We start from the raw sequence: 72,089 nt of genomic DNA, 5'->3' as shown, positions 1-72,089 counted from the left end.
CCTTGAGTAGAAAGTTGTTGTTCAAGCACTCCTTTGAAGTGATTTTTTGGCTCCTTTTTGATAGATGTATCTCCAGATGATAAGTTGATAAAGTAATTAATTGTCACTTTTCTTGATAAGGAAATCTTGCTATTGGTAGTAAACCATTTCTAAGCTTCAGTAAGTCACATTGTCTTGATAGTTCCACTAAGTTAAAGATATTAGATCCATCAGCAGTTAATGTCATCCCAAGTTTTTTTTATGTTGACTAAAGACTCTTCAATGGCTAGCTCCTTTTGATCAACGGCTATCATGATGAATTGATCAGTGGTTATTCTATTGTTCAACTACTATTTTTGCATGTCTTGAATTAAAAAGTGATAGTTTGACTTTTCTGTACATATCATAACCAATAGCTTTCCAGTCACTCTTCTCATCTTTTAAATTGAGAACATCTTCAAGAATATGATCTATCAATTCTTGAGTATTCATGTAATCAGATGTATCATGGATTGATTTCATAACTATTCTCATTTTAACAGTTAGACTGTAGATACTGTAGATGCTTCTTGATGAGCAAGTAATTGAAGTTTCTCCTACTGCACCAATTTCAATATTGACAAGAATCACTCCTTGATTCAAAATGAAGTATTTGCAGCCAAAGTCATGAGAAAACCTCCATATTGATTTCTTTTCAGATACTTGATTGACCAAAGACATATTCTGAGTTGAGCCCATAAAGTAAATGATTTTCTTCCAGAGATAGGTGATTATCTTTCATTCTTCAAGTATTGCTCTTCCAATGTCTCTGAGTAATCTCTTATTTCTTTCAATGACTCCATTATACTGTAAAGTCTTTGAAATAGAAAACTCGTGAGTTGTTCCTTACTTTTCATAGATCTCCATACTGTCATATATGTTAAGTTCTTTAGCCCATATCTTTGAGAGCTTTGAGAATATCCAGGTAAGTATTGAGATAACATAAGTAATCATGGAGTGAAATTTTTTCATGTGGAAGACATAAACTGATCATTGTAGATTCGCATGTAGGAATTGCAGGTAATTGTCAAATAATGACTCTGTCTTCTTCTTAAGTAGGATCTTTTTCTTCTCATCAGATTGGTAAGCTTCTTTGAGACCCTTCAATTGAGACAACTCCTTATGTTCTAGCCATTCTTCATCCTTGTTTGTCTAGCTGAGTAGACAACCCATTTATTTAGCATCATTTGAGGTGAGATCAGCTACATATAAATTTCCTTTTCTCTTTCCAAAAAAGGAACTTGTTATCATTCTGGTTAATGACAACACATACTTCTTGTTCAAAAATGACTCTAGAGCAATGATCACATAGTTGGCTGACACTTGGCAAGTTGTGCTTGAATCCCTAAACTAGTGCTATGTCATCAATGATGACATTTCCAAGTGAGATTAAGCCATATCCCACAGTGTGACCTTTATTGTCATCTCCAAAGGTGATAATTAGGTCGGCTTTTTCTTCAAACTTGATGAGCATGGATGAATTTCCAGTCATATGACATGAAAAACCATTATCTATATAGTATATACCATACATTCTTCCTCTTTCCCTGCACACATCAAAACCATTTCAAACTGATTTAGTTATCCAAATCTTTTTGGTACTAATCATGTTGATTGCCTTATTTTCCTTGAACCCTTCTTCCGCTTTAGAATGGGAAGGGTTAAGGTCCACTTCTACTCTAGGTAATGGTCTTTGAGCAAAAGGGATGATGTTAAAGTCAGATGAGCAATTTAAGAAGTGCATCTTGGATGGAGATCCAGACATTCTATTCTTTCCTTGTATACTCCGAAATAAGTAACAATGACCAAAATTAGTTGGCATGTTACAATTGTTCCGACTAAATACTCTAGCAAGTTTGGCTGTGCATTCATAGGTATGAGGGGAACAGACATGCCAGGATTGGTGATGATTTTACATTGGGTAGATAAATGACTAACACTGCCACACTTGACACAAGATTTTCTTAATGCAAATTTATCAGGAGTGTGGTTGATATGCTTGTTAATCCCTACTTTTCCATTCTTAATGTTCCTGCTTCTTAATCCAATTTGAGAATTAAGTTCTCCTTTTAATATTCTTTTGGATAAGTATCTTATGTTGTTATGCTCAAATCTTTTGGTTTTACTGCCTTCTCTCCTTAAAGAGATCTTACTTACTAGTTCAACATCTTCAAATAACATGTCCAATTTGTATATACTGATACTTTCTTTCAATAAATAATTTTTATTTCTAGATTTTTCTTTCTTTAATGTACGAAAATTACTTGTTGATGAATAGTGTGACAACCTAGGTCAAATTCCGAACCTTTTTCGAAAACCGGGTCAAGTCCCGATTCCGAGTCTGAAATAAACCGAAGCATACTGTCCCGAGTACAGCCAACTTGGATTATGATAAGCACACCATATGCCCCCAAAATATCATGATTTGTTGGTGCACCTAATAGTAGTAATTTGTCTTATAAATTGAACAGAAGTCCCAAATCTCCTCGATGTGGGACTGGGGTGTTACAAACAATTATCAGTAAAAGCATCTTGTTCAAATTTCATTTTCTCCCTATTCCAAGTATCTTCATAAAAAGATTCCATATTTTTAAGATTAGTTAATTTACTTGCTATATCCATAGATTTCTTCTATTTAGCAATTACTTTTGTTTCAAGATTTAGTTGACTCTTAAGAATTCTTCCTTCTTTGATATCCTCAGCAGTTTGGCAATCTATCTTAACATGTTCATATTCAAGCAGCTGCATCTCTAAGAAGTTGTTTCTCTCATATAACTCAGAATTAGAATTTTTAACTATGATATTTTCCCTTTAAAGTGACTTCAAAGTCACATGCAAGTTGTATAGTTTGAAAGACATGTCATTGACAGTTTCTTGGAATTCACCCTTACTTAACTTCGAGAGATCAGTCGTAATTATCTGAAGACCGCGAGAGGATTATTCTGACTCAACATCTTTAGCCACAAGAGATTAACTGAGAAATTCTTAACCATAGTTGATCTGCTAGCTTCAAGATCTTTAAACCTTCTGTATATTGAAGGCCCGCTCTGATACTTATTATTGTTCACTAACAATCAGCATATGTTAATTTGTAAAATAGAGGTTGAATACAAATTAAAATTTTCAAATTAATTTGCACATGGGAGAGGAAAGATGAACACAAATGTTTATAATTTTGGGTGATTTATTTTTAGATTTGCCACCTGAGATTTATTTTTGAAGAAATAATTTGTTACAATTACAAGTGTAATCTCACAACTGCAGTTTACAGTATTAAACTCAGAGAAACATATCTCTCTCAACCCCTATAAAAATATAAAACTTATTTCTTAAATGAAACACTACTGCTACTTGGTTTATATGTCACCAAGTTACAAAGCTTGCTAGACAATACATATTGTAGTCTTCGCGGTCCAGTATGGTTGCTTCTTCATTCTCTTTTCCGTGATGCTTGACAAATGAGGATAGATATTATCTTGATATACAGCCTTGAATATCTCTCCAAATTACCATGCACGGAAATGGAATATTTCTTCTTCTTTAGAGTTCAAGATCACATACAAAGTTGATCTTGGCTTCTCATCCTCTTTTCTGAGATACCTATCAACCCATGTGTTATGACAGTCCTAGTTTTGACCACTGTCACATCACTTTCAGTAGCTATAATCTGCATTAGCCATTGATAGCTCTTAGCCATAGAATTTCTTAGCCATTGGAAGTCATTTTGCTATAGCTTCCCTTAGCCATTGATGGTCACTTGTTTAGCAGTTGATGGTCACTTGTTTAGCAGTTGATCGGCTGACGTAGATAGCAATTAATGATTCACTTCATTTAGCAGTTGATGATCCACTTCATTTAATTTGAATCACATGGCATCAAATATTCACACTTAACGATCCTATTCTAGATAATTCATTGAGTCAACATGACTTCTGAATGAATAATTGCATCGCTATCTTTTTATTGAGTTCTCACAGAAGATGTTACAATGATCACATCATTTGGCGGGCTACTCCTTCAATTGTTATCCCTTGGGAACGCTAGTAGTTGAAGATTACATTTTGTCTTAACATAATTTACAAATGTGATTTTATTTATCATCAGACTTTAGACTTGATTCCTAACAGATATCAAGTTATCATTTTACATGCAATAATTTTAAAAATAAAATATAAAAAATCTGTGTAAATACTTGTTACAAGACTGAATGTAAGAATTCAAAATTGACGAGGCTACCAAAGCAACTACCGAATGTGTTAGTTTACAACCCAAGAAAGTCATTTTGAAATGCAAAAATTACAAATAAACTGGTCATTTTTCAAGAATATGTAAAATTCGAAAAAAGACGGTTGATCCAAAGAAGACAACTGCAACTGAAAACACTACACGACCAAGCAACATCAATGCGAAGTTCATGGTTTGAAAAAAATATTTTGAAATCAAATTAAACTGAAATTATCTTACATAGCTAAGGGCATGTTTGGCAAATCTTATAAGCCAGCTTATTGGCTTATAAGCCCGTAACAGCTTATTGACGAATGTTTGTCGACCCAACTTATAAGTTGAATTTACAACTTATAAGCTGATAAGTTGAATGTTGGTAACGACGTACTTTTTCTCAACTTATTTTTATTTTTTTATTTTTTTATCAGTTTTAATTTTAGAATATATTTTTTTAATGTTAATATAACTTAAAATATAAGAATTAAGATAATTATATATAAAAATTATTTATTTTGTGTCCGTTTGGGAAATCTTAAAATAAGTAACTTATAACTTAAAATGCATAAGTGACTTATAAGTGATAAGTAAATAAAAACTTATAAGTTATGTAAGTGTTTGGATTATTTACTTATAAATCAGAATTTTTTTTACTTAAATGAACTAAAATAAATAATTTTTAAATATAATTTTCTTAATTCATGAATTTTAAATTTAAATAATATTTACCAACATATTTTTTAATATAAAAATTAATAAAAAAGGTGAAAAAAACAAAATAAGTTGAGCAAAAGTACGTCGTTACTAACATTCAACTTATCAGCTTATAAGTTATAAATTCGACTTATAAGTTGGGTCGACAAACACTCGTCGATAAGTACTTACGGGCTTATAAGTCAATAAGCTGCTTATTTGGTGAATGCCAAACAGGCCTTAATTCATTTAAATAAAAATAATTTTGACTTATAAGTTGAATTATCTAAACACTTATATAATTTTTAAGTATTTATTAACTAATCACTTATTACTCACTTATTCACTTTAAGTGATAAGTTACTTATTTTAAGATTTCCCAAACGGACACTAACTCTATTTAGATTAAAGTTGACGAAAGGCATTTAACTGTTTAAAAAATGATGTTATAGTGTATAATTTAAAACATCAATATCAAGTATACAAAAATTATCAGTTCGACTACCAAGTTGCAATTTACTCTAATTAAAAATATAAAGTCAAAATTTAATATTGCAATTTAATCAAATTAAGAATATGAAATTATAATTTAATATTTTTATGAGTAAATTATTATTTGTATTCCACTGAATTACTAAAAAATAATTTTTAAAATAAAATTTTAAAGGCTATATAACTAAATGATAATAAATAAGCTGAAAAGTTGTCATAGTTGACACGTGCTAACGAGACTCTATTTAATATTAATATGTTATAAAATATTGTATTCAATAAATATTTTTGCATAAAAACAGGATATTCCAATATTAATTATTATATTTTTTTGAGATTAAATTTTAAATTTTTTATATAAATAATATTCAAAAATATTATTTAAAAATAAGGTTCCCCGAGGATTTACCTACTGTAATTGATTTACCGAATCAGAACGAGAGTAGAAAAAGTGTTAAAAAATAAAAAGAGGCATGTGCATGATATATATACCACAAAGACGAGGGGCAATAGAAAACAATCTGTATTGTTTGATTGATTAGGGTTGGGCCAATCCTGCGAACACTGATTAATATCAACCATGTCGACCAAAGGCAAACAAGGTTGGTTTTTCTTGTTATTATATAATTTTTCAATTAATATTTTTTTATGGTTTTGTTAAACATGATGATGCTTTCTCTAGAGAATTAAAGTTGTGTATGTTGTTATGCACAGCTGGAAAAGCAAAGCCCCTGAAACAGCCCAAGTCTGAAAAGAAAGAATACGATGAGGTCTTTTATTTTTATTTTTATTTTATATTATTTCATCCCCCCCCCCATCAATTGTTTGTTTTATATACCTAATGCTTCTTTTGTCCTGTTCTTTACTCAGTTTTTGAACCAATTTTTATTGCTAAGTGGTTTTGATGAACCGATTTTTATTGCTCAGTGGTTTTGATTACGTCGATTTGAATTTTGTAATTTTTATTGCTTTTTGTTAGCTCTAAATAATTGCTAGGGGGAACAAATAATTCACAAAATTTGCTTGTTGCTATAATGTTTTCTAATTTTAAAACTAATGTCCTCGGCCACTATTGACTACCTGCAAGAGTGAATTATATTTAATTTTGTTGGTCATATATTGTGATGATGTAGTTACAGTCTGGATTGTTACGCTCATTGTCTTCTTAAATTACTCGTTTAGCCTTGAATTTCTGACCTGGTGTGGAATTTAGTTTAGCCTTAATAAATTATAAATTCTCCGTAGGCAAGTAATACTTTGAATATAGCAAATTTGCAGTATTACTTTTTACCTGTATCAGTACTAGGGCAGAGGATTACAAATTACTGAATTATGGTGGTTTGACTGTGTGACAACTGACAACACTGATTATGGATACAATGAACTGGAGATTGAGTAAGAATCAATTTGAAAGAGAGTAGTATAGTTAAGATTGAAGAATGTTATTATTAAACTATCACAACACATATGCTGGTATACCCCCACCCCCCTAAATTATCTACTGTTTTGACATTTTTTTAAGGGACTTGTCCTGATTTCTGAAGATTTGCTTCAAAAATACAGAATATCAATTTAGAGATATCACATCCCCTCTCCCCTTTGATAAAACAACAAAAACAAAATCAGTCCATTTCCGCTATTACATTCTTACTGCAGAATGTGGTTGGTAGAATTTGCATTTGAAAAACGGTTTTGTGTGACAACCTCCATGGTTTAATTTCAGTGACATTCTTGAATAATAGAAAATTATCTTTGCAGGATGATGTGGCTAAACTCCAGAAAAAGAAGGAAGAGGAAAAGGTTAGATGGTGCTCTAGAACATGTCTTATGTACTACTCGTGTTACCTTGTAATCGACTTAAATCATTGTTCCAATTGTTTGCAGGCACTGAAAGAGCTTAAAGCAAAAGCTCAACAGAAGGGTGCATTTGGAGGTGCTGGGCTAAAGAAAAGTGGGAAGAAGTGAAGTCCCTGATCAATCAATTAACATGGAACATTCTCTTTTTTGACAAGAAATGCAGATCTGCTATGTATTGGATTTGGTTTGATGTCATATGTTTAGCCTCTATTAACTCTGCATGACTTGGATGCTTTAAATGTCTATATGGGACTAGAATTATTTTGTCAAATTCTGTTTGATATTTGCCAAATTTCTAGTAACCGAGTCGAGAATAGTTTTATTTACTTGATTAATCTGGATGGTTTAAAATTGGTTTAATGGTGAGTTAGTAATATAAGTTTTGGTTCGGGTAGGCAATGGATGTTGCCTTGAAACAACAAGGTATGTTGTGCCTGTCATTTGCAGAATACTTGTTTCTCTTCATGGATTCAGATTTCAGGTAGTGGTGGAATATTTCTTGATCTATTACTTTAGAAGTCTACCGCTGGGGAGAGATTCTTCTGCTTATGTAAAGCCACTGAGGAGGCATAGTTCAAGGATAGTTATTTGTTAAAATATCATGAAACAAATTGAATGACAGAATAATCCGAGTATATTTGTTGGTTTTGCAGTTTAAATAAGCAAGGGGAAGGAGAAAAATAAGTGTAATTTTGTTGGATTTGGTCAAACAAAACATCTATATATTTGTCTTCTGTATGTGGGGAAAGGGAAAATGAATTTTTTTGTCACCCAACTTATTGTGTGTTTAGAAACTTACCACTCAACTATAATTTATTTTGTTTTACTCACTAATATTAGGTTCAAATTGTTTTTAATCACTAATGTTAGTTTCGGATTTGATTATTAATATTTTGTCAATTTTCTATAGCATTATTAAAATATTGTGATAACTAGTAAAAAAGTGTCATATGTGTCTTATAAGAAAACTTATATGTGTCTGAGTTTATTAGATGCATATGGAGGAATCGTATAATGTCTGAAATAAAAATGTATGTTATAGGAAAAACGCATATTGTTTTAAACATCTGATCAGAACAGATGTATATACATTAACAGACGCATAAAATCAGTTCATATACGTTTGTTACTTTTTAGGTGGGGTACTAAACTCAAAACCAAAATTATTAGGATGATGTATCGCAATCCGTACTAAAATTATTAGGAAATAAAAAAAAAATCAATATATTCAAATTAGCAAACTGATCATAAAGTACTTATAAACAAATTAAAAAATTACAATACGATATTTTACCAAACGACACCTTCAAAAACCCAATGAAAAACCCAATGAAATCACCAATCATAACTTCTTTATGCAACTCTTACCGACCCAAAATCAAAAGTATAAACTCATCCATTCTAATAGAATTGTGAAACAAGTATATATATAAAAACAAAAATATAATAATATTGTAATAATGTGAATTTGGTATTAAATCAAACAATTCTCACAAGATATTTATCTTACAAACATAGTTTTATAACTATTTTTAAGATTTCTTTTTGTATATAAAAATTTAAACGTTAAATTATTATTTAGAAGAAAAAAATTAAAAATAATTCATGAAAATGCTTATCGAACTCTCATCACCAAGGTAACCGTCTTGGGGGACATATGGAGTACTATATATAAAGATATGGACATATATCAAATCATTAAAATATTACAAACTATTACTATATTTTAATAATGCTACCAAAAATTGACATAATGCTAATAATCAAATCCGAACCTAAAGTTAGTGACTAAAAATAAATACGAACCTAATATTAATATGTTAGTAATTAAAAAAAAAATTAATAGTTGAATGATAAGTTTATAAAACAACGCATACATTTGTCCCCCACCATGTGGGGTGGTAGCTATTAAATCTGTGGCACCCTCGTTTTCTTCTGCAGTTTATGTTACTCTTTCCGTCCCAATAAATAGGATATATATAGGTCATGACACGAAGAAAAAATATAATTTAACGAGAAAAAGTGAGAAAAATTATTAAAATAGTGAGATCAATTAATATTATATTTATAATAAAGTGAATACAATAGTTTATTTAAAACATGTAATTTTATCTAATGTATACATACATATACGTCACACTATTCACAAGTCATCATCATTCAAATTTATTTATTATCAAAACATATATACTTTATTTTATGGATTTATTTATTATCAAGCATATATTTTTTATTTTGTGCGTTAAATTTCATACTTATCTATATCTATTTTATGAATGTAATAATTTGATATATTGAAATGACCTGTTTGACAAATCTTATAAGTTAACTTATCTCTTCTATATATAATAGCACAACATTAAAAAGTCTCTTCATTCTTCTATACAACCTCATACAACTACGCCATATTGTCACATGTGTTTTTAATCATACACATAATATGTAAGTGTGCTAAAGGAATATTTTTTTTTAACTTTAAAGATAGCTACTTGAATTCCAAAAAAAATGATAGTTACTTGAATATGTGTACAATTAATTTTTAAGAACTGAAATCCAGATATAAAGTTAGGCATAGTACATAAATGGATTATTATCTTATTTATTATTATTTTTTAGTTTGAAAATATATCTCATATAATTTTAACATATTTTTTATTATAAAAAATAATTAAAATGTACATATATAATTTTTTTTTAAAAAAATTGAAAATAGAATCGCCTATATATAAATAATCTAGATTGGTATTAAATATTTAGATAAGTTCGAATTATAATGAGTCTATGAATTTTAGTTTATTTTGAATTTGAAATCAGAATTTGGCTCATTATTCAAAAAATACTCGAAATTTGACTACATGACTAGCCGAAAAACATTGTCACATTCTACGTTTTGTAAATTTAAATTACAAGTTCGACGAGAATATCTTACCAATAATGTGAAATTTTGTGATATATTATATTAATATATATTAATGTGTTTGAGGTACTTATACGATCAAGTCAATTGATTATGTATATTAAAATTACTAACTTCACTGGTAGGGCAATAGTGTTTTGGGACTTGTCCCGATTTTAAAAATATTTGAAATTTGATATGAGATCTTACGAGATTTGTTAAAACTACGATGATATATTAAATCGATTTATTTTTCATATTTCACTTCAAAAAAACTAGCATTTAAAAAAAAATCTTTTAGATAAACAATATTTATTGATCAAGATAATATTGTACAAATATTTTGAATTATTCAAATAAAATTTATATTTATACTATATTGTAGCATTTAATTCAATACATTTTATACTATTTTAAAAAATATATATATATATTATTCAATAATTTGAAGGAATTAACCAATTCAACTAATATTTATAAAACTTTATCGAATTAAAAAATATTTAATTTTACGAGAATATTATACAATATTATCAAATTATTATATAAATAAAAAATTAGAGTTGTAATGAAAAAAACTTAAAAATATTTTAAATAACAATATAATTACAATTTTTCGTTCAAATTCTTGAAAAAAATCATGAACATCAATAATAAGTCTTACAATATATAATTTATTTTTATATTACATGATTGATACTCGGTCGCGAAAAAACAGATATGGATTGTTTGTCAGTGATAATGTGAATACCATATATAAATTATTGCAATTTATTTATTACATAATTTTAATTTTTGAATAATTATAAATACATGTTATTTAAATAATCAATTGCCTCGCTATATATTAATAATGATTATACATGTACATAAATCAGATATTTAGCATATAAATAATTGAAACCATCGTAATTTCCTAAGAAATGTAACATACGATAATTCACATGCTAACATAGACGCATATAACTTAATCTTATTTTGTTAAGAGTGGTGTAAAAAAACTAACATTTTTCCAAACATACATACGTTAAATTTCAAAAACCAACATTTTTCATTAAAATCAACTTTTATATTAACAGTAGTGTAAATTTTATATTATTTTATATTATGATTGCAAGTAATTCTGAATTCAGTTATTCATTTTTTATATTTTTAAATTGAGTAAGTTAATTGTAAGTTAGTAGAGCACTCAGTAATAATATAGACCAGTTATATAGTTTATTTAAATAAAATTCAAAATTTTTGGTCAACTCTGTATTCAACATATATGTTAATTTTTAACTTTTAAGCCCGCAACAGTTTATTGACGAGTGTTTATCGACTCAACTTATAAGTTGAATTTACAACTTATAAGCTGATAAGTTGAATGTTGGCAACGACGTACTTTTTCTCAACTTATTTTTTATTTTTCATTTTTTTTATCAATTTTAGTTTTAAAAAATATTTTTTATATCTTAATCTAACTTAAAGTATAAGAATTAAGATAGTTATATTTAAAAATTATTTATTTTAGTTCATTTAAATAAAAAAATTATGACTTATAAGTTAAATTATCCAAACACTTGTATAACTTATAAGCAGTTATCAACTTATCACTTATCAGTCACTTATTCGGTTTAAGTTATAATTTATTTATTTTAAAATTTCTTAAACGGACACATCATTGGAATGAGTGTTTTTATACCCGTTTTTAATTCAAATTAAGAAGAGCATGGCGTGGTTTCAAAAATCTATTTTTGTTTTAAAAATAAAACTACACTAAACATTTTTGTTACAACTTCAAGTTAGATGGAGTATAAGGGCAAGTTTGGTGGAATAAAATAAACAATTTATTGGCTTATAAGCCCGTAAGTACTTATCGATTAGTGTTTGTCGACCCAATTTATAAGTCGAATTTTCAACTTATAAGCTGATAAGTTGAATGTTAGCAACGACGTACTTTTTCTCAACTTATTTTGATTTTTTTTGTTTTTTTATTAACTATTGATTTAAAATTTATGTTTTGTTATCGTAGGTAACCCGTAGTCGCTACCCTTCGGGTGCGCACTGGGTAAATCCTACGGGCTCACGCAATATCCTGCAAATCACGTGAACCAAGGTAAACCGCATTTAAGCGACAGGCTCCGGCTTTCTAATTAAAAATTTACGAATTAAATTAATTGTACTTAAAATTTATTTATTTTAGCTCAGTTATGTAAAAAAATTATACAACATTTAACCAAACACTTTGTTAACTTATAAGTATCCATTTACTTATCATTTATAAGTCCCTTATTCATTTTAAATCATAAGTTACTTATTTTCAGATTTTCGAAACGGACACTGAGATTTAAGAATAAGAATACGTATCCTTTGATCCTTTCATAGGAAAAAAAATATATATAAAAATGTAACTCTGTTATGTATTAATAGATGACTCTTAGCCTTTCATATGGTTATCTTAATTACTAGCAACCTTTGGCTCTCCATTTTCCTTGTAACATCCATTCTACTAGTCTATATAAGGCTTGCTTGTACTTTGTTTATGATATAGAATAACAAGATGATCTCTTTCATTATTATCTAGTTCTCTTTCAATCTCTCTTATATATATTATATATAACACGTTATCAACACGATTTGCTTATAAAATAAGGAGATCAGTTTTACTTAAGTGTTTAAAGAAGATCATCAAAGTGAAAATAGGTGTTGGAAATTCAAGAAGAAGAAGGATTTTATGAAAATTTTATTATTTTAGTTTGTCCGTGAGGTACGTACACTATTTTTTTTTAGTTTACTTCGTTTCGCTTGCAATAAGATGATCTTTATACGTTTATTATGTGTCCGATTCTCGTATATTTTGTATCTGATTCATTATCCATCGGAATTTGTTGAGCTAATTCTCGTTGTAAAGAAATTTATTGAGCTTCTTTGTGTTTTTCCAAAATCTGCTTATATGTATGTCAAAATCTGCATTTTGTGTAATCTGATTGTATGATTCAAGGTGATATGCAGTAACTTCTAAAATTCATAGTAAGTTAAATACTTGTTCAAATATTATGAGCCATACCATTATGGAAAGATCCCAGAATTTTATACATTTTTCGTGTTTTATACTTTTTCAGATAAAATCATCTGCATAGAGTAAATTGGTATTCTTTGAAACTGATAAGGTTTGACTTTATCATAATTAGTCATTGTGTACGATATTTAATTTGAGATATTGGATCAATATGTTTCATTTTTGTTTGCTTTAATAGTTCCTACCTTCCTTGCTTTAATATTGAGGTAAATTATAATGGTGAAAATGGGTGCAACGTGCTAAGACGCTACATATACAGTAGATTGCATTCAATGTACCATTATATTGAATTCAATGCACCATCATCATGTTATATTATCATGCATTTTTAAATATTAATGCATATGTATTTTCCTTGCATATTTTAAATATTGATCGAATGTGCTTATTATAAAAGTGTTAACGAAGCATGCACATGAATGAGAACCAACTTGAGATACAACAGAAATTCATGGGCATGAATATAAATTCATGGCCATAATTTTTTTCTAATTTTATATTATGTTTACTATACATGTGAAATATGAAATTTTGGTGAACTTCTATATTAAGAATATCATTATCTTGATATTAATGTGTATTACCCTCTCTTTTTAGTAATCAAAATGTCGAATCTTACAAAGCTTGAATTCAACGCACTTCATGTCACCGGAAAAAATTATTTGACATGGATTCTTGATGTTGAAATCCATCTTAGTGCAATGAGCCTCAGTGACACTAAAAAGAGAGAAATAAAACCTCCAAACAAGATAAGGCAAAAGCCATGATATTTCTTCACCACCACCTTGATGAAGGATTGACTATTAAAGATCCATCAACGCTTTGGAAGGATCTCAAAGAAAGATATGACTACCAAAAAATGGTGATACTTCATAAAGCTCTCTATGATTGGATACACTTGTGATTGTAAGATTATAAAAGTGTGAGCGAGTATAATTCTGCCATGTTTAAGATTACATCTTAATTGAAATTATGTGACGAGAATATCACCGATAAAGATATGTTGGAAAAAATATATTCCACTTTCCATGCAAATAATATGCTCTTGCAGCAACAATATCGTGAACGTGGATTCACAAAATATTCTGAGCTGATTTCTGTTTTGCTTCTTGCTGAACAAAACAATGAACTTTTTCTGAAAAATCATCAAGCACGTCCAACTGGCTCAACACCATTCCCTGAAGTGAGTGCGGTGACTAATAATAAATATAGAGATAATAAAACAGTTGGACATGGACGTGGGCATGGACGTGTCCGTGATCATGATTTTGTGCATGGTGGAGGCCGTAATCAACAAAATTCCCCCAACTTTAAAAGAAAGCCTTACTACCAGAAACGGACAATAAATAAAAATCTGAGGGTAGTACGATGGCTAAAAGGGGTAAAAGTTCTTGTAGTCGATATGGAATGAAAGGTCACTGGAGAAGTACATATCGTACCTCCAAGCACTTTGTTGACCTATATCAAGCATCTTTAAAGAATGTTGAAACTAATTTCACCGAACCGAATGATCTAGTTGATCCTTTGGCCTTTACTGACATGGAATTTGATGATTTCTTTGAAGATGTTGATGTGAATATGCCCAAATTTGGTGGTGATGAGCCTAAGAATAACTAAATAAGGCCTTACATTGACTTTTGAACTATGATAATCATCCTTATCAGTTGCTTATATAAAGCATATTTTTCGCATCTAACATTAACCAAAGCTAATATAAATACAATATCGGGTGCATCAGATAAAATTGAAGGCTCCGGAAGAGCAAGTATAGTGCTACCCAATAGTACATGTTTATTGATTAAAATGTAATGTTTTCCACCCGATCGAAAAGAAATCTTTTGAGCTTTAAAGATATATACCACAATAGCCATCATATTGAGAGAATAAATGAACGTGATAATGAATATTTATGTATCACGACTATAGTCTAAGGGAGGAAACATGTGATAGAAAAACTCGCATCATATAATTCTGGATTATATTATACTTTCATAAATCCAGTTGAATCACACATGACTATTAATACAAGATATGTTGACCCGACAAATTTTACTATATGGCATGATCGTTTAGGCCATCCGGGTTCAACAATGATGCGAAGAATTATTGAAAATTCAAATGGACATCCACTCAAAAACAAAATGGTTCCATAGTCCAAAGATTTTTCATGTGTTGCTTGTATTCAAGGAAAAATTGATAACAAAACCATCTCCTGTGAAAGTTGCCATTGAATGCCATTTCAGTACTTTGTGGTACTCATTGATGCATCAACTAAAAGAGATATGTCCTAAGTCCAATCATGTATGAGGATTTAGGAATAACTTTTATGTAATCTATTTTGATTTCATTGATATTAATAAAAGACTTATTTTGTTTTTATTGCGGGCTCTATCTATTTTAAGTGTTTAAATAAGATATACCACAGTTTAGAGTAAAGCTTTTTATGGATTGTGATGAGATCATAATAATGAGACCTAAAAGATGATAACTCTAAACATAAATAGTTCCTGGTCGTAGGATTACTAACTAGTAATTAATAATCCGTAAAGATCGGTACATACTATGCTTGCTTCATTATGAAGGATGTCTGTTCTCATAGACATTTGTGTGGTGACACTATAGCTAGTATGTAGGTGATTATTATAGAATAAGTTCACTGAACATGACTCACACAGCTGAACAACTGATGAAGTTCACTCACGTGTCAGCAGTTGTTCACATAGTGATAGTTGTACAAGTATCCTTAGACTTGAGGTCATCATAGTCATCTTGTGTACACTGAACTATGCGTTGGTTTAGTTCTTAGTCTCCAGGGACAATTATATGGGCTCTATTGGGTATAGGAATTTGTACACGAAGATAGTGTATGATCAATAAAGGATCTACCCCTTCCAGTGAAGGAAGAAAATGTTCAATGCTGATCCACTTATGCTAATTCAGGAATCTCTGGCCAGAGTGAATGAAATTAGAAAGGAGTTTCTAATTTACATTAAATAGAACTAAGCATAGTGAATGGGAAAGCAAGTGATTAAATAAGATAGGCTTGACACAAGTTCCATGCCTTGTATTTAATCGTGACATTGCAGGGTAGAAGGAATTGATTGTATGGTAACTACTCACTGAATAGGTTCTTGGTATTCTAAGCATTGAATTCGTATTATCCGGATAGTCGCGATATGCTGAGAAGTATCCCTCACGATGTAGAATAAATATGATTAATTAATTAATCATATTTAATGAATTAGAGAATTTATATAAATAATAATAAAATAGTTTTATTATTATTTATTTCTACTACCGGCATAATATTGAACCTACAGGGTCATACCATAAAAGAGAATGATTTAATGGTGGAGGAATTAATTAATAATGGCTGATAATTATTTATTTATGAAATAAATAATTAATTGGCAAATTTAATAATTGATTAAATGAGATTTAATTGATTATAAATTAATTAAGAAAAAGTTCTTAATATTATTAATTAAGAATTTAATTTTTGGAAATTAAATCAAGTGAGAGAATTATTTCTAAAGTGTTTAGAAAAAGGATTAATAATTAAAAGGTGTTTTAATTATTAGTGAGAATAATAAAGGGTTAATAATAATAATATTTTATGGGAAAATTTTCAGCTGAAAATTTTGCCTATAAATATACTATTATAAACCATATTTTTGCCTCAACCTAAAAATTTACAAAACCCTAATTCTCTCCACCTCCTCCTCCTCTATTACATCGATTTCTTGGTGGATACCGGTGGAGTGCTTCACACTGGAGGAGCAGCTGCTAAGGATCTTCGCTCGTGGTTCTTGGATCACTTTTAAAGGTTGGAAACGATCCCTCGATTTAATTCATGATCTGTATGCGTATTATATGGATTTTATATCATAAAAATTGTTTTACCATGCTTCCGTAACAGATAAAATCCTACAATGATATCATAGCATAGGTTGTATGCTTATAGATCTGTGATAAAAATTTCAGAATTTTATGTGCTTGTATGAATTAATTATGATTTTTACAAGTTATATCATGGATTAATTATGACTGATTAGAAATTATTTCTCAGAATTATTTTGACTGTAGATATGGGTTCTACAAGTGTTGTAGATCGCCTGGGTTCTCAGAATTAGTACGGCGGTGACTGTTCAGAACAGGGGGAGGAGCGCGCGTCTGACATGCGCGCGTGGGGCACACGCGCTCGTGTGTCACGCGCGGCGCGTGTCAGACACGCGCGGGTCAACGGTCAGCCCTGTGCTAACGTCATGCTGACGTCATCAGATGACGTCATGCTGACGTCAGCTTAGGGTTTAGGGCGCGTGAAGCGCGTGTGCGCGTGGGGGCGCGTGGTCGGCAGTCTGACACACGCCTGACAGCGCGTGTGCGCGTGACGGCGCGTGGGTTTGCTTCTTCGGGCGCGTGCTTGATCAGAATGGGGCGTGCTTGCTGGCGTTGGATTCGTCTTTTCGAGACGCATCTAATGGTATATTATATGATATTTTCTGAAATTGTTTCGGACTATTTATAGCTAACAGTAGTGTTTTAAAGTTGTTTTTGACTGTTTTAATTGCTTTTAAATGCCTCATGTGATACATAGAGATGTATAATGCTTAGACCAATATGCTACATGATTTAACATGCCTACCTTTACGTTTATTCATGCTTATATATGTGATATATGCTTAGTTTATCATGCGATGATAGATTTAGGTGAACTTAATTAACATAAGGCGTTTGTTAGACAATCTAGTATAGTGAAATTGTTTCATGACCTTAATATAAATATTATGAATACGATCATGAGATTCTTGTGTTTATAAAATACGTAATTGAATATGAATTTTCAATATTGAGAGAAATGATGATTCTGTCAACAACAGATTTCTATCTGTAAGAAAGGGTTATTAAGTGACGCCTCTTGACAATGCTCCACCCAATCTGGGAATCATCTGATTATCGATTATTGATTTGAAATATTTAATTTAAAAGGAAGAATCTCTTTATAATATGATTATGATTGTAACGTAATATAATCCCTCTAAAATTAAATAATATCAAGTAGTAATTGGCCAATGACACAACGGGCTTGTGTCGGTCATAGCCTTCCAACATGTTAGAAAGTGGTTCTTATTTTTAAATCATTATCGTTTCGTGCTACAGCCGAGGGCTTTGATTTTGAAATAAGAAATACTTGTCTATTACATAGAGATGTGTACATTGAATTGCAATCTAAAGGTCGTTACGTGCTACAGCCGTGGGCCGTTGGAGACTGATTCAATTGTACGAAATGTTGGGTTAGACTTGACTTAGAATATCAAGTTTGTCGTGCCACAGCTGTGACTCAATTATTCAAGAGGCTAAAGTTATATTAGGGAATAACATAAGATGTAATTGACAAGAGTTGTCTGCCTATTGAACATCACATGACGTTTCGTGCTACAGCCGAGGTTGTGTGATGGAATGTAGGATCCCTATTCCCACTAGCATTATGAATGCTTAATTTTCACTTAGGGGTTGAATAAATTAGATAAACTTGTGGGAGACACTTATGAATAAAGACCCGATTCATATAGTGTTTTGAAATGAAATTGAATATTTGCTAAGTGTTGTTATGTGTTTATCATTTACAGATTTACTATATTCGTTATGTCTTCTGCACTATCACTCCGGAGCATACTAGATGCTCACAAGTTGACTGGTCCTAATTTAGTTGTTTGCTTTCACTGTAACAAGTTGGGGCACTGGAAGAGGAACTGCAAGGTCTACCTTGCAGAATTGAAGAAGAAGAAGGGTAGTGAGACTACCGCTTCTGATTCAGACATGTTCATGATCGAAGTTAATATGGCACTAGGTCAAATTTCTACTTGGGTATTAGATACCGCCCGTGGTTCTCATATTTGCAATTCGCTTCAAGGACTAAAGGGAAGTAGGACTCTTGAAAAAGATGAGGTGATTCTACGTATGGGCAATGGAGCAAGGGTTGCGTCCATATCTGTAGGATCATTTAGTTTACATATGCCTACGGGCAAGACTATTATTCCAAATAATTGTTATTACGTTCCCTCTATTGTGAGGAATATTATTTCTATTCCTATGTTGGATTTGGATGGTTTTTCATTTATTATTAAGAATAATGAATGTTCCATTCTTAGAGATAATGTTCTTTATGGACGTGGTATTTTAAATAATGGTCTATATGTATGTGACGTAGAGCATGATTTACTTCAGATTGAACAAACTAACAAAAGAAAATGAGAAGATGAAAATCTGACCTATTTATGGCACCGTATATTAGTGAAAATAGACTGCGGACATTGCATAAGGAAGGGTTACTTGACCCCTTTGATTTTGAATCATATCCTACATGCGAGTCTTGTCTATTGGGTAAAATGACCAAATCTCCATTTAGTGGACATGGAGAGAGGGCTGCAGATTTGCTAGGATTGGTACACACAGATGTATGTGGACCAATGTCTACGCAAGCCATGGGTGGATTTTCATACTTCATTACTTTCATAGATGATATATCTAGATTCAGATTTGTGTATTTGATGAAACACAAGTCTGAAGCCTTTGAAATGTTCAAAGAATATAAACATGAAGTGGAGAAACAAACCAAACACAATATTATAACTCTTCGATCAGATCGAGGTGGTGAATACTTGAATGGGGAATTTCTAGATTATCTCAAAGAAAATGGTATAGTCTCCCAGTGGACTCCTCCATATACTCCACAGTTAAATGGGGTATCTGAAAGGAGAAATAGAACTTTGTTAGACATGGTTCGGTCCATGATGAGCTATGCGAATCTTCCAGTATTCCTATGGGGTTATGCATTGGAAACCTCAGCATATTTACTGAATAAGGTGCCTTCCAAATCTGTTCCTCAAACTCCATATGATATATGAAAAGAAAGGAAACCGAGTCTTAAATACGTTAAGATTTGGGGATGTCCAGCTTATGTCAAGAAAGTTGACCCAGATAAGCTGGAATCTCGATCCGTAAAATGTAATTTTGTGGGATATCCTAAAGAGAGTTTGGGGTATTACTTTTACACCGATCATCGGGTGTTTGTCTCCAGACATGCTACGTTCTTGGAAAAGTAGTTTATCCTTGAAGAAAACAGTGGGAGCGAAATTGAACTTGATGAAGTTCAAGAAGCACAAACTACTACGGATCAAGTGGAAACACCTGTTCAGACTGAACAACCTTCTGTGGAACAGCCCATTCGTAGGACAGGGAGAGTGTCTCGCCAACCTGAGAGGTATTATGGCCTTGTCATTGAGAATGGCAATGAGTTGTTAATCATTGATGATGATGACCCTGTGGCCTATAATGAGGCTATGAGTAGTGTTAACTCAGAGAAATGGCATAGTGCAATGAAATCCGAAATGTAATCTATGTATACCAACCAAGTATGGACTCTGGTTGAGGCGCCTGAAGCTGTGAAGCCTATTGGGTGCAAGTGGGTATACAAAAGAAAGATTTGAGCAGATGGCCAGGTGGAGACCTATAAGGCCAGGCTCGTGGCAAAAGGATTCAAACAAAGGTAAGGGATTGACTTTGATGAAACTTTTTCGCCTGTAGCCCTGTTAAAATCAATTCGGATTTTGCTTGCGATTGCTGCTTACTACGACTATGAGATCTGGCAAATGGACGTGAAAACGGCCTTCCTCAATGGGGAACTTGAGGAGGAAGTGTATATGACACAGTGAGAGGGTTTTCTTTCCAAGGGAAATGAACACCTAGTGTGTAAGCTGTTGCGAACCATATATGGTTTAAGGCAAGCTTCTCGTAGATGGAACATCCGTTTTGATGAGACAATCAAAGAGTTTGGTTTTATCAAAAATATAGATGAACCATGTGTCTACAAGAAGGTTAGTGGGAGCGCGGTAACATTTCTTGTATTGTATGTAGATGACATACTTCTTATAGGAAATGATATACTGATGTTGCAATCAGTCAAAGTATGGCTATCAAAGAACTTCACCATGAAGGACTTGGGAGAAGCATCCTACATTCTCGGTATGAAGATCTATAGAGGAAGATCTATAGAGATAGATCTAGAAGAATGATAGGTCTTACCCAGGGTACATACATCCAGAAAGTGCTTAAAAGGTTTAGCATGGAAAACTCCAAAAGAGGTCTCATACCGATGAGCCATGGAGTGTCCCTTTCCGAAAAAATGTCTCCTAAGACACCTGAGGAAAGAGAGCGTATGAGTAAGATTCCTTATGCTTCAGCAATAGGATCTATCATGTACACGATGTTGTGTACCAGGCCTGATGTTGCTTATTCAATTAGTGTGACGAGCAAATATCAGTCCAATCCAGGTGAAGATCACTGGAAAGCAATGAAAAACATCCTTAAGTACTTGCGAAGGAGTCAGGACATTTTTCTTGTTTTTGGTGGTGAATCTGAGTTGAAAATAGAAGGTTATACTGACTCCAGTTTTTAATCATAAAGTGATAGCAAATCCATGTCAGGGTACGTGTTTACTCTGAATGGTGGTGCGATTAGTTGGAAGAGTTCCAAACAGTCTACAACGGCTGACTCCATAGCGGAAGCAGAATATATAGCTGCAAGTGAGGCTGCAAAAGAAGCCGTTTGGATGAGGAAATTTGTTTCTGAGTTGGGAGTTGTTCCTAGCGTTGAAGAGCCTATTGTGTTGTATTGTGATAACAACGCAGCAATAGCACAAGCCAAGGAACCTAGGTCTCATAAAAATTCCAAACATGTCCTGCGGCGCTTTTATCTGATTAGGGAGATTTTTGAAAGAGGAGATGTCAACATCGAGAGAGTTGACACACATAACAACGTAGCAGACCCACTCACAAAGCCACCTTCTCAAAGTCACTTTGATCGTCATAAAGACAAGATGGGTATTAGATACCAGATTGATTGGCTTTAGTACAAGTGGGAGATTGAAAGAGATATGTCCTAAGTCCAATCATGTATGAGGATTTAGGAATAACTTTTATGTAATCTGTTTTGATTTCATTGATATTAATAAAAGACTTGTTTTGTTTTTATTGCGGGCTCTATCTATTTTAAGTGTTTAAATAAGATATACCACAGTTTAGAGTAAAGCTTTTTATGGATTGTGATGAGATCATAATAATGAGACCTAAAAGATAATAACTCTAAACTTAAATAGTTCCTGGTCGTAGGATTACAAACTGGTAATTAATAATCCGTAAAGATCGGTACATGCTATGCTTGCTTCATTATGAAGGATGTCTATTCTCATAGACATTTGTGTGGTGACACTATAGCTAATATGTAGGTGCTTATTATAGAATAAGTTCACTGAACATGACTCACACAGCTGAACAACTAATGGAGTTCACTCACGTGTCAGCAGTTGTTCACATAGTGATAGTTGTACAAGTATCCTTAGACTTGAGGTCATCATAGTCATCTTGTGTACACTGAACTATACTTTGGTTTAGTTCTTAGTCTCTAGGGACAATTATAAGGGCTCTACTGGGTATAGGAATTTGTACACGAAGATAGTGTATGATCAATAAAGGATCTACCCCTTCCAGTGAAGGAAGAGAATGTTCAATGCTGATCCACTTATGCTAATTCATGAATCTCTGGCCAGAGTGAATGAAATTAGAAAGGAGTTTCTAATTTACATTAAATAGAACTAAGCATAGTGAATGGGAAAGCAGGTGATTAAATAAGATAGGCTTGACACAAGTTCCATGCCTTGTATTTAATCGTGACATTGCAGGGTAGAAGGAATTGATTGTACGGTAACTACTCACTGAATAGGTTCTTGGTATTCTAAGCAGTGAATTCGTATTATCCGAATAGTCGCGATATGCTGAGAAGTATCCCTCACGATGTAAAATAAATATGATTAATTAATTAATCATATTTAATGAATTAGAGAATTTATATAAATAATGATAAAATAGTTTTATTATTATTTATTTCTACTACCGGCATAATATTGAACCTACAGGGTCACACCATAAAAGAGAATGATTTAATGGTGGAGGAATTAATTAATAATGGCTGATAATTATTTATTTATGAAATAAATGATTAATTGGCAAATTTAATAATTGATTAAATGAGATTTAATTGATTATAAATTAATTAAGAAAAAGTTCTTAATATTATTAATTAAGAATTTAATTTTTGGAAATTAAATCAAGTGAGAGAATTATTTCTAAAGTGTTTAGAAAAAGGATTAATAATTAAAAGGTGTTTTAATTATTAGTGAGAATAATAAAGGGTTAATAATAATAATATTTTATGGGAAAATTTTCAACTGAAAATTTTGCCTATAAATATACTATTATAAACCCTATTTTTGCCTCAACCTAAAAATTTACAAAACCCTAATTCTCTCCACCTCCTCCTCCTCTATTACATCGATTTTTTGGTGGATACCGGTAGAGTGTGCTTCACACTTGAGGAGCAGCTGCTAAGGATCTTCGCTCGTGGTTCTTGGATCGCTTTTAAAGGTTAGAAACGATCCCTCGATTTAATTCATGATCTGTATGCGTATTATATGGATTTTATATCGTAAAAATTATTTTACCATGCTTCCGTAATAGATAAAATCCTACATCAACAAGATGGTCATACGTTAGTTAATTGTCCACTCGTAATGTGGCTTTTGCAAGACTCTTTGCTCAAATAATTCGATTGCGAGCACAATTTCCTGATTATAATATAAAAAAATTAAGATTAGATAAAGCAGGAGAATTTACATCCCAATCTTTTACAGATTATTGTATGTCTATTGGGATTGAAGTGGAGCATTTTGTTGCCCACACACACACTCAAAATAGTCTTGCTGAGTCTTTCATTAAAAGGCTACAACTAATTGCGAGACTATTACTTATGAGAACAAATTTACCAACTACTTCCTGGGGACATGCAATATTACATGTGGCTTTTTTAGTCTGGTTTAGACCGACTTCTTATCATAAATATTCCCCAATGCAACTGGTAAATGGTCAAGAACCAAATATCTCTCACTTGAAAATTTTTGGGTGTGCAGTTTATGTTCCAATATCCCCTCCCCAACGAACAAAAATGGGACCCCAAAAAAGATTAGAGGTATATATTGGATTTGATTCTCCCTCCATTATAAAATATTTGGAGCCCAAGACTGGAGATACATTCACGGCAAGATTTGTCGATTGTCAATTGATGGGACGGTTTTTCCTGCATTAGGGGGGAGATAAGATAAAATTTGAAATATAAAAGCAAGAAATTTTGTGGAATGCAGTATCCCTGTCTCATTATGATCCTAGAACAAATCAATGTGAACCTGAAGTTCAAAAGATTATCCACCTACAAGAAGTCGCAAATAGATTTCCTGATGCATTTACTGAGGTCAAGAATGTGACAAAGTCACATATACTAGATGTTAATGTTCCTTGTAAAATTATACTTCCTGAAGAAGATAATAAAATCATGCTAGCAACTGAGTCTGAAGCACGCCAGAAGCATGGTAGACCTATTGGATCCAAGGATAAAACTCCAAGAAAAATAAAGAAACTTGATAAGAAAGTTGGAATATCAAATGACATCATAAATTTGATCACTGAAGAGACATCTTCTAAGGATGATCAAACACCTTAAATTGTTGATAATGAAGAGATCTCGATAAATTATGTCATTTCAGGAAAGAGTTGGAACAAAAAAGAAATTGTCATGGATGATATATTTGCATATGCAGCTGCACTTGACATTTCTGAGGAAATCGAGGATCATGAGCCTAGATCGATCTATGAATGTAAAAGAAGAAATGATTGGTCAAAGTGGAAAGAAGCTATTGAAGCAGAATTGAAATCACTTGAAAAATGCCAAGTTTTTGGACCTATTGTCCAAAGACCTGCAGGTGTAAAGCCCATTAGATATAGATGGGTATTTGTGCGTAAAAGAAAAAAAATGAAATTGTGAGATATAAGGCACGCCTTGTTGCTCAAGGCTTCTCACAAAGAACGGGAATCGATTACGAGGAAACTTATTCCCCGGTAATGGATGCAACAACATTCAGATTTTTGATAAGTTTATCAATTCTAGAAGGGCTCCGAATGAATTTAATGGATGTTGTGACTTACTTGTATGGGTCACTCAATAGTGACATTTACATGAAGATCCCTGATGGATTAAAAATGTCTGAAGTATATAGTTCAAGACCCCGAGAGATTTACTCAATTAAATTACAAAGATCATTATACGGATTGAAACAATCAGGTCATATGTGGTACAATCGTCTCAGTGAATATCTTTTGAAAGATAGATATACTAATAATGTAATATGTCCATGTGTTTTTATTAAAATGACAAAATTTGGGTTTACTATCATTGCAGTATTGTTGATGATTTAAACATCATTGAAACTCCAGATGAACTACATGAAACGATTGAATATTTGAAAAGAGAGTTTGAAATGAAGGATTTGGGTAAAGCAAAACTCTGCCTTGGTTTTCAAGTTGAACATTTATCTAAGGAATCTTTTTCCACCAGTCTTTATATATTGAAAAGATTCTTAAACGGTTTATTATTGATAAGGCATATCCTGTGTGTACATCCATGATTGGACGATCATTAGAAAATAATAAGGATCCATTTCGCGCAAGAGAAAAGGAAGAAGAAATTCTCGGTCCTGAAGTACTGTATCTAAGTAAACTAAAACATGTTTTACTATACATGTTTTGACATAATTATAAATTAAGAGCGTGTTAATCTTGAAGTTTCAAAATGATAATTTTATTCAATCTCCACTAACCTATTCTATAAAGTTATAACTAATTTTGCAGGCGGAAAGTGATAGGGAATCAAAAATTGAATAAATTAAGTGGAGATTTTCTTTTGCTATGAATTTAATTGTTGAAGACAATTTTTAACGAGGCAGCATCACGTGCAAGGAATGATGATAAAAGGAATCCAGCAGATTTCTTTACAAAGGCATTTCCTACCACTCAATTCGAGAAATTAGTACACATAATCGGGATGTGCAGACTTCGAGATCTATGTTGATATTCATAGTCATTGCAAAATAAGGGGGAAATATAATACGCTCATTATTACACGTGCTTAACACATGTATACTTTTTCCTTCACTAGGGTTTTTCCCACATGATTTTTCCTGGCAAGATTTTAACGAGGCATGGTGTTCTTATGAGTCATCTAAGGGGGAGTGTTATGTATTAATAGATGACTCTTAGGGGTCATTTGTTAAATCTGAATAATTTATTCTGAATCATTAAAATTTCTGAATGGTTAATAATCTGAATTCTAAATTATTAATACCATTTGATTGAAAAATTACTGAAATTTTTGAATGATGCTAATTTACTCTTTTATCTTTATAAGTGAATAAAAGTATATAACAAATATTTTTAACACTCTATTTCAGTAATATACCCATTAAATAATAAATTTTAGGAGTAAAATATATAATTTTTTTTATAAAATACAAAACCAAGATATTTTCACTCATAATCAGATTTTGGAGTAATGTTAAAAAGATTACAATTTTTTGTTCAAAAAAATTACAAATTAAGAATTTATTGAAATTTCAAATAATCAAAATAAAGGAAACAAATAATAAAACAAGAATTAAATTTTTTTCGATAAGAATATTTTTTTTATGCCACTGTCAGTTGTTTGTGTTAGACGTGATATGGAATGAGCCACTGCCCAGGTTATAAACAAAATTTTAATGCTTAAGTGTCAATTTTTTGTTTGAATGATTAAGGAGGATTTTAACATTAAGAAGGAAAAAAAGAAAATCAAATAATCTTAACTGGTCTGATAAGCTCATTAAGGGGGTGTTTGGTTCAACAAATCTGGGTATGAGGTATTGGGTTGAAATGGATAAAACCTATACCATGTGTTTGGTTAAAATTTTTTTGATTTAAAACCCATTCCTGAAACCCATGAGAAATGGGGTTTAGAAACCCATGTGAAGAGGTGGGTATGAGCTAAATCAAACTCTTGGATATCATTTTCATTATTTTCTCTAGTCTTTCTTTTTAACTAAAGTATAATTCTTTTTTTAGCTCTAGTTTTAATATTGATGAATAAAAAATGTGAATGTATATTTTATTTTCTTAAATAGTACGTAAAAATAATTATAAGCTTATATTTTAATAAGAAAAATTATCAAAAATACTAGATTTTTTTATTTATTTCTTTTTGCGATTTTACTAGCTTCTATTTTTTTTGCAAAAATATAGAATCAACCAAAATTAAGCAGACATACAATTAGTTGAATCAATTTTATTTTTTATTGCATTTGAGGTTACATGGAGTGGCATAAATTCGTCGAAAGTTGCATCTAATTGAATCAAGTTGCATTAAACAGTATTTTCATAAACAAATTGGAAAATAGCATTTTTTAAAAGAAAAAAGTATTTTTGCAATTTTCTTTAAAAAATTATAGTCTATTTGTAAAATTATCTTTAGCCTTAGGTATTTTTCAAAAAAATATATATTTTTAGCCTTACTAATTATGATTAAGTCAAGTGATCCTGTATAATTTTAGATTTTAATATTAAAATAATAAATTAGCAAAAAATAATAATTAAATGTATTTTGATTCTTGATTCCAATTAGTTTATCAACTAGATATATTCTCATCCTATTTTGAACCAAACAGGTGATTTCAAGTATCAAGTTCCAAACCCATACCAGTTTAACCCGATTCCTTATTCCAACTCAATACCATCCAACGAACCAAACGACGCCTAAGAGAGATTAAAATGAAAACAAATGACCCCTTAGTTTTTCATATGGTTATCTTAATTACTAGCAACCTTTGTGTTAGGTCACACACACTGTAGAGGGGGTGAATACAGTGTATAGCACAATCAAATCGAATTCTAATAACACAAGTAACAGAAAACAGACTTTATTCAAAGCAATAAATTCTGTTACAGTATGGAACTGTCCTCTCTCAGTGATGAACAAATATCACGAGAGCTGCTAGGGTTACAATGAATATTATCCTCGATAATGATAACACTTATAGTGTAAACCCTATGTCTGTGTTTATATACTACACAGTTACAAGATAATCGTTAATTGATATGGAATATAATTCTGCTTCCTAAAATATATCAATCAGATATCTTTTCTTCCAAGTATTCTATTCTTCATAGAATTCCTTCTTCATGCATATCTCTTCTTACGTTTGTCTTGATCTTCTTTTCCTTTCAATCAGCCGCCTTCCTTATCTGAACGTTTCCTTTAAGTCCTGATATTATCTTCTCATAAATATCTCCTGAACCTTAAGTACTGATGACTTAAGTTCTGACTTCAGTATAAGTGCTGATTTCAGTTAAGTACTGATTTGTCTTGTTTAAGTAAGATCTAAAACTAAACATAAATCATATTAGACATGACATTATCAAATATATCTAACACTTTGCCTCTTCATTTTTCTTGTAACATCCATTCTACTAACCTATATAAGTTTTGTTTGTACTTTGTTAATGATATAGAATAACAAGATGATCTCTTTCATTATTATCTAGTTCTCACTCGATCTCTCTTATATATATTATACTAGCCTATAACTCGTGCGATGCACGGATTATTTTTAACATTCGATAGTTTTTAATAATATATTTTATAATATAATTTTCAATAGTTGAAAAATAAATCGAATAATATAATAAATTATAACAATATATGTTTTATAATAATTTGAGACTTGACTGAAAATAAATAATATAATATAATATATTGTTTAAATAAAGAATATAAAAGTTTAAATATAATAAGCTGTTGACGGGGTTCGAACCCTGAATCCATGAGAGCAGTTTAAATATTAATATAATAATATTTTATTATTGTATCCAATGATTCTCATTTTTTTGACTTTAGATCTGACGGTTGTTATTTGTTGTACCAAACAACTGTACCGAGTAACTACCAAACAACTGTACCGAGCAACTAATAAATATAGGGTGTTGCTTACAATAGTATAGTATAGATAGATAGATATAGATAGATAGATATAACAAACTCCTTTCTTCATTTTTTTTATTTTCTCTTAATTATACGTTAGATTTGAAATTAGGGGCGAGTACGAAAGAGCACGTTCTAAATTTGAATTGCAAAAGTACTGTGTCCACTCATACGCTCGCTCTCCTTTTTGGAGGAAAAAAATGATCGGGAAAAGATCCGGTGCGCCGGCGTCACATCACCAGAAACAATACTCCGACAACTTGTTTGAAACAACTTCATCGTCCACGTCAAATGGCCGGTGGCTTCAAACTGCCGGTTTACAACATCTACAATCTTCCAATCCTGCTCCAACACAGGTTAATCCTTTTTAAATTAATATCCTCGGAATCAAAGAATTTTATCCATTTATTTAAATTATTATGTATCGAGATTAAAAACACACCGACTCTATATTATGTTGGGACGGAGAAAAATACTGATTTATCGAGGTTATTACTTTGTCGATTATAAATTTATCGAACTTTTTCAACACACGGATCTGATTGTAGTATTTTGCTATTTAATTTGTGTTAGGATTTTGGATTTTATGGCGGAGGAGGAGTTGAGGGTTCGAGAATGTATAAGAATCCACAGAGGACATTTAGTGGAGGAAATGACTTGTTTATGGAGCCCTCTCTGAATTCGCCTGGAAACTCGAGAGTTCTGAATACAAACGTAGGTGAAGAGGCTAGTGAGTTCAGTCCTGGTCTATTGGATTTGCACTCTTTCGACACGGAGCTTATTCCTGAGGTATCACTAGGCTTTTGTATTTATTTAAGTAAAGAGTGATATTATTTTGATCGACATAATATAGTGCTGCAAAATTTTTATTAGGTCATTGCAGTGCAACAAATTTTGCGGTTTATTTATAAACATCATATCAGTTTTGTCACGGTAAAGCATGCTTATTAGATGCAATTGTAAATTATTGCGAGGGCTACAAATTGGTATGTAGCAATTAACCTGGTCTATGTTTACATGTTCTATTAATTTTGGCTTACTATGGCATGCTTTTCTAGTCCAAATTCTGCAAAGCGGCTTAAATTTGTTTTTGTATGTGAATGCTCTAGTATTAACTGAAGTCTGCCATAATCATGAAATAAGTAGATAGATATAAGTTTCTATCAATGTTGTTGATTTGGTCAACTTCATATCGGTCAGCTGAGAAGTGTTTATGTAAGGCATTAACTTTAAGTTTGTGAAATCAATAATGCTGATTTTGTGAGTTTCATTTTGGTCAATTTTATGTTGGTTACACTGGGATTTACTGTTTCACTTTGTTGATATTGAGAATTATATTGGCAGATGCCAATTCCTGCTATGGTAGATGCTCCTCCTACTACGTATCGTTCTTCACAAGGTCAAAGTTTTAATAATTCTGAGCCCTACTATGGAGCCAACAAGCTAAGTAGCAAAGCTCGTGGTTTGCCAGAGAATAGTGCTTTAAAACCTTTTGTACCTGATACAGAGAAGGCGAGCAATGTGGCAAAGATTAAAGTTGTGGTATTTTATCTACTTTTAGGTTGTCTTATTCTTTTATAGAATGTTTGCAGGGCCTTATCTATTGTCTAATAATAAGGATTTTTTTCTGGTTTCTGGATCGACACTAGATATAAGGAATTTGTTTCTAGTTATAAGGAATTTACTCATTTATGCTATAAGAAGCTTTCAACATTCTTGATACATTCAACATGTACTCTAATTCGTTCTTATTTTCACTTGATTACAGGTTCGGAAAAGACCATTAAACAAGAAGGAGCTTGTTAAAAATGAGGAAGACATCATAACTATAGAGTCACAAATGAATTTTCTAACAGTTCATGAAACTAAACTTAAGGTGAGTACAAGCGCTAGCTAATTTTACCAGTTTAAACAAAAATGGAATTATCAACAGTATAAGAAGATAAACTTTATTTGCCATTTCTTTTATATTAGTGTCCTAGATACTTGCTTCCACTTTTTGTTTCAGTTAATTCTTAACTTTGCGACTTTGCATACAAAATATAAAAAATTTAAGGCCAACTTCCAGGATGCTTGTGTTTAGTTAATCAATTGTCAATTTGTACTTTTTTACTTGTAGTTTTGGTGACAATTGTAAATTCACCTACAATATTTCAACATAAACACATTTTTAAAAGGACGGACTCTAGCCTTTAGCATTTGTGATATAGGATCAGCAAACATCTTGCTCAATGATCAAGACGGATTTCAGAAACTATGTAAATACAAAATTAACACAGTAAAAAATATATATTGGGTGGATTAATTGCAGATAAACCTACTACCTTGAGGATTTCCAAAGCGCAAAGGGGAGAATTATGATGGATCACAACTCATGAACAAAGAGACTGAATTCAACATTCCATAGTATCTTAAGTTTTACTAGCATGCGGGGGTTTACATCACATATATAGGAATAGAAAACCCTAATAATATGACCTAAATGGATTAAGGCCCCCAAACAATTGGGTTATTTTTATTTTTTACTACAAATTCGATAAAGCACTAGCCCCACATATAAGACATATAAACGTACATACTAAAATCCATACTTTATAGTAGGAATAAACTATTTACATAATTATATAAGAATTTCTTATTGCCACTTCCTCTCCTCTTTACTCAAGATGTTAGATTCTTGAATGATTTTATTTTATCATTTTGTCCCGTCATACCCTCGGGTTACTGACCAAAGGACTTGATGAAAATTAAGGCCATGGTTGATTCACCTATTTGTAACCAAATGCAATTTTGTGTGTGCTTGAGCTTGTGCTTGCCTGCATGTTCATTTCTGGCGCACACTTGTTATTGAAATTCTTTCCTTGTTTCATGTCAAAATTTATGCAACATATTTGTAGGACGTTATGCTGTTTTGTTACAATCTACTGTCTTATGTATAAGGTATTAAAACATAATATTTGATCCTATTAAACTCTCTTAACAGCTTGTGGTTTTAGGGGAGTTGGTATACAGGTTGGAAAGAGGTCTCGTTGAGTCTATTTCCTCCCACCCCCCAAATTTTACACAAACATATATTTCAGACACTATTGTTGATTAATTTCCTAGTGGTGGGATCTTAGTGTTTTACCCTTTGACCCAAAATGGGCATTGAGTGACGGGGAGAAAATCAACAAATTTAAGTTCCACTATGCAGTAAAAAATTTGTATCTGATGGTAAAAAGAATGATTTCAATTTGACATAACTTGACTTTTTTTAAAGATTATACTGGCATCATAATTTGAGAATGGTTGTACTCTTAGTTATGCTCAAGTTATAAAGTTTTTTCATAGACAGTTGTATATGGAATGTGACTGGTGAAACATTACGTGCTCCGTTGGTAGTAATATTTTTTTTAATGTAAAAAATGATCTTTTTGTGTAAGGTAAAAGTAATCCAAAATTGTCTTATAAGTTAAATTCCGAGAAGCGGGGGAGTAGGTACTAGAACTCAGTTACTTAAATTAAATTTGCATACGACTTGAAAAAAATCTATATTATCCTTTTAAAATGTAATTCTATTATGTGTTAGTTTTTACATCTTATGAGTTATGTGTTATTAATTCAGTTGTACAAACTGTTTAGAATTTATAAGCAGGACTTGTCAAAAAAAGGATTTATAAGTAGGAACCTACAGTTCTACATAGAAGCTTAAAAATAATTACTTAATGTAACAAGTACCATCTTTATGGTAATCCAGAGTGCCAAACACAGCATGATTGGTCACATTAGTTTTAATAGAATAATGGAATGACTCAAGGTTCGTATAATTTTTACTCTTGATTTTGCAGGTTGACTTGACCGAGTATGTGGAGAAGCACGAATTTGTTTTTGATGCAGTGCTCAGTGAGGATGTTTCAAATGATGAGGTGATTGCATAAAATAACTAAATATTTAATAGATGAGAAAAAATAAACTACTTCTTATGGTTGTCACTCAGATAAAGCCAGCTTGCTTTGTAAATTTAAACTGTAGGTTTATTTTGAAACTGTGGAGCCCATAGTTCCAATCATTTTCGAGCGGACAAAAGCAACTTGTTTCGCTTATGGGCAAACAGGTGATTCCGTACAATCTTGTTTGAGGTCCATTTGCATCTCAATATATTTTATGTATATTTTTTAATATTATTTTTAATAATGGAGTTTTGCTGATTTTTTAATTAACCAAAACTATGTAATCTAGAAATCTAGCGTAGAAAAAATGAGGGGGTTAAGCTAAAAGTCCAGAATACATGCTCAGGCTTTTCCATAAATTCAGGACCACTGTAACATTCTTATTACTAAATAATGCAGTTTTATGAGACTAGTCGCATAGGGGTTCAACATACTGATGTAGCATCAATGCTTCCTTTTGTCTTTCACTGCAAGTACATAAATAATTATTAAAACAGATAGGATCTTATTTCTCCTTTTTTTTCTGTGGAAGGATTGTATTTCTGTAATATGCTAATTCGTTTCTCTTTACTCATGTCGTGCAATGCACAAAACATTGATTTCTATTAGCACTTCGTCTAGAGGAAGTTCGAAATGAATATCATCGATAACAATATAAAATATAACCAGGGTGCAACTGTTTTCAATAGTAACATTCTCAATCCCACAAGTTAGAAAATGTTTATGGGACACCTTCCTTTGTACAAATTTTGTATTATAGCTGCTATTTGCTTTACTGATTGTAATGAGCAACGGTTCCCCTGCTTTTGTTTTCAGGGAGTGGAAAGACTTTTACAATGAAACCATTGCCACTCAAGGCATCCAAAGATATTTTAAGATTAATGCACCATACTTACCGGAACCAAGGATTTCAATTGTATTTCAGTTTTTTTGAAATATATGGAGGAAAACTTTACGATCTCCTCAATGATCGCAAGTAAGTCAACTTGTTTGTTATATATTATGTTATTTTTCGTTAATTTAGTGGCATAAGAAATCATGTTTACTGACCTCTTCTTGGGCAGAAAACTTTGCATGCGTGAGGATGGTAGTAAACAAGTTTGCATTGTGGGTTTGCAAGAATACAAAGTATCAGATGTGGAAACGATTAAAGAGCTCATCGAGAGAGGTAATGCTACAAGAAGTACAGGCACAACAGGTGCAAATGAGGAATCTTCCCGGTCACATGCCATTCTCCAACTTGCAGTTAAGAGGTCAGCAGATGGGAGTGAATCTAAGCCGGCCCGTGTTGTCGGTAAACTCTCCTTCATAGATCTTGCTGGAAGTGAACGTGGAGCTGATACTACAGATAACGATAAGCAGACGAGGTTAATTAGATATTTTGCACGCTCTTTTCCATTTATAAAAGGTCTTTGTTATGTAGCTAATAAAGGGTTTCATTTGTTTCTTTCCCTAAGCAACATTATAACCTGTAGAAACAAGGTGTTAGATTGTCACTTATGCAGCAAGTCAAGTACAAGGATTGCTTTTGACTCCAAAGATTATTGAAATGCCATTTGAGCTCTTGATTGTTAAAATTCGAAGTAGAACATCCAGCTGTCTGTTTTTTAATTCGTTACCTTTGAACACGTTGGAGATAATCAAGTCGGAAATATTGACAACCACTGATGAGTAGATATTTCAAGTTCCATCCTTCTTAGGTCCCTTGTTAGGATCACAACACAGTTGATTGAAGGACTAAATGCATTCAAGAGACCCTTGATCTACTTAATCCTATATCTTTATCTAAAACATGGTACCTTGATGTCCACTGTAATGTGTCATTTGCCTACTCATGGTATACTTAAAATGTTCTTACCAAGTGTTGGTATTATTTAATGCAGAATGGAAGGTGCTGAGATCAATAAAAGCTTGCTTGCACTAAAAGAATGTATCCGAGCTCTTGACAATGACCAAGGCCACATTCCATTTAGAGGCAGTAAATTAACTGAAGTACTGAGGGATTCATTTGTTGGAAACTCCCGAACTGTCATGATATCTTGCATCTCACCAAATGCTGGATCATGTGAACATACTCTTAACACCTTACGATATGCTGACAGGTTGAAAATGTGTTTGGATTTTATAAATTCTGCAGTTCTTTTAGCTGTTCTGTAATATATAATTTTTACTTCTTTTCAAATTATAGGGTGAAGAGTCTGTCAAAAGGAAGCAAAAGGGAAACATCATCTTCAACCATAAACCTAAGGGAATCAACCACCATGTTGTTATCATCTTCTTTACCCCGGGTGTCGAAGTATGAAAATGACAAAGCTGATTCATGGCCTAAACAAACTGATGGAGAGGTTTATGGTGCATCAGAGTTCCATGAGCCAGAGAAACCATCGTGGAAGAAAAATATGAAACCTGAAGCATCCTATGCTACAAAAGATAAAATAAGGAGATTCGGTGGCCAGACAAATCTGAACGATCCAATAAAAATTGATCATAAAATCTCACACCCTGATGACGATTTGAATGCTCTATTAAAGGTGGGAACTGTAGCAAAATTGGTTATATGCCTTTTCTGGTTAATGCTCCATATTGACCTTTGCTCTCTATGCCAGGAAGAGGAAGACCTTGTAGATGCTCATAGGAAACAGGTGGAGGATACCATGGATATGGTTAGAGAGGTTTGTGACACACATTTATGATTTCACCGTGGAGACTGATATTTTATGCAGCTCCATGCATCTTATATCTACATTTTGAAGAAGTTTTTGTGGATATATTAAGAAATGAAAAAGCAGATTATAAACCCATTGCTACATGAATTCAGTAATTTGTAGTATTGTTGTTTCATTTACTTTCATTGCCAAGTAGCCGCATTATGTTTTTAATTTGATCTTTAACATGTTACTCCCTATTAAATAAGAAAGGAACATCTGAAAATAAAATCATGAGTGATAAGGAATGCGGGAGTTTGAATAACACCTACACAATATCTGTTCCTCGGTTGTAGTGTCTGAGGTCATCTTTAGAAAACTTTGTAACTTCATAGATCCAGGATTTGTTTCAGATTCTATTTACTATTTCCTCATTTCCTTCATTCCCTGTCTTTTTTCTTCGCCGACAATATGCTTCTCCTGGGCTGTGTACTTCTCATGCAAGAGTGATTTAGAGTCCATCCCTGCTTATATCTCACTTGTTTCTTTCATTCCTGTAGGAGATGAATTTGTTGGTTGAGGCTGATCAACCAGGAAACCAGCTGGATGACTACGTCTCTAGGTTGACTGTAATTCTTTCCCAGAAGGCAGAAAGCGTCCTACAGTTGCAAAATCGTCTTGCTCATTTTAAAAGAAGTCTAAGAGAGCAAAATGTTCTAGTTCATAAAACTTGATTGAAACGTATAAGAGTAGCGTGTCACACAGCTCCATACTTGTGAGTACTAGTAGTTGGTTTGCTCATGCAAAGTTTTGCTGCTGCGAGTTGTTTCATAGTTGCAGTTTGGAGAGCTTTAGTGAATTGGAGAATGATATCGAAGTCGTTGAGTATGTTATTGCACTTTTATAATATCAGAAACCAGGGGACTCCATATTGGATCAGGTGATACAAGACACTGGTTGGATCTCGATACATTATCGACAATGTTAATTTACTTGTCTTCAGAACCATAGATATACATGATGTGACCCATATGTAAAATTTGCAGCCATTTGTTGTCTAGATAAAGAACTTGTTACTGTTTTTCTTAATAAATTGAATTAAATTGCAGTTTAAACTTGCAGTATATTTTAATCTTGGAATTTACTGATCTATATACTTACTCTTAACCGGGTGACATTGTATATCAATAGCATACACTCATTAGGAATGAAATGGTAGCAGTAGAATATATGATTGAAAAACTTAAATTTGAGGTATTGAGTATTGTTTTAGTATAATATGAAGATAACATATTTTATAATAGCACCTTTGCAAATTAATCTGTTTTATAACATTTATAACAGATTTTAACAATGCAGTTGTAGTATAAATAATTACAATTGTTTTTATATAATTTCATCTAACATATTCCCTCCTCTCCTGCTGCTTGCACACAACATAGTTCAACACTTTTAACAAACTTGTTCCCTATGTTCTCAAACACCAGTTAATTAATTTAAATTAAATTTCGATTTTTTGTTTATTATTAATTTAAAATTATTTTTTTCATTAATAATTTATTTAGTACTGGTATAGTATTACTCTTATTTTTTGGGCATTTATCCTCTATGTTGGTTGTTTTGAACAAACCCAAACAAGAAGCTGAAAGGGTATTTACGTCATTCAACTTTCTTTCCCGCCAATGTTGTTACCTCTCTAACCCCCCTCTTTCTTCACACTATACAGCAAGCCTGCAACTAATTTTACAACTCCATACATAAAAGTATACATATAGAGAGAGGATAGGTCTGGAATTCTAGAGAGAGAGAGACAGAGAGATACAGCGAGAGAGAGAGATGGATTCAACTCGAAAGATAAGCTTTCTAGTATTCATTCTATGCGTATTCATCTCGCTGAAGAATCAGATCAATAAGGCTTCATCTTCGTCTTCGTATGCTTCGTACTCATCGTCTTCTCCGTTTTCATCTTCTTCGTACTCTTCGACTTCGTATACTGATTCCGCTGATCTTCCTCCTTCGTCTGCAACTACTACTGCATCTACTTCATCGTCACCGCCGGATATGTTCTTTTCGGGGAAAAAAGTAGAAAAGAAATACGCCGTAGATCTCGACCAAACTCGACCTCTGCAATACGATTTCTACCGCGATACTTGTCCTGATGCGGAACAAATCATCCGATCAGCGCTTCATCAAGTTCATCAGCTCCGTCCTGATATTTCTCCTGCTTTGTTACGTCTCGTCTTTCATGATTGTTTCATTGAGGTTCATCTTTTATCCTCATCTCTATACATATGCATATATCTATCAATTGTTTTAGTTATTGTTATTGTTATTGTTATTGTTATGTATGTACTTAGATGTTAGATTATTAATTTGTCTAATTCTGATTGTAATTGTTGTTGAATCGATGACGATGTTAGCCTTTTCTTACGCAGTGCATATATGCAATTTTTTGCTGTGTGTCCTTAATTGCTATTTGATTTTATGTAGTCCTTTGTTCATGTTTGATTGGGATCTTACTTTAGTTATGCTTGGAAATTGTATATATTTGTTTTTTAAGTATTGTTATTGGCTTTTAATACGCTGAGTTGCAGTTTTGAGCCCTAGTTTTATTGTCTGTTTGGTTATTAATTAGTTAATTATGTGACCTTTTAGTCGATTTGGTGTTGTTGGCTTTTATACGCATGTGAGTTGCAATTTAGAGCCTTAGGCTTTACTGTTTGATGATTAATTTGCTGGCTATGTGATTTTCAAAGTTGATTTTGTGTTGGTGTGTTATATGCGCTTAGAGTTGAATTTTTTTTAGCCTTGGTGAATGCTATTTGTTTGGTGATTAACTAGATGGTTATGTCACAAGTCTTTTGTATTGGCTTTTATATATGCCTGACTGGCAATTTGAAGCCCTAGTTTTACTGTTTGGTGATTAATCTATAAGTTATGTATTGTTTTAAGTCAATATGTGTTGTTAGGGTTGTAATGCTCCGAATTATTGGATGGTGCTGGTGGAAGTGGCAGTTTATTTTTCATTTATCAAAAGGCTTCTAAAAAAGCACAATGTCCTGATTTTTTTTATCATTTTTAAAACTACATGCAAAAGATATATAATCCTATTCTCTGCTGTGCTTGTTCATGTTAACTTTTTGATCTGATGTAGTCCTTTTATCATGCTTCATTGGAACCTAATTTTAGCTTTCTTATGAATTGTTTATATTTTGTTCTAAATTATTGTTATTGGCTTTTATAAATGTCTGATTTGCAATTCGGAGCCCTGGTTTTACTGTTTGTTTGGTGATTAGTTGGTTGGTTCTGTAATCATAAGTTGATTTGTGTATTTAGGGTTGTGATGCCTCGGTATTATTGGATGATGCTGGTGGAAGTGGCAGCGAGAAAGATTCTCTGCCCAATCAATCCTTAAAGGGTTTTGATATTATTGACCTGATCAAGTCACAACTTGAAAATGAGTGCCCTGGAATAGTTTCTTGTGCTGATATTCTTGTCTTGGCTGCCAGAGAAAGTGTTGTTTTGGTAAATCTCTCCCTTTCTCTCTCACACACTCATCTGTCACTTAAATTAATTAGTAATTTACTCATAATGTTTTGGTCATCGCAGGCTGGTGGTCCATTTTATCCTCTGCACACTGGAAGGAGAGACAGCACCATTTCGTACCCAGATCAAGCAACATACAAACTTCCAAGTCCCCAAGATGATCTTTCAAAAACCATTTCTTTATTTGCAGAGAGGGGGTTTGATGAAAGAGAAACTGTCGCCCTATTAGGTACTCTTCCTGAATTTAAATTTATAAATGAGAGAACTAGAATAGTTTTATAATCTCAAATGAACTAAATATATACAGCAGCTTGTGCATTGAATCAAGTAAATGCAGGAAAATATCCTGGAATAAATTTAAATAGAACTTATCTACTCCTAACTACAGAACTAAATCCTATAGACTGTGATTGTTATTTGACTTAGTTCAAACATCAAAAGACTTGTAATAGCATCTTATTTGACTACCTTAACTCTTGGAAAATAGCCAAAATTCAATTTCAAACACTCCTTGAGTTTGTAGCTGCAGAACTCAATCCGCTGTCACATTTGAAAAACCTTTTCTGTCTCTGCTTGTTTTTTGCGTACTTGTCTACTAGATGGCAGAAGTAAATCAACATTTTTCTTGATTGATGTGCTTTTTTGTTGGGATTTATTTATTGTGGTTCTGTTTTTGTTATTTTTGCATATGGTTTGTGGGGCATGGTGTGTTATAGTTTCTGTTCATGCTTTTTGGTCATGTTTTTATGGTTTTTTGGGGCATGGTGTTGTGCATTATGGATTGTGGGAGAACTTCGTACACTTCTTCAACAGCTTCATATAAATTATTGTTTGGGAAAATGGTTTGGGTACAGGTCCCTTGAGATTATGGCTCTGACCATGTTGCTTTAATTACATAGTAACCAGTACTAGGCTGCATATGCTACAGAACTGAGAGAACTAGTAGTTTTATTTTTATCAAGTGATCTTAATTTGCAGCCAGTGAACTGAACTGGAGCATATATATCCAGGAAGATATCCTGGAATAAACTAAAAGATGTCTTATCTACACCTACTAACTAAATAACTAGTTACTATAAACTACAGTTCTTATTTGACTTGGTTCAAATATCAAAAAATTGTAACAGCATCTTATCTGACTGCTGCAACTCTTATAAATTAACTCAGATTAAATCTCTAACACATTTATTGAAGAGTAATTAGGTGCTGTTGTCTAATAAATGGTAACTAAATCAGTGTCTTCATCTTTTGCTTTTACCAGGAGCACACAGCACTGGGATGATTCACTGTAAATTCTTCCACAGCCGGCTTAACAACTTTAGGGGGACTGGTATGCCAGACTTAACTTTAGACAGCGACTTTCTGAACATCCTGCGATCAACATGTGACAATAACCAATCCTCTCCATCATCACCTTTGTCTTCACCGTCACCATCTGCATCTACTACTGCGTCGTTGCCCCTTTCACCTTCACCATCTTCATTTCCAAGTATAAATGTCTCAGCAGTTTCCACAATCCCAGATACAGCAATGAAGATGGACTATGAGGGGCCTGGCAGAGGTTTTGGCACTTTGTACTATAGGAGTCTTCTGCAGGGTAAGGGACTTCTCTTTGTGGATCAGCAGCTAACTTCAGGGGAAGAAACTGAGACTTGGGTCAGGGCATATGCTTCAGATGTTAACCTCTTTCAGCGTGACTTTGCCTTGGTGATGATGAAGCTTTCGGACTATCATGTATTGACTGCACCAATGGGTCAGGTTAGGCTGGATTGTCGCACGGTTGCTTGAGGAAGCTTTCATATTTCAGCATTTGTTTGCTACACATGTTATCTGCTCTTGCTGCAATGCGATTGATGTATAGATAGTTATCTAGCTGGGCCTTTGTTCTTCAATTTGCCACGAGACATTAGCTATTATGCAGACATTACAGCTGTATGTTTTGTTTGTTGTGAATTTGATGATCATTTTAAGCGGCCTTTTTTCATCTGCCAAGTTATTCAGTACTTCGATCAACAAAGAAACACTGGGTACATGAAATGCAATATCTGCATCCAGAATAAACTTTCTTATTCAGCTTAACAGAAACTACTAGAGTAGTTCAAACTAGAGATGGTCGGATTATTTATTAGTAAAGTATATCAAGTAACAATCGTAAGGCATGCAAGTTCAGCCAACCTAGCTAGCAAGTAAAACTGGCCAATCAGAAAAAACAGGCCTCGAAGTTTTGTTTAAGAAGGTTATGACTACCTGTAACAAGCTAAACATAAATTTCTATCAGGTTTAAGCTGCTCAAAGATTTAATTTCGAGGAACAGAATGCAAATTTTAAAGACCAACAAAGTCTCACAATTGTGTATAGAAGTTTATTCAGAAAGCATGAACCTAATCAATTGGCTACTATTTGAACTAAGAGTTACTACTATTTTGCAGTTAATACTTCATAGCAATCTCAGTTACTGTACTAAAGTAAAAACACCGCATCTCTTGGAAACCACTGCGGGACAAAATTTAATGATAAAATAAAGCATACAAGTATATAAACTATTTCTAAATATAGAACTTGAAACAATTGTTTTCTCCCCCAATTCCTGAACAGCCATTGCTTCTCTCAGTACTCTCTCAAAGAAATCTTCCAGTGTCTTTGCCATACGTAGGTGTTTTGTCAGCATTGTACTCTGTCTCCAGTCTCAGGATCCAAAATGGACACACTTTTAGACACATCTTCCATTGCAGAAAATATCTTGGCAAGGAAATCAGGAACGCCAATAGCAAAATTCATTACCTCAATCGGCACTTTGATAAAGTTCTTTTTCCAAAAAGCCTAAACATCTCTCCTTGCTCAAATAGTGTTAAAGCCTTCCAGGTCCACCAATCGGCAAACCTGATTTATCTTATCTTTACTCAACACACAATCCAAAATAAATGAAGCCAAATCCGACACACTCACTGGCTTACAACTTCCCAACTCTAAACATCACATAAGGCTTCCATCGTTCATCAGTCCAATCATTCCTCCCAAAGTCTTAAACAAAAGCAGTCGCCCTGACAATGCTATACATAAACCATTTATCCCCTTCTGCTTCTTTCATCAACTCAGCCTCGAATTTCAGCTTTGCACATTTAAATTTAAGAAGCATTTTCTGCACACAAATTGCTGACAATGTGAAGCACCATCCTTCTTACCAGCAACTAAACTATTCTTCGTCCCCTTGTAATCAATTTCCAACAACGGTGTTTTTTTATCTGCCAAGTTATTTAGTGCTTGCAGGATGCAAAAGTTAAGTTTTTCTCTTAATCATTTGTAAAGATTTTAGTAGGCTGGGAATAGTAATGAGAAAATCCCGGCCAAGATTTCTACTGAAAAGCTATACTGACAACAGAAAGGGTAACCAGATGTTCATACAATTAAGCAGGAAAATAACAAATGCAATATAGGCCTAAAACTGTGATGCACTCCCGAATCTAAGTACACTGAGCAGAAGAAGGGACTGAAAAATTTAACAGAAGTGAAAACATATGGATAAGTATATCAGCAGAGAATATTCTTCTATTGCAGCATCTAAAGCTTGACTGTGGGGAGTTTTCTCATCGATTTTTTAACATGAACAGTAGGCTGTGGAAGGAAGAAGTCAGTGTACATGTTAACGAAAAATTTGTCCACAATATCTAAATAAAGTGGGCAGGTGAGGTGTGAGTAGTGGTGGAGAACTTCATATACATCAGAGACATGGTCCATATTATACGCATCCAGCATCTCTAGCTCTTTCATCTTTTTTGCCAAAATGTACCTCCTTTCTCTTGCAGTCGGGCCAACAAAGCCTCCTCTTATCTTTTCATCGAATCTTGTTGTCTTCTTTTCCTCTCTTTTTTTCATTTCTTGTAAGGTCTTTACAACGAAATGTTCTTCATGAACCACGACTCTTCTGTGAGCTATGATACCATTCTTTTTCTTCTTGATCATAGAATTATGACAACCAGGCATCCTATTCTGAAAGAAATCCGCATATAATTTTTCAGGATGCTGCATTTTTGTGTTGCTGCTGCTACAAGGCGTTTTAAGCAACTTGTGATGAATCATGAAGAGAGAGCAGTGACATACAAGGTGTAGTTCTATCCTTTTTGTAGATGAAATTCTTGTACATGCAAATAGTTCTTCTAACCTACATGAGTGGTTTTAATGTGAGGCTTATCTATCTGTCACCAGACTCCAGCAGCAACAAGAAAGCAACTTCTGAATATTTTGTTTGTTTACATTGCTCCCCAAATGTCGTTATTTCTACAGCTGAAAGTGACGGAGACAGTTGAAGTTTCAGTTTGTATCCTTGTGATAATAGCCAGAACAAAGTTCACAGGTAGATGAGTCTGGGCATAGAAGATGATAAATGATGATAGGTGATGGCTCTTTCATCAAAACAGAACCAAAGTCATTTTTGTCATTTCTGTTAATATTTGGCAACCGGTAATTGAAGATAAGAAGGATAGAGGTCCAAAACTAGAGTATGGTCAGCTCCCAGAGTTTAACAATTATCAAAACAAACCACTAATCTAGAGTTCTAACTTCAAAAAATTTAGTTCTAAATAGAGGAGTCGATGACCAAAAGAACAATAAAGTTTCAAACTTAATTTTTTTGTTCCATATTTGTCTAAAATCAAGTGGGCACATTTGCTTTTTTATACATTTGTCATTTAAAACGAATAAAAATCATATACCAAAAATAAAGAATATGAGAACTACAAGTGCTTGGTTGTGGGGAGGAAATTTGCAAAGGTGTATGCACAAAGGCGGTCTTGGGTTAAAAGAAATAATGTTTTGGAGTAAACTGCAGAGTTTTTACCAAGTTTTGCATAAGTCTAGCTCCGTATGGATTCAATGGGTAAAATCAAAGTTCTTGCGAGCAAATGCCCCTGGCACCTTCGTCAGATCCTTAAAGCTAGGTCTGAAGCTGTTATCTCATGTGGTCAACAAGCCGGGTTTTAGTTCAAGTTTTTTTTTGTGCCATGATCCCTGGTTAAATTGCTATCCCCCCCCCCCCCCCTTGTGCAGTACTAAGGACATGCCATTATATCAGCTGCTGAATCTTCTACCAAGACGAAATTATTAGAATTATGAATGACTCTGGTTGGCAGTTCCCTTTATCCAATCATCATGATTTTCTGGAGTTACAAATAGCTGCTAGCTTTGTTTTAGTTTGATTGTCCTGCTTGGTCTGAGGAGATCACATGATTATTTCTTGAATTTGTTTATTCTGGCATTCTTATTGAGTTGGAGGGTGTTCTTCTCACAGTGCCCAGAGACCTAGTATTTGTCTTAATTTTTTTAGGTTTATTCAATTAACAAAAAACAAGAAGTGCCTGGCAAATGTGCTATGTTACAACTTAGAAGTGATCTACCATTCCATTCTCATCCCTCCCTACTCTATATGTTAAAATCATCTACATTGAAATAATGTTAATTACTGAAAATATATTGATAATTAAATTGTATGGACATGGTGGGAAGACTACTTATCCTCTGAAAGAGAATTACAATGCATATTTAATTTTATCTTTAGATAATTTAAGTTTACATATAACTCAACACGTAGCACCTATAAACTATGATAATTGTTCTGTTTTGAGAAATATCATTAATTTCACTTCTCGAAAGTAAATAATCATCGTTTTGGCTTCTTCAGTTTGAAAAACTGATGCAGTTCTCTGTGGACATCACCATAATTCCCAGTTGCAGATATGAGACGACCTTTAATCCACTGCGGAAGCTTATCAGTCGGATGAGGAAAGATTCTTTTTGAAGAACCGGATGCATAGCGAGCATCTACCAACAAGATAGCTGCATAATCATTTATGTGCCTAATTGCTCTACCTACAACCAATGTAAAAAAAAGGTGTCAGACATCATTTAAAGAATCCATTTTTTTTTCAGCTATTTAAAGAATCCAACACTTGCTTATGCATATATTTCAAATTTGTCACAAACCATTTTTTCTATACTAATTTAAAATCTGTTGCCTGTTTATTGAGTGAGTACGCACCAATTGATTGATTTACAGCTTTCATGCAAAGATTATCGTAGTACTCTCTCCCTCTGCGCTTGCAACTTCTTAGAATATCAAATCCAGCTTGAGCATTCCCAGTACAGTATTTAGCATCAGGAAAATAATTGGAAAGCTTGTTTGATGTCGCGTCTCCAAGTCCTTCTATATGCTTAATCCTCTCTATAAGCTCAACATCTGATGGACTTGGGTATGGAAGTCCAACCATAACAATGCATCGTCCCATACCATCACTAAAATTAATACCTTCTGATATTTTTGCACCAACAACAGCAAGTAAAATTGCACCAGTGAAAGATGTTGGATCATGTTTTATATTTCCACTAGATACTGCCTCAATTGTCTCTTTATACTCCTTAAGTACAGTTTCCACATCTGTGCTTTTTCTTGGTTCTCTAAATATACGCTTCTTCTTCATAATCCTTGCAAGGATGCCAGAAGCCTTCCATGCATCATACACCTGTCCTTCATAATCGAATGATGAAAAGAAGACTACAATTCCTTCAGGGATCACTGTTACCAAGTTGCAAAGCAAAAGCCCAAGCTCCTCAACCTGTCACTTTCAAACCGATAACATGGTCTAGTCAGGCATCTCTTTCTCAAAAGAAAAAAAGAACCTCTTAATCGCCAAATACTGGAACCAGTTATATAAGGGATCAACCCCTTATGTGAGTTTTAAACACGTACTTACCATAACTGATGACCCTCTACAGCTGTAGCTAAAATCGAAGGACTGTCCAGAAGGACCATGTGAAACAGCAATTGGTAAAATGTTTTCAGAAGGGACTATGTGTCCACATGAAAAAAAATGGAACTGATCTGGAGGCAAAGATGGAAAGAGCCTCTCCCTTGTCTCTTCTACAGGTTGCAGAGTTCCGCCAGCCATGATGACAGCATGTGCTTGATCTACAATCTATCCAAATATCAGTTATATCTTATTACATTACAGATGGTTGCATTTAAGATATTAGGGTCACAAGTTTAGGCAAACCTCAGAAAATATCTTTTCACCAGTGAGCATTACATATTTAAGATATCCTACTTGTTTCCCAGAGCATGCTGATCTTGTCCTTGAAACTATTATCCTACCATCACCATTGTTATTAGTCAGTGCCATCAACATGCCAACGAATGCTCGAAAGCAGGATAATATGCTACCCTGTTCGACAGTTTCCCCATCCCCTTTGACTGCTGAACCCTTTTGTGAGCTTGCTTTATCTCCATAACCACTGACCTAAAAGCAGTGGATCAGGGCAATTACAATGAAAAGGAGCTAATGCAAGTTTTGGGAAGCACAGCGATAAAAGAAAGAAAACAATACTCACCTTGTGAATTATATTGCTTTCGTTTATATACTCTAACAGCTTAACTAAGTTTATGTTGTCAATATTGAATGAAAATAAGAACTCGTTAATGGCCATGGATGAATCTAATGCAGTTAAACCAGAAGAATCCTCCAAAGACAATGTATCAATATCGCTTGCAGACGTCTTGCATATAGTTTGTAGAAAAGCTCGAGCAAGAACGATCATGATTTGAATATATCTTCGGTTGCCTGGTCCCAACATATTGCAAAACCGTTGTATGTACATCTCTAAATGGGAAAGAACATGCTCCATCTGAAATGTTGGTTAATCAACTGTTTAGAACTTATGATATATTAAATCCCATCAGATTCTTTTTGAGATATCCAGGTATGAAGAAAGAAAATTTTGCAAGTGTATAAGTAAGCTGCGTTTGTGCACAATCAAACTTTTAATAATTAGAAATAAATAATTATGTCTCTCCTTCTTTTTAGCAGCAGAGAGAAAACAGGCTGGACACTTCTAAAGGATACCAGCTGTTAAAAAATGACAACTAGCTTTTGAGCAGATGCTAAAGATAACTAATTTAAATAATTCTTTCACCTGGTATGAAGTGACTTTTGAATCATACATGCTGATGAGAGAATCAGCTAGATTATGTGCCTCGTCAATAATAACAATATTATTTTTCAAATCTAGGCCAAGTGATTCTCGTGATGATTTTGAAAGAAGGGACTGATAGGGAAGAATAACAAGATCAGCTCCCGGAACCATGCTGCGAGAGCCATAATATGGGCAGGCTCCGAGTTTTGTTCCAAGGTGAACAAGGTCCTCAATATCCAAAGGGTCCTGCTCCTTTATTTCCCTCTTGAAACTTTTTTGCTTCCGTTTTCTAAGCATTGGGCATTTGCATGACGCTTTAGTCCGACGTACTCTTCCACTAGTGCCTAGGTTCTGCAATCAACTCCCAGTATAATTAAAATTAGAAAAAAGATGGGCCACGATCTCCTATGAAGGTGAAGTTACTGAATAAAATCAATGTGCAATTCAGCTGTAAGTTGCTTTGACTAATAATGCCCACCCAGTACTAGAGCACTACTTTAGTTAGAGGCTAATCTTATAAATAATCTCCTAATTTCTTTGTTTCATTTTAATAATATTAGAAAAATAGTGAACAGATTTCAGATACTTGTAAAAACATTTTCTCTTCTTCAAGTGTACCACAGAGAACACCAATTTACCCAAAAAAACATAGTGAACAATTAAATAATATTAATGTTAGCAAGCAGGATACATATTTAAAGATAAGAGTATATCAAATTACGGGTCATCACCGCTGCCCAACCAGTGTAACACTCTTTTTTAGGCAACACCATAGGATAGATTTAAAGACGACCAGAGCATATATGGTAATTGGTAAATCATATTATAACTTTACTATCTTTTAGTTATGGAAAATTGTGAGCAAGAAGAGAACCATAACATAATATATATATTTTTTCCAGTCTAACATAGTAAAATTTAAATGTAGATAAATATATTTACTTGGTAGTCTAATGGATTTAATTAGAACGTGGTTTTGTACAAATAATTTTCACTGTTTAGGGTAATAAGTAAAGTCTCCTATTCTTTATAGTTTTAAACGAAATCCATGTTGCTACAATTCATAGCCTTGGTTCCACTTCTCTAAACAAAAGATTGAACAGTGCCATCTTACTCAGGGATGTCCTAATTCTCCAGAGTGGTAAATATAGTTTAGATCAGAAAATGAAGCAAATACATCTTTAGTACCTTCATTTTGGAAACATCGCCTTTCTTGTTCTTTTGAAGTTCTAAGCATCTCTCATTGATCTGACCAGGATTCCCAAGTTTCAACACCTCTAAAAAAATTACCCCATATAAAGATTCAATTGCGACACTACAAGTCTAAAATCTACATAGATTTGTTCACAATAAACATGAGAGGATAAACAAGAACATGAAACATATCTGCATACCTTCATTTATACACAAATTCTTCCTAGAACCCAAGTTGACAACCTTCAAGGTACTAGAAAACACAGTCTTCCTCAACTCCTTGACAAACTGCGATAACTGTGAATGTGTTCGACTACAAAAGTATATCTTAATCCCAGCCTTATCCTCTTCATCATCAATTTGATCTTCATCTCCCTCCTCATCACTCGATGAACTAATCATAACATCTCCAGCCTTCCGCTTTGACATCCCAATTTCTTCCTCTCCACTCTCATATTCTTCAACCAAAAACTCCTCATCCCCCAACTCAACTTCTTCAGTCCTCGCATTTCCACCCTTTTTACCTAAACTAGTAACATTCCCCTCATCTCCATTCAAACCTTTAATCTCCGTAAAATTAGCAACTTTTCGGCTCTTCTCAGCTTTCTTTGACCTAAACCCCAATTTCCTATCCACCTTAGCCATCTTCTCGGACGCTTCATCTTCCTTAGGTAAAGAAAAATTCTTCATCCAATCAGGCTCATCATCTGAACCACATTGTTCATTAACTATTCGATTACTATCATTTTTATTCGATTCAAAAGAAACTTGGGTTCTTTGTTTCTCCTTAGTATCAACAAGCCATTGCAAAGCACTACATATAATACTCAGGGTTTTACCAGTCCCTTAAAAAAAGAACCAAGAGTTACAAACAGGGTTTTAATCTACCATAGTAGTAAAAATTGCACAAAATCATACAAAAAAAAACAATTAAATATTTACTCAAGAATTACAAGGGTAGCTACGGTAAAACCCCTTATAAAAAAATATTTAAAATTTAATAAACTATAAACTAGTCTCCTGAACAATTTAATTCAATGACAGTGTATTTTTAAACTCGATAAACGAATGAATAAAAGAAGGGGGGGGGATGTTACCGGTGGGGCTTTCGAGCATGGAAATGCCACCAAGATCAAGAAAAGAGTAGAGAGCTTTCATGAAATCGATTTGTATAGAGTAGGGATTTTCGTATGGAAATCCTGGAAATTTTTGTTCCATTTTTTTCATTTTTGCTCCCTTTTTTTTCGCCCACTCTATTTATCCTTGCTTTCCCGCGCTTTTGTGAAGTGGGCTGGATGGGCTTTTTTGCTCTTAGGTTAGACTTAGATCCCAATTTACTTCATGGGCTTCTTCGTCTATTTAGGCCCCAATTCAACATTAGGCCCTCTTCTTTCAAAATATCTTTTCCAATCAATTTTTCTTTTTTAATTAAATATATTTATTTGTTGAGTTTATCACTAGAGAGATCAGAATTTTTGATTCAATCAATTATGTATAAATGTTTTTCCCCTGCCTTAATAAAGGTCTCCGAAGCTGTTCTTATAATCCAGCGCCCAAATTTCTTCGGCCGAGACTATGGAGGCGTTTGGATGCACCATGGGAATGAGAATCGAGAATTGGAATGGAGGGTATGAGAATGTGAATTAAATGAAAACCCAAGGGGTATGGTGGGTTTAATTTACCCACCAAGAGGGAATGGAGTTCTCATTCCCCACCACTAAATTGGTAATCCAAACACTATCACTTGGGTTTGAGGTTCCGATTCCCGTTAACCGGGCACATTAACCATCAACCAAACAACCCCTATATTTTATTCCTAATATAGATTGACCCCAAAATAGCATATTTAAATTCTAAAGAACTCCATAGACGCCACAGTTGCGGGAATTTTAACCTGTAAATTTCTATTGGTTCTAAAAATGACAAACAAATAAATAAAATATGATTTAGGTAAAAAATAACCCTAAAAACATATTAAATGTGAAACTTATTAAACCCACAATGGTTCATTTAATGAGACTCAGTTAATGAAGTTGGGTAGTTAATATTACATTAATTCAGCTATAGAAGCAAGGAATTATGGCATGACCATTAAATTTGTGGGGGTCATAAATCAACCAAAATAAGAGCTGATAAAATAAGTCATAACCAAAATCAAACTCTTAAAAGAATAGTCCCCAAGCAACACAATCATACAAGGAAGGGAGATTTGGCAAGCAAGCCTCCATGTTTGATTGGATTTTGGAGCCCTAAAATTACGAACTAACTTTAATATAGTAATATTACGAGCTAAATTACACTACTCGGCCATAATCAAGACTAATTAAAGTGCGTATATAACACCCTCCAAATCCGGGGTATAGATTTGAGGCATTATCAATAACAACTACAAACTAAACCTGCACAAGCAGAATATAAATATAATAATTACCCCGAACTATTGCTATTCAGGATCTTTTAAGGTTAAGAGTTGAAAACAAGAACGACACACTAACTTTATTACAAACCAGTTTAAAAACAATTTGTCTCAAGAACTCTCTTTATTACAAAACTTTATTCTATTTACATCTCAAACTAAACAACTTTTATTCAACTCAACACTACTACTTATCCTGTTACACCTGATCTGGTAGCTCAAAACTCTCTTCTGGAATAGGGAGGAACACTCTTGGTATAAGAGGGTCCCGCCGCCTGACTCGCTTCTTGACTATGCGGGTCCTGATGGGTTTCATTCTTTACCTTAACTGAAAAATAATAGAAATAACAATAAAAGGGGATGAGCCAAAATTGCTCAACAAGCCTGCAACAATATATATAGTATAAAGGAAAAGAATAAGTGAACCGGTAACCCGCTGGTTTGAATAACCAACTGAAATTGTATAGAATAATAAATTGCTATTACTAGCGAGTACCAAATGAATCAAGACTGGAGACAAGAACCAACATATGCACTATAACCCGCTGATCAGTAAGGATACAATGCGGATCTATACCCAACTGCATAGACCCAACCAACATAAGGAGTACTCAGGCAACTATGGCCTATTAATTAAAGGTCTGGGTAATGCCCAGCCCGTATCGTAACCATCCAGTCCAAAGCTTAGCATCCAGAACAATCAGTATGCTTTTGATGTATCCCAACATCAGGATATATCATAGTATATGTAAGTAAGGGTATCAATATTGGAATATAAATAGAGGATTCAATAAATTGGGAGAAATCAAGAATCAAAATGAAATATAAACAAGAATCAATAATTGTGTATCAGTGTATATAAACAAGAATTATCAAAGTGTAACTGATATGGAAAATGGGATATAATTCACTATTCTGAATTTAGAATAGGGGAAAAACTTGTCTTGCGCGTACTTAACCTGGTTTAACTCACCGCATTCGGTCTCCTGCTTGATCTGCCTTGCTGATACTGAATCAATCATAGAAAGATAGTCGTTTAGATAACTTACTACATACGCGTATCTCGAATTGATATTACGCAACCCTATCAATCTACCCATGCGTTTCTATCTGACTCGCATATATACACATATAATTATATAGCACGTAAGGTTCACATAATCACGTAAAGCATATAGCATATAAAGCACATGATTGATTTTTTTGGACTTATAAATATTTTTAGAATCGATACTAGACTCATACCTGTATCAACTAACCTTATTTGATTTTATTTATAATTTTTCGGGATTTATTTGACTCTATTCTACCCCTAATAGGGCTTATAAACAATTAACTATCACAAGACCACTCTCTTTTGAAAGAAATTATGGCTTACAATTATTTTTATTGGATTCGTTTCATTTTTCTGAGTCTAAGGGTCTTCGTTTCGCTCAAATCGGACTAACGGTTTAATTATTATGAATTAAACAAGATTTAATTAATTAATAATCAATTATAAATAATTAATTATAATTAAATAATCCTTAATTATATTTTTAAATAATTAATTAATAATCATTGTATTTTAAAATAATTAATCCTTAATTATTTGGATTAATTACAATTTATTACAGTTATTTATAAATTATTCTTACTTACTCGATTAGATCGATTATTTATAAATAACCAATCGATACAATTAACTGAAACGTTATTTATCGAATAAATAATTATTACTCGAATCATAATCTAACTCAACGATCAACTACTCGTATAAATACGAGCTACTCGTATTCTTCGAATAATTATCGAACTATTATTATTATTATTATTATTATTATTATTATTATTATTATTATTATTATTATTATTATTATAACTTATACGATTAACTAATTACTCATTTATAATTAATTATTCGCTACGAATAATTATTACGACATTTTTCGAATAAATTAACGCTCGATTACTAATTCTAACTTATCGAAACATTACTCGTACAAATACGAGTTATTCGCAATATTCAACTAATTAACGAATTACTATTCATATTATTCAATTATTTTTAATCCTTATTTATTAATTAATTACCTAATTATTAATTAATAAATAACTATTAAATAATTAGATAAATAATTAAATAACTAATTAAATAACTAATTTCAAATTTCTAAATTAATAAAATAATCCTGAAATTATTAATAATAATTTTCAGGATTTAAAACTGTTTTTTAATTGATTTTTAGAATTAATAAAAACTAATTTTGATTTTACAAAATATAATTAAATAATTATTAATCCAGAAACACAAATCAGAATTCAGGTTTAGGGTTTTTGGATCAAACCCCGGGTCGAAACCAGGTTGAAACCGGGTCGAACCCGGAGCCGCCTCGTTTTCCGGCCGAAATCCGGCGAGTTGATTTCGCTTTCACCTCCTCTGGTTCAGCCCCCTCCTTGACGATTCCCCTTCATCCCTACCTTCTCATTCCCGTCGCTGCAGCAGAAACACAGGGCCAAACCCCTCTCTCCAACTCCGGCGATCGAAGCCGTCATCGAGGCGGCGGCCGGAGCTAGGGGCTTCGTTCTCGAAGCGAGTCTCCACAAAACAGAACCGAAACTCCTCCCCATCAATCAACAACAGTCCCAGACGCCTCCCCTTCTTTCCTCGACGTCGCAGCAACCGGAAAAGCCAAGAAACGCCGCCGACAGCGGTGGTTTCCGGCGAGTAAAAAACCGAGACCAAAATCAACAAAACCTATACGAATCGGTTCCAAATCATACGATCTAACATCCTATAACAATCAAATTCAATTCAAAAGCTTCAATCAAAATTACCTAATTCGAAGTAAATCTCCGGAATTCGAAATAAAGTTCAAGTAAACGTCGATTAAAATCAATGGCAAAATCATAAACTAGATTATGAGAGCTTCGCAATGACTACTTACATGATCGATTTGATTAACAAAATCACCTTCAAAATCTGATTTACCCTAATTTCAGAGAATTGGGGATTTTCTTGATTTTTCTAATTTTTTTATGATTAATTAACTAATTAATTACTAATAATTAGCTATTTATATTTATGAAAAATAATACCCCCAAATAAAATTAAGGGTCTAATTACACTCCTAATAAAAATATTTGGCCCCAATTTTTTATAATTTTTGGGTATTAATAATGAATTTTTTAAATATCCAATAAATACAAAATAAATGCTAAAAATTCCAAAAAATTATGAATATTACAAAAATGCAAAGAAAAATGATGTATGATAATTTCATGATCATATAAAAATAAAAATGTGATTCTTGTGGGGGTTTTTGGTACCCGAAGGGGTCCGGAAAAGTCATTTTTCGTGAAAAAGGTAAATTTGTAAAACGTCTAAGGGCTCAGAATAGCGATATGGTATATGTCGTTTTTGATAAAATAGGGCCAATGATTTTGTTTGAAATACGGGATTTTAAAACACTGTTTGAGCTGTACGAATTTTGATATAAACATATATGACTTACTATAAAACACTCAATAAATATCCAAAACACGTTCGGATCAAAACAGGCAATACGTAACACATAGCAATTAGGGTTTAATGACTCAACACATTTTATCATATAATAATACACATAATTTGTCTTTATTATAATATAATACAAGCGTAATTTCTCGGTCGTTACAGCGTAACTTGCTAATTAACTTTAATATATGCTAATTACGAGCTAAGTTATACTAATCGACCCTAACCATGCTAATCAAAGTATCTGAAAATTGTGTTTTTGGACCAAAATATTAGCAACTGACATTTAAAACCACGCCCGATGACAGCATGGTCGGCTAGATTCCTTCCCGGTTACCAGGTCGGTTAAAGTTTCCTCCGGGGCCTTTGGTCGGCTTGAGCCCTCCCCGATGGCCTGGTCGACATCTCTTGGACGACTGTAGCCCCCCGGGGCCGTCAGAACCCTCCTCGGAGGCCTAATCGGCCTCTCATTGTCGTTTGAAGCCTCCTCAAGGGCTTCCAGTCGATCAAAGTCATCTCCAGAGGCCAGGTCATCTCGTCCTATTCGGATGGAGCTTTTCAAGGGCCTTTGATCGGCCGGAACCTTCCCCGGAGACCTGGTCGGTTGGAGCCTCTTCAGGGGCCTTTAGTTAATCTAAGCCTTTCCTAGAGGCCTAGTCGGCTAGAGTCTTCCCAGGGAATTATGGTCGGCCAAAATCCTCCTCAAAGGCCTAGTCGGCCCCTCTTAATCAACTGGAGGCTCCCCGGGGGCTTCTAGTCGATTAAAGCTTTGACCGAAGGCTTAGTTGGCCTCGCCTGGGCGGCTAGAGCCTCCCTGGAGGTCTCTGGTCGGTCGGAGCCCTCCCTCGGAGGTCTGGTGAGCCATCACTAGTTGGCAAGAGCCTCCGCGGGGGCTTGGACGTGACTCTGGTATGCAACCTCTTCGAGGTTGAGTATCGAATCTATATCTTGGGACTATTAAGTTTAAAAAAACTCTGTGCGTCACCCGGGTTCTATGAGAGTGTAAATAAAAGGTGTATCCATAATAGAATTTGTGTTGGTATGACATAATTAAAAGTTCTATTCGAAGTAGAATACGTGGTTAATTTATAGAGTGTTTGAATTGAAAGTTATGTTTATAATAGAATGGGTGTTTCTAAAACATAATTTAAAGTTCTACTGAAGGTAGAATACGTGCGTATATTTATAGAGAAAAATAATTCGAATTTTTATGAATGAAATGTAATTAAAAGTTGTAAGTATAGTAGGTTTTGAATAATATGGTGGTGAAAGATTTTGAATTTACTGGGAAGACATATAGTTAAAACTTTTATTAGGTAAGACATATAATTAAAAGTTCTACTGAAAATATGATAATTGTTCGAATTTATAGAGAAACTAAGAAATACATATAATTAAAAGGGGTTTTACTCAAATGAGAACCCCACTATTATGAGAATTGAGATATAATCTCAGCCTTACATTTTTAACAAAAATATGGGTTCTGATCATCAAATTCGTTCACTCCTTCCAATCACATGAAAATAACCAACATCTTAAAGAAATCAACAGATCTAAATAATAATCACCATATCATTTTCGGTCACCATTTCAGGAAATTTTTTCCGGTCACCTACAGATTACAACATTATCACCATTAATCACTGACTATCACACTGCGACTACATCCAAGTACCACCAAAATCATTATCATTAACACGATCTTCAGAAACACAAGTCTCAAAATCACCAAAATTCATTCTCAAAGTCATATAAAAATCAACATAAATGACAAAATGTCTAACTGAAATCACTAAAACTCAAATAAAATCACTATCATAATTGATACTCAACCAGATCTTTAAGCATCCATATTTGTTTATATATGTTGTCACCCCATCTTCAACGACAACATATTAACCATTACCGTCGCAATCATAATCGTCAATTGATTTTTTATCAAACTTTCAATTTTAGGTCAAAATTAGATTTGAAATAAAGATATACTTGTATGTATTATGTATATATTAAGTATAAGAGGGAGTGGGGCTGTAGATTGCATAATGGTTTTAAATTAAATTGGAAAAATAAGATGGTGTTGATGAGTGAGAGAGAAACACATGAGTGAGAAAGACTATGATTATCAGGGTCCAGAAGAAATAAAAAATAGGAAGGGCAAGAGATAAAAAAAATTATATGGTGGAGATTAAAAAAATTAATATAAATTGAATGGCTGAGATTAGTTCTCAGTTCTCACAAAAATATGGGTTCTCATTTGAGCACCCCCCTAATTAAAAGTTCAATTCGAAGTAGAATATGTGTTTATAAGATAAAATTAAAAGTTATGTAATTTGAATTATAACATTGTGCATATTAATACTGGACAATAATTCGATCTATCAGGGTAGACATATAATTAAAAGTTTTATTAGAGTAGAGTAGGTGTTAGGTGGTTCTGTAAGATTTTCTCAATATATTTATGTAATTTTTCTAGAATTTCATAAATTTAAATATTTAATAATTAAAATATCTTTTAACATATTTGAAGTATAATAAGTAGCCTAATTTATAAAGGAAATGGGTTCATATTTATATAGAAAGAAGAAATTTTATCTTAATATATATAGTAGATGAATTCGAATTTATAAAAAGGAGAGGGTTCGAGTTATCTTTTAACATATTGTAAGCATAAAAATTATCGTAACTTATAAGGGAGAGGGGATCAAATTATTTTTTTAACATGTTGTAGGTTGAATAAGTATTCTAATTTATAATGGAGACGAGTCCAATATCTTTTAACATATTATAAGTAGAATATATTTTCTAATTTATAAATGATAGAGGTTCGAATTCACCTTACTAGATCCTAAATCTCTCCTTCACGATCCCTTAACTTGGACCCGTCCGATCATGACATTCTCCGATTCGCTCATCGCTGATTTAATTCATTAGCCTCACGAACTCTCCTTTTGCTTACTCAGCCTCAGCCTTTTGTACTCTCCATTTCGTTTTCTCAGCTCCTGTCAGTAGGGATATGAACTCTCCACCTCACTTTCTCACGGTCTTGTCAGTAGGGATCATGATCTATTTGCCATGATGCTTGAGACTGCTTACAGTGGACAACTGACATTTTTGATTTGGAACTCGTCGACCGGCACTACAAAATTTCCGAGAGCTTTTCAAAACTCTTAAATTAATGTGTTCATATCCCAATTGTTGTCACAAGTTTCATCTCGGTGATTCCCTACTACTTTCCCCAACTCCTAAACAGAGCAATCGCACAAACTGGTTGTTAATTCGGTACATATCTCTGCAAATTACTTTCTCTCTCTCTCTCTCTCTTACTCTCTACAAAAATCATGAATCAGAAAACACTCATCAGAAAATGCTCGACCAAAATACCTTTGCACATAATTTTTTACAATGGTTTAATTTCATCCAAAAATAAAATTATATGACCAACATCACTACATAGGATTTAAAATTATTGTCTAGTAAATCGAATCACACAAGTATTTTTTGAAAGCGGTGTTGTGTAAATCAGAAGATTTGAGCTTTACAACTACAGTCATTCTAATATCCGGGAATTTTGTGAATTATATTATGTGTATAAAATATGAATTATTTGGATTTGGTGCAATTTTATGAATTAGAAAATAAAGATATATATATATATATATATATATTAGTACAGTTTGACGAATCACTATAAAACTTATAGTATACTATTTGGTTATGAGATGATTTAGTACGTTAATAGATACATGGCTCGAAATTATCGTTATATTTGAAAAAATGATTAAGGTGGTAATAAAGAAAAAGGGGAAATGATTGGATTATGATAAGGTTGAATAATATGTGATATTATGTTTTTACATGTTTTATGTGAACATTTATTTACAATGTAATAAGAATCAGATCTTCATTTGTATCCTTATTTAATTAATAAAAAAGAAAAAGGTGGTTACAATCGAGATTAAATACTGAAACTGATAAAGTACGAAATTTGGTTAATTGGGATATGTGACTACATGTTATGTGACTTGTACGTGTTTGATGTTATGGTCGGTGAGGATTACTATGTTTTTAAATATTTATTTTGTGAAAAATATAGAATATTTGGACTTTAAACATTTTTATAAAATCATTGAAGTATGATTAAATCATGAAATTTTATTTTTTTATCTATCTATAACCCTGGAGACTTTTTGAAAATGATATTTTGATTTATTTTGGTGTTGGAGCATTTTAACATGATGTTATATATGTTATTTCTCTTTTTGAACATTATTTTATAATATTCGTATAAAATAAATTAGATGCTCAAAAAATATTTTAAAAATATCAGGGGATAGATATATTAATGAACTTGTTCCAGAATTTGATTTCGTATCTATAAACCCCTAGTCTAATTATTATGCAATTTATAGTGAAATTTTCAGGAAATAGTGAATAAAGATTGGAAAAGGACAAATTTGTCATTGCGATATGTTCACATACTCCCTTCTTCTTCTCCCCAGTTCGTTGGACACAATTTCGAACTCTCTGTTTTATTTCTCTCTCTCGGTATTATTCTCTCTTCACTCTCACCAATTTTGTGGGTCGTTCTTCTTCGATCTTCACTCGAATTCGAGTAGATCTAATTTATTCTTGAATTTTTCAGATTTTCGAAATTTAGTTTCTCAGATTTTGTTTCGAGTTTATGTAAAATTCGATGTATAATTGGTTGTAATTTGACTGATCATTAAAAAAAAAGCAATGCACGTTAAAGTTAGTTATATTTTAGATTTTATAAATTATATTTCTTAAAATTTAGTTCAATTTTTGAAAAATATGGATCTCCGGGGATACCCCTGGAGTAAGAATGAGTATTCCAGTCAAATTACAGAGAGAGAATGCAGAGCTTATTAAGTGTGTGAAATTTGTGATCATTGTATCTGTTGCTTCTTTAGGTATTTATAGAGGTTTGAGGCATGTGAAAGGCGCATGCTCGTGGGGAAGTGTGCAAGAGTTGTCCTCCATACTGATATGGGTGGCGATGGTGTCAGTGTAGAGGTCATGATGGCTAAGTTGTGTCAGGACCCCCACATGAGTTTGTCAGTACCCCCACCTCGGAGTTCCAGATGTCTTTGCCAGGTCGAACTCGACCGAACCGGTCTTTGGAGGCGGCTAAGAAGGTAAAAATCCATAAAATTGGGTGTGTTTATCAGTTTAGGCAAGGCCGTGATGGGCCTAGCCTATCAAACCCCAACAATTATCCCCTTCAACCCAATGCTCCATATTAGATTGAATGGTAACCATCAAAACATCAACGTTTTTCGCCGATGCCTCCCCTTTAACAAGAATCTCTTCATCTCATTCTTCCATTTTGAGAATCATAAATGCTCGTATTGTGACCTTCAAATTACCGTTCTTCATCATAACGGCATATCCATTTACAAATCACGTGTATCAACCACCATAAGTGCCCTTCCATCTGTTGAGTCACCTGATTCTTGTTTTCTCATCCTTCGGACACTTGAAGAATAACAACATAATCATCCAACTTTTTCACCTGGTTGATCAAGCCATTGAAACAATTTTGATGATCTTTTATATCTTCTTCCTTCTCGAGTTCGAACAAATTAATCCACAATGCAAGGGCTAACCGCCAAACCACAAGTAACTTTGTCCCTTCCCCTTTGTAGGTTTCTTGTCATCAAATCCATCATCGTATTCTGCCATACCAATTGAATCTCGAGCTTTTCTTCAACCTAATTCATCACGAGCCTTGGCTCTGATACCAGGAGGAACACCCTCAGCGATTCGAGATTCAATCTACCAATGCTAAGTACACACACAACAATATATGACGTGAAAAACCACGTCCCAACTTGTATTATTAAATAAAAAAATTATCAATAATATAATCAATACATAACACCTCAATAGTGTCCAAAACTCGATATAACTTAAGACAAACAATCCTCAAGCATATAATCATATAATAACACCTCAATGGTGTTCCAAACCAATCAAGGATACCTAAGCCTAACAATACTTAAGCATCCTCTTTCGAGCAATAATTAAGTCAACATCTCAGACCCTCTTTTTATCAGTCAAAAACAATATGACTATAATTATATAGACATCACAAAACTAAGCCATTAAGACTTACCATACTTGTTTAACAAATCTTCCCATACATGTTAAACAAGCCTTACTTTCTTGATATCTGATCTTCCAACTTTATGACCAAGATATATAATAACTATCTACAATCAATTTTTATCCAACCTAATTATGATAATAATTGTCTATTCATACAATTATTACCCAATTCAATTATGTGTTGTACCATTAAAACCCTATAACCAATTGGGTTTAAACTCGACAGGTTATCGATCAAAAGTAAATATTTTGTTGAGATTGTAACTTGGTGAATTGAAGTGGGATTTATCGTTGTTTAGAATTATAAAATGATAGGTTAAGGTAAAACACATATATCATGTACAATTTTTATTCGTGAAAGTTTTGGTCACTATTTGATATTGTTAAATAAATGAATATTAAGGTGTACTTGAAAATGATTGTTTGAATGGTAAATTTCTTGTACGTTATATTGGTAAATGTGAGAATAATTATGTGATAATTAGTTTTATATATATGGATAAATAGTTATAAATTAGTAGTAGATTTTAATTGTTTGGTGTCGGCGAGACCTAACAAATAATTAAAAATAGCGGAAATGTTATCAAAATTATTATAAAACCAAAAGGGTTCTAAGATTAAAAGATTACCTTTTTGTTTAACCTTGAATTCTTATATAGATATATTAAAGTGAAATACTTTGCAAAAAGAAACGAATAGCATACGTGTGTTATGTATTTAACTTCGTGTTTATGTAAGTACAAGTTTAAGTAAGTACATATCAAATTGAGGATTATTAATTATCATGAATGTGATTATGTGTATATGTGAGCGATATGGTTAAGGTTATATATATAAAGTCAATGTGTTTAACAAAAGGGTAGAGTTGCTTAGTCGTTTAAGAATAGTTGTTAGGTATGAAATGCAACACGAGGGGGGGGGGGTGAATGTGTTTTCTTGGTTTTTAATTAACTGTGAAAGTGTTTGGCTATTTGGAACAAAACAAATGTAAGAACTTGGAGTGATAAAATACTTAAATAAAAACACACAAGCAGATTATCAAAAACTCACTTGATTTGTATTAAATCAAATTTGTTTTGCTACAAATCCGTGTTCTTAAAGAAAAGAACTCAAATACAATTCTTGAGAGAGAATACAAAATTTTTCCTAGATCTGTTTGTTACTTCTAAGCAAAGGACCCGTGACATGCTTTATAGATCAACATGCACGGTATTACAAAACTTGTACTAAAATGGACTAACATGGTTTCTAAAGCTACTTTGTATATTTTCCATTTCCAATGTTAGAAAATCTGTGCAGAATCTAATAGGTCTGTGACCCTCCTTTGTATAGTGAATCTTAGCCCTTGATCTTGTATTCTTCAAACTGCATTTGTAGTCTTTCCAATTTAGTGATAGAAATGTTTGTTGACTAATAATCTTGAATCATCAGTTTTTCTGCATTATAAATTATTGTTAGTCCCTTAACAATATAGCAAGAATTACAGAAGGGGGGTTGAATGGAATTCTTGAACCTTTTTCTCGAAATAAAAATGTGCAACTCGATTATAGATATATTTGTTTTGATTAGCACAATGCGGAATGTAATCTTAATTGAATCAAAACATAAGTAATTAAAAACAATAGTCTTTAAAAACTTTCTGGTGGATTTAAACAATTCCACCAGAGATATATATTATATATCGAGAGGACTCTGTGTGCAAGAATGCTCACAGCTGCTTACAAATTGAACTACTGAGAATACGGGAAATGCTAAAGATTCTGCTTACAAAGATTTCTCTATTTTTATGTTTCTCAGCTATCTCAGTTATTTTTCTATTTGCTACTCTCTTGGTTTATATAATACCAAGATTACAAAGTCAAAAAGACTGAACAAATATAAAAACTATCAGTCTTAAGCTTTGCTGCTTTTCGTCCTCTATTACCCAGTTAATGGGCTTCCACAGTGTGTTTGTATACATCTCGACGACTGTGTGTCAGCTTTCATTGTTCAACTGCTGTTTGAATTCTTCATATGATCATCCGTTGACTTTCAGAACATCCGTTGATGGTTTAATTGATCATCCGTCAACTGCTATATTAAACATCCGTTGGTAGTCATTTGATCATCTGTCGATGACTTTGTTAATCATCCGTCGATAGCTATTTTGGCACTTGACTCTATTTCACTTATGCAGAATTACAAGACATCATTTATGTATAATTAATCAACCTATTCTGCATATCTAGTTAAAGTCAACATAACTCATATGCTACTACAGATTCTATACAAAGGTGCATACATAACTGTGCTACAAACTTATTATTACATAAGCTACTCACTCGATGGATAATAAGTTAATCATCCGTCGGGACTATAATGAGTTATCCGTCGGTACTATAATTCTTATCCGTCGAGTGCTACATAATTTCACTAAGTAAAATCTACTTAGATGTTTTGTTTATGAAATCATCAAGTACATAATATATACACAACAATATCCCCCAATTTATGTCTACTGGAATTGTAGCCATAAATTAAGAGATACTTGATGATAACAAAACATCCTGAGCATACATCTTTAAAGATAAGCAGATAAATTGAAAGTGCTTCAATTAAACAAAATGTACAAGGTTTGGCTCACAGTCAATTCAAGATGCTCCTCTAGCCTGAGCAGATTTTTCTAGTTCCTTGAAGGTCTGGATCTTCTTCCAAGCTTTCTGTTATTTTCCTCAATTTGATTCTGGAGCTGCCTGTGGAATTCCAGTTCATCAGATTCTGAGAGATCTAGCTTTTCTTGCATTTCCAAGAGAGTCTCATTGCTAGAGATACTCAGTTGGTCTTCTAATCTGAAGAATCTTCTTACACCCTTATCATCCATGAACTCCATCAGCCAGTAGGGCCTTAGATGCACTCTTCTCCCTGTATATGGGATGATTAGTGTCTTTGGGAGTGCATCCTTAGCTCTAACACTCCTTAGCTCTTCAATCTTCTTCAATACTAGTCTTCTTGCAGTTACATTGAACCCAAAGTTTTTCTTGAAGGATGAATAGACTTTAATCAGCACAACTTGGCTTACTTGAAGAATCCTGTGAAGTGGCCACTGAATCTCCCTTCCTCCTTTGTACTTGAACACCAACCTTTCAGGTAGGTTTCTGTATGCATCAATTGCCCTTACTTCATCCAGTTCATCCAGATACAGATTTAGATCTGAAAATTCTTTGATGTCACACAAGTACAAGTAGTCTCCCCTGTTGACCTTGGGTTGAGCTTTAACTACTGACTTGGATTTGAGAGGTGACAGCTTCACTTTCTTGACTGCCCTTGACTTTGTCCTTTTTGGCTTGCTAAGGATTGGTAAGTTGAAGTTAGGAATTGGTATGTTATCCCACTCTATTGGCTCATCCTTTGGCACAATAGGTTCACCATGTATGTTCCTGTAGGGATCCACCACCCTTATGTCTTCAAATACCACAGAGGGCTTTGATGCTTGAGTTGTAGCTGGTGTGGATTCCTTAGGAAATTGATCTTCCAATTCCTTGTCAACAACATCCAGTTTCCTTTTTGTTCTTCTAGCCAATTCTTTCTTCCTTGGGGATTTCTTCTGTTCTTCAATTTTCTTCTTTGATTCAGCAGCTTTAGATGGTTGAGAGGGAATTTGTTGAGAAGAATTTACAGCATGTAGCTTGGCCAAGATAGCAATCTGTTCTTTCTTTTATTTAGACTTCTTTGCATCTAGAGCAGCTTGCCTATTTTCCTGCTTTAATCTGGCTTTTTCTTCTTTCTTTGCTTGAGCAAATTGTGGATGTCCAGCTACCACACAAATTTCCTTTCCATTTCTGAATATCTTAGCAATTCTCCTTTTTGAAGCTGAATCAGCTGGATCTTTATAGAAGACAATAGATCTTGACAGAAGCTTCTTTTAATCAGGCTTGGATGTCTCATACACAGTGTCCATGGGGTTCTTCCAAGATGATTTTGGATAATTTTCCCTTGGTTTAAGAATTGTTTCAGCCTTTGTAGACTTGATGCAGGAAGATTATCCTTTTTCCAGATAGTTCATGCTCATCTCATTCACACTGATTGGCTTGACATGAGAGTGATGGATGGCTGACTTAACTGGCTCCTTGACTAGTTCAAACTTTTTCTGTATCTCCTCATCAATCTTATTCCAGTTGATCAAACTCAACTTTCCTTTTTCAGCAACTTTCAAATTTGCTGCTGCTGCTTTAATTAGATCTATACCATCTGCAACTATTGGCTTGGAGACAGTAATTGAAGGTACAATTACTTTGCTGATTTGTACTTGAAGTTTCTCCCCCTCAGTTGGTCATTTCTCCCCCTTACTTGATTCTCTCTCCCCCTTTTTGTTATCATCAAGTTGAGGAGTTAGGCCTTGTGCTTTAGCCAGTTGCATGAGAAGATTTGTCTGAGTCTGTTGATTTTGAAGAAGGATAGCCGCTGAATTCTCAATAACTTGAACTCTGTCTTCCAGCTTGGCTAGCTTCTTTTCAGAATCTGATTCTTTACTCAATCTCAGTAATAGATCTTGCATGGTACCATAAGGCATTACTGAATCCAGCTTCTCAGAATTATAAGTTTTCAAGTCAGCTATATCTCTTTTTAGTTCATCCACACTCAGATTCTGTCTTAAATGCTGGATCTTCATGAGATGTAGAGAGTCTAGGTGAGCTTGAAGAATGGCCTTGGTACCAGCATCTGAAGTTTCCTGAAGGGCCTTTTGAATAGCCATCAGTTACTTGACCAAAGATACACCAAATTGTCCTGGTGTAGATTCCTTTGTCCATGCCCATCCAGGTAAATTTGAAACAGAACTTGGGCCTTCATCTCCCCCTAAGTTCATGCTTCCATCAAAAGAATCAGAGTCATCATCATTAGAATTTACTCCAAATTCTTCAGATGGCTCACCAGCTTGAGAAGGCATCCTATTGACAGCAGCTTTATCTTTTTGAAGATATTCTGAGGTGTGTACTAAATTCAAAGTCTGTTCTGCCTCCACATTGCCCTGAGCAGCCAACAATTGATAGGCTGACACAGGATGAGTAAAAGTGTCAGCATCCAAGGAAATGTTATCAATTTCAGCTTTGTAATGTTGCTGAAATTGTCTTTCCTTTTCAGCATCATCCAGAATCATTGACTCACTAGCAATGGCTGGATCCACCCTTATTTCTCCTGTACCTGCCTTTCTCTCATAATCTCTCTTTTGTTGTATCAGGGTCTCACCCTGGCTCCCCACCCTCACACCCTCACCTTCACCTACTAAGGTGGGACTCCTCTCACTCACTTTTGCCAATCCTGAATAAATGGATTGCTGAGATTCACTCTTTTCCTCTCCTTTTGCCTGGGAGCAACCCAGCCTCTCACTCAATGCACTCTCCTCTCTCAGTCCTAAGAGTGACTGTATTACCACTAAATCTTCTGCACTAGAAATAATTGAAGTTTGAAGTTGTGCAGAGATACTCGACGGATAAGTGATATCCATCGGGTGAGTGGTAAAGCTATCCGACGGATAACTGCTGTTAAGCTTATCCGTCGGGATACAATCACTACTCGACGGATGAGCAATATCCATCGAGAGAGTAGAAATGAATGAGGTGGGAAGAGAAACTATTGTTGACTCTGTGTTGATTAAAGTTATTTGAGGCACAGATGTCACAATAGTATCTGAAAGAATTGGCAAGTGAGCCAACAAATCATCTAAAAGATGATGCTCACTTGCACTAGATTTTGGCTTCCCCAACAGAGTTAAAGAAGGGGAATCAGGAATTGAAGTGTTTATCATATCCACTTCCAGAGAGTTTGTTGGTGAGTATGGTGTTTCAGATGTTTCTATTATAAGAGATTTTGGCTGTGACTCCACATTTATTGGAGCCACATCAAACTGAATTTGAGAAAGTGCAGGGATTGTGTCTTTAGTACCAGTTTGCACTGTGTGTGTGCCCTGTGCATCCCCAATGGTTTTAGATTTCTTCTTTCTTGTGTAAGTTTGGGGTGAGCTTGTGTCCCTAACCCTTTTTGGCCTGTGCTCTTGGATGAGAGCTTTGTTCAATAGCCACATCCTTTTGGGAGGATGCAGCTAGAAGTGAGCTTTTGTCCTTTTTAAGCACTGCAGTTTGTTGGGAAACTGCAGTGTGGCTAGGCTGGGATTCACTCAACTCTCCAACCTTATCCTTGGGGTTTCTTTGATGTTCACCCCTTCCCTCACCTAACTGACCCTCCTTCACACTCCCCTCTTTGGCTTTGGTAAATTTTTCAACTGGTACCTTTTGAGAGATACCAGAGGGGGTTTTCTTTGACTTGGATTTAGAAATTACAGTTGTTTTGGCAGCTTTGGTAGGCAACTGTTTGGTCATTGTCACAGTTGCCATAGGTACTCCTGAACTCAAAGAAATTGAGGAGATTTGAATAGTTGAGGGTATGGATGAACTTACCTCACTTACCTGAGGTGTCTGCATTACAGGAAAGTAGAACATTGGCACATCCCTATGATGGCTGGCTCTGTTCAAATCTGCAATGATTCTTCTCTCTTGAACCCAACAAGCTAATTTGTTGTTTGGGTTCTCAAGTACAATCTCTTGACAAAGATGATTAGCCAATATCATGAAAAATCTAGCATAATATACATTCTTTCCCCTTTTGGCTAACTCACCTAGTTTAAAACCTAACTCATACAAGACAAGGTCACTGAAATTGTAAAATTTATCTGTAACTAGCATTTATAGCATGGAAATGTTCACAGAATCAAAATTACTGATTTTTCCAGAGAAAACTTTAGTCACAACATCACACATGAAACTCCATTCCTTCCTAAGACCTAATCTTCTAATATCACTTAGCTTAGTAGTAGGAAGTGCATAATGCATGGAATTAAGCATATTGATAATATAAGTGTCATTGTGTGGTGAAGTTACATTATCATCTGGAATTTTGAAACATGCTTTTATCACATCACTATTGATACATAACTCATTACCTTTGATAGTTAGAGTGATGGTTTTGTCAGTAGAGTTGTAGATTGCAGTGGTCCACATCTCTTCAACAACTTCACAGAAAATTATGGGTGATTCAAGAATGGCATAACTTAACTTGCAGTTCTTCACGAAGTCCATCATCTTGTGATAGTCTTCTGATTGCTGAATACCCTTATTGACCAAAGCAGTGAAGTTGTTCTTCTCATAAATGAACCCAGTCTGAGACATAATCTTTACTACAGGTTCCATTGTTAGAGAATGAAAGCTTGAAGAGAAGGAGAATATTTGCTTGAGAGAGAAGGAAATAAAAGCAGTTGAATTTGAGAATGATAAAAGAAAATAATTAGAATGAAATAAGCTTTTATACTATCTCAAAAACAACGGATGAAAATAATAAAGAAAAGTAAATTACCCAATAGAAATTGCCTAAAATAGCCGTTTTAAAAATAAACTGTAAAAATTCCACCCATTATCCGTCGTGTAATGCTTACAAACTGTAAGTATACTCGATGGATAATGTTCAGGGAATTAACGGTTAAGATTTAGACAATTCGACGGATGAGGATAAACTGTTATCCGTCGAGTTTTAAAAGATTCCAGAAAAGTAATTGATTTTTATTTGCAAATAGTATATCGACGGATGACTCAACTCGATGGATAATGGTCATCCGTCGAGATGCAAATTTTGACTTGACCAAAATTCCATCCAAGACTAAAAATCAGCTAAATTTCTGGCTACATTTCAACTTGAAAAATAACTCAGATAAATTCAAGAGTTATTAAGCATACCTAACTCACTTACCAACCTTGAAAAGGTGGATTCATCCAGTGGCTTGGTAAAGATATCTGGAAGTTGCTTCTCACTTGGAACAAAATGTAATTCTACAGTACCATTCATTACATGTTCCCTTATGAAATGGTACTTGATGTCTATGCACTTTGTCCTTGAATGTTGCACTGGATTTTTAGTGATGACAATTGCACTTGTGTTATCACAGAAAATAGGAATCCTCTCAACTTGCAAACCATAGTCTAGCAATTAATTTTTCATCCATAAAATCTGTGCACAGCAACTGCCAGCAGCAATATATTCAGCTTCAGCTGTAGAAGTAGAAACTGAATTTTGCTTTTTACTGAAACAGGACACAAGCTTGTTTCCTAGAAATTGACAAGTTCCTGTTGTGCTCTTTCTGTCAATTCTACAACCTGCATAGTCTGCATCTGAATAACCAGTTAGATCAAAACCAGAATCTCTAGGATACCAAATGCCAAGTTTTGGTGTTCCCTTGAGATATCTGAAAATCTTTTAATAGCTATCAAGTGAGATTCTCTAGGATCAGCTTGAAATCTAGCACATAAATATGTAGCAAACATTATATCTGGCCTACTAGCTGTTAAGTACAGAAGTGAGCCAACCATGCCTCTATAGCTTGAAATATCCATAGACTTTTCAGTAGTGTTTAATTCAAGCTTAGTTGCAGTGGCCATGGGAGTTTTTGCAGATGTGCAATCCATTAGATCAAACTTCTTTAAAAGATCAAAAATATTTTTAGTTTGACTAATGAATATTCCATCACTAACTTGCTTAACTTGTAAACCAAGAAAGTAAGTTAGTTCTCCCATCATACTCATTTCATACTTACTTTGCATCAGTTTGGCAAACTTTTTACAAAGTTTCTCATCTGTAGAGCCAAAAATAATATCATCTACATAAATTTGAACAAGTATGCTAGAGCCATTGACATTTCTGAAAAATAAAGTTTTATCTACAGTACCTCTTGTGAAGTGATTTTTCAAAAGGAACTTTGATAAAGTGTCATACCAGGCTCTAGGTGCTTGCTTCAGTCCATAAAGTGCTTTCAGTAGATAATAGACATACTCTGGAAAATTTGGATCTTCAAAGCCAGGAGGTTGACTAACATACACTTCTTCCTCCAAATCTCCATTCAGAAAGGCACTTTTGACATCCATTTGATAGACCTTGAAATTGGCATGGGCTGCATAGGCTAAGAAGATTCTGATGGCTTCAAGTCTTGTAACAGGAACAAATGTTTCATCAAAATCTATTCCTTCTTGCTGGAAATAGCCTTTAGCAACCAATCTGGATTTGTTCCTTACTACTATGCCATTTTCATCCATCTTGTTTCTGAATACCCATTTGGTGTCTATTGGATTCTTTCCTTTAGGCTTGGGTACCAGCTTCCATACTTTATTCCTTTCAAATTGGTTTAGCTTCTCCTGCATAGCTAAAATCCAATCAGGATCTAACAAGGCTTCTTCTACCTTTTTTGGTTCTTCCTTTGACAGAAAGCTGCTGTATAGACATTCTTCTTGAGTTGCTCTCCTGGTTTGAACTCTAGAAGAAACATCACCAATAATCAGTTCAAAGGGGTGATCTTTTGTCCATTTCCTTGGTTGAGGTAGATTAGCTCTAGATGAAGAGACCTCAATGTTGTCTTGATGTGTGATTGAGTTTTGATTACTAGAAACTCCCCCTGAGTTTGAGGATCTTTGATTTGAGAAAGGGGTACTTTCTATGGGTGATCTACCTTGACTTCCTGATCCTTTAGATAACCCGACGGATGGTAAATTTTGAGTACCGATGGATGAGGCGGGTTGTCTTCCGACGGATAACACAGATTGCCTTCCGACGGATGAAGCATTATGTAACTCGACGGATGTTGAGTTTTGTGCTTCATTGGTGGTAGATTTGTCTGCATTATCCTTAGACACTGTTTCTTGATCACTCTCATCATCACTTTCATCACTGACCATCTCAATATTGTCGAATTTGAGGCTCTCATGGTAATCTCCATCTTTCAGTCCTTCAATCTTTTTATCATCAAACACAACATGTATAGATTCCACAACAATGTTGGTTCTTAGATTGTAGACTCTATATGCTTTACCAACAGCATATCCAACAAAAATTCCTTCATCTGCTTTAGCATCAAACTTCCCATTTTGATCAGTTTGATTTCTCAGAATATAGCATTTACAGCCAAAGACATGAAGAAAGTTTAGAGTTGGATTCTTGTTCTTGAACAATTGATAAGGAGTCATGCATCTTGCTTGATTAATCAGAGAGATGTTCTGAGTATAGCATGCAGTGTTTACAGCTTCAGCCCAGAAATATGTTGGTAATTTTGATTCTTCAAGCATTGTCCTTGCAGCTTCAATAAGTGATATGTTCTTCCTTTCCACTACTCCATTCTGTTGTGGAGTCCTTGCTGCTGAGAACTCATGTAAGATTCCATTTTCCTCATAAAATGCTCTCATGACATAGTTCTTGAACTCAATTCCATTGTCACTCCTGATTCTTCTAACTTTGAAATTAGGATGATTGTTAACTTGCCTTATGTGATTGATGATGATTTCACTAGCCTCATCTTTAGACTTTAGGAAATATGTCCAAGAGAACTTTGAAAAAGCATCTACAATTACTAGGAAAAATCTTTTCTTTGAAATTGACAATACATTGACTGGTCCAAACAGGTCCATGTGAAGCAGTTGCAGAGGCTCTTCAATTGCTGAATCAAGTTTCTTCCTGAATGATGCTTTGATCTGCTTCCCTTTTTGGCAGGCATCACACAGTCCATCCTTTGTAAATTCCACTAGAGGAATGCCTCTTACTAGTTCTTTCTTTACCAGCTCATTCATGGTCTTGAAGTTTAAATGGGATAGCTTTTTATGCCATAGCCAACTTTCATCTTGACTTGCTTTACTGAGAAGACAAGTTACGGATTCTGCTTTAGTTGAGTTGAAGTCATCTAGGTACACATTTCCTCTTCTCACACCAGTGAGAACCACTTTGTTGTTTTGATTATTAGTCACAACACAGGCTTCTTTGTTGAAGGTTACTGAGTTGCCTTTGTCACAAAGCTGGCTGATACTCAACATATTGTGTTTGAGACCATCCACCAAGGCAACCTCTTCAATGATGACATTGTCCTTTGAAATCAAGCCATATCCCACAGTATAACCTTTGCTGTCATCTCCAAAAGTAATACTTGGGCCAGCTCTCTCCTTAAACTCTGTGAGCAGGGTAGAATCACCAGTCATGTGTCTTGAACAGCCACTATCCAAGTACCAAAGATTCTTTCTGTTTCCCTGCACACATCAAAATCAAATCAAGTTGATTTTGGTACCCAAGTTTCCTTGGGTCCTGCCTTGTTAGCTTTTTTCTTCTGTTTCTTAAGTTTTATCTCATTTGACATAGGAATTTCAGATTCTTCCTTAGTCAATTGGGTTGTACCTTTGAAACCACTGAATGCAACAGAATTATCATGCATGTTATGGCTAACAAGAAATGGCATGCTTGGTGAAAACATGTTATTCCAGTAAAGCATGCTAAATGGCATTTGAGGCATATTGTATGCAACATAATATGGATTAGGTGCAAATGGCATATTAGCAAACTGTGCATTCATATTCTGTGTAGGCATAGCATTAACAGGCATGGGAGGCATGGCATTCATGTTAGGAAATTGAGGCTGAACAGACATGGGAGTAGGCATGGAAGATTTGCAATTAACAGACAAATGATTTACACTACCACACTTGACACAGATTTTTCTAGGAGCATATTTATCAGGTGTGTAGTTATTGTGTTTGT

At 33.6% G+C, this 72,089-nt stretch overlaps 3 protein-coding genes, 1 long non-coding RNA gene and 1 pseudogene across 4 annotated transcripts; 3 read left to right on the top strand and 2 right to left on the bottom strand.

Annotated features, from left to right (window-relative positions):
- Nucleotides 1–5,877: 5,877 nt before the first annotated feature.
- On the top strand, nt 5,878–7,607 carry LOC141684614 (uncharacterized). Its single transcript, XR_012560651.1, has 4 exons — nt 5,878–6,026; nt 6,139–6,194; nt 7,183–7,224; nt 7,309–7,607. It is a non-coding gene; the product is annotated as an uncharacterized LOC141684614 (long non-coding RNA).
- A 21,676-nt stretch (nt 7,608–29,283) lies between these two features.
- On the top strand, nt 29,284–36,871 carry LOC141684379 (kinesin-like protein KIN-13B). The gene is made up of 12 exons (XM_074489305.1): nt 29,284–29,545; nt 29,763–29,978; nt 30,534–30,731; nt 30,958–31,065; nt 33,017–33,094; nt 33,201–33,282; nt 33,935–34,094; nt 34,183–34,485; nt 35,002–35,220; nt 35,307–35,649; nt 35,725–35,790; nt 36,324–36,871. Exons 1-12 carry the CDS (start codon nt 29,390–29,392, stop codon nt 36,495–36,497), a joined length of 2,103 nt encoding a protein of 700 aa, XP_074345406.1. The 5' UTR covers nt 29,284–29,389; the 3' UTR covers nt 36,498–36,871.
- A 596-nt stretch (nt 36,872–37,467) lies between these two features.
- On the top strand, nt 37,468–41,371 carry LOC141684380 (putative Peroxidase 48). The gene is made up of 4 exons (XM_074489306.1): nt 37,468–38,025; nt 39,100–39,288; nt 39,373–39,538; nt 40,571–41,371. Exons 1-4 carry the CDS (start codon nt 37,600–37,602, stop codon nt 41,095–41,097), a joined length of 1,308 nt encoding a protein of 435 aa, XP_074345407.1. The 5' UTR covers nt 37,468–37,599; the 3' UTR covers nt 41,098–41,371.
- A 304-nt stretch (nt 41,372–41,675) lies between these two features.
- LOC141685576 (divinyl chlorophyllide a 8-vinyl-reductase, chloroplastic-like) lies at nt 41,676–43,335 on the bottom strand (annotated as a pseudogene).
- Nucleotides 43,336–44,752: 1,417 nt separating this feature from the next.
- LOC141687342 (uncharacterized) lies at nt 44,753–49,689 on the bottom strand. The gene is made up of 9 exons (XM_074492583.1): nt 49,560–49,689; nt 48,663–49,307; nt 48,457–48,545; nt 47,269–47,619; nt 46,687–46,980; nt 46,353–46,595; nt 46,053–46,274; nt 45,341–45,914; nt 44,753–45,171 (listed from the first exon to the last, which is right to left on the bottom strand). The coding sequence occupies exons 1-9, from the start codon at nt 49,687–49,689 to the stop codon at nt 44,963–44,965; spliced, it is 2,757 nt and encodes a 918-aa protein (XP_074348684.1). The 3' UTR covers nt 44,753–44,962.
- Between the last annotated feature and the right edge of the window lie 22,400 nt (nt 49,690–72,089).

Source organism: Apium graveolens, chromosome 9 (assembly GCF_009905375.1).
Source record: "Apium graveolens cultivar Ventura chromosome 9, ASM990537v1, whole genome shotgun sequence".
NCBI lineage: Eukaryota > Viridiplantae > Streptophyta > Magnoliopsida > Apiales > Apiaceae > Apium > Apium graveolens.
The sequence above is the reverse complement of the archived record's forward strand: the minus strand, read 5'-3'. Positions and strand labels throughout refer to the sequence as shown.

Excerpts from the sequence above, each read along its gene's own strand:
- LOC141684380 (XM_074489306.1), top strand. The coding sequence starts at position 37,600 with ATGGATTCAACTCGAAAGATAAGCTTTCTAGTATTCATTCTATGCGTA. Across the intron at positions 38,026-39,099 it reads TTCATGATTGTTTCATTGAG|GGTTGTGATGCCTCGGTATT; the intron begins GTTCATCTTTTA and ends TTGTGTATTTAG. Across the intron at positions 39,539-40,570 it reads AGAAACTGTCGCCCTATTAG|GAGCACACAGCACTGGGATG; the intron begins GTACTCTTCCTG and ends TGCTTTTACCAG.
- LOC141684379 (XM_074489305.1), top strand. The coding sequence starts at position 29,390 with ATGATCGGGAAAAGATCCGGTGCGCCGGCGTCACATCACCAGAAACAA. Across the intron at positions 35,221-35,306 it reads ACCTTACGATATGCTGACAG|GGTGAAGAGTCTGTCAAAAG; the intron begins GTTGAAAATGTG and ends TTCAAATTATAG. Across the intron at positions 35,791-36,323 it reads CCATGGATATGGTTAGAGAG|GAGATGAATTTGTTGGTTGA; the intron begins GTTTGTGACACA and ends TCATTCCTGTAG.
- LOC141687342 (XM_074492583.1), bottom strand. The coding sequence starts at position 49,689 with ATGAAAAAAATGGAACAAAAATTTCCAGGATTTCCATACGAAAATCCC. Across the intron at positions 46,596-46,686 it reads AAAGCAATATAATTCACAAG|GTCAGTGGTTATGGAGATAA; the intron begins GTGAGTATTGTT and ends CACTGCTTTTAG. Across the intron at positions 45,172-45,340 it reads AGCTGTAAATCAATCAATTG|GTAGAGCAATTAGGCACATA; the intron begins GTGCGTACTCAC and ends CATTGGTTGTAG.